A 72089-nucleotide genomic window follows, 5' to 3' on the forward strand; every position below is an offset into this window, starting at 1 on the left:
GACCATCTTGAATTCAGTTTCCATTACTGGATCCAGTTACTTTATCCGACAGTCGCAGTACATAGAGCCGTAGTGACTTCAAATCCGTTAGTCCCGGTATTTAGGACAAACTCCTTGAATTCCTAGGGATATCGTGAATTGATGGGTTGAATCACATATCTGGCTTTCATTGGGAGAAAAGGGTAGAGGAATGCTAGTATGAGTTTGGTTGAACAACCAGTGAAGACCATGGGAAAATTGGAAAAGTTGGGGTGCTCTCTGGAGTTCTCATTGACAGATATTCATTAAATTTGACTTTTTCGTCAGTTGAGTTATGACTGGTGTGTATAACTCATAGAGTAATTTCGGATAGGGTACACCGTCTGCTCGTCACGCTATCTTATTTTCGGCCGGATAGATTCGTGCAACTTCTTAGTCTAATACCGATCCTAATCTTACTCTTATACTATCTAGTCTCAGGTTGTTTAACTAGTCTCTGCTAGGCTCAATAGATCTAGGGTATACTGGTTTATTGCGGCTGCTGAAGTGCTCGGGAGAGTCCAACTAATTTCTAAGTTAAATTCAAATCTCTCTGGTGCTGAAATTACAAGTAACTTCAGCACTTACAAATAAGTGGGTTGTTAGTTAGATGGATCATGATTGGTTAATATTAAATACTTTACATTGGTAAAACATTTAATTTATCCAATCATAAAATATAGTTCAGATCAGGTTCCACCCATCCGGGTTTTACAGAGTTTTTTAGAACAGTTCTTTTGTAGTTCAAGGATGGATGATGGACGTTGGTATTTGGCGAACATCATTTTTCTTTTGTTTCCTTTTTGTTAAGGAAGTTCCAGGGATCTGGAATTGAGGACACAAGACGTTGTGTTCTTCTTGTGACAACGACTGAGTCTCTGCAACAGCATCAATTCTGGTTTCAGAATGGTTGGCTATGTCAGGTTTTTCTGTTCTTCGGAGAGAACTTCTTTTGTGTTTGATCTAGCTCGGGAATGGCGTGGAGATTGTGCGTGGAGGGGATGCCTGGTTACTCGGATCTGTACGTATACTTGAACATCGAGGTGGTCATTGGTCTAGTTCAATGAAGTCCTTTTCTGCGAGGTCAAGTCGTACTCTAAATCCTTTGAGTTGTGATTGTGAGCGGCATATCGATTGTAGTTGGTCATTCTCTCTCGAGTGTAGTGGGGTCGTCTTGTCTTTTGATGTTCGTCCTTGGTGTTGTATTCTGATCTATATATTGCATCATGTGATTTTACATTTTATAAAACTTTTATTAATTTAGTATTTTTTAATAATGATTTTTGTTAGTTGTTTTCACAAAAGCTTTTTGTTTTAGTTCGGTTATTTTGAAGAGTTACTCACCCTTGAGTAGCTCTTATTAAAAATAAAGGTGTGGTCACAAAGCGTGGATGTAGCACGGTGGGTTAGGCCGGCTATAGAGCATGCTCAGGACGTCCTTTCCTGGTGGGTTAGGCCAGGTGTGGGAGTATAATTTCATGCGGTTTTTGTGAGGGGTCCTGTTATGTGACAACGTTTTATGTTGGGTTTGTTGTGGTTTTTCTTATGTTTCGTTGGTTGTGTCCTTTTTTCAAAAATCAAATTGTTTGTGGTATGGGTTTGTCTTTTGACTTTTTTGTGTTTTATTATTTCTTTCTAAGACTTTGTAATAGTCTTCAAAAGAATAAATTATCCAGTTTTAAACTGGGTTAATCCGGTTTGGGTACCGTTGGTTTCCTTTTCTTAGTCATGCTGTTATTTTATGATTTGTGGTATTTAGTAAGCTGCGTTGGTTAGTTTTGTTTAGTATATGATTCCTTTCCAACCGGGTTAAAGGAAAGTTTGAAACATGTTATTATATGTTAGAGTTGTTGAGTGTGAAAACTTGAAACTGAAATTCATTATTTTAAACAATTCTTCGTGGGCGAGCTGTGCGAGTGTGGATAGAATTTCTGTGCGAATGAATGAAAATATCCAAAGGTTAGTACTGCAATTGCATTTTATTAATTTACTGCATAGAATTTGGAAATTTACTGCTAGTTATGGGGGAATTTTAAGATACAAATTTTCATCATAATTAGATTTACTGCTTTTGGGGGAAAATTTTATAAATTAATTTACTGCATTGATATTAAATTTAGAAATTTATAAGTGTAAGAGATTAATAGAATTTTAAAATTGTTTGATGAAAATTGTGATTTTTATTGTTTCTTTTGTGGTTTTTGTAGGTGATTGTCGGATGAAAGCTAAAAATCTAATGAAAACATGAATAAAGAATGGTGAGTTTTTAATATTGTAATTAGTTAGTAATATTCATTTAATTCATACTTACCTGTTAGTCGTCGGGGAAAAAACCGTGGGGGAAGATGTCGTGAATTAGTTCTGAAGTTGTTAGTAGTTTAGCTAAGATGCGGATGATATTTTTAGTTTGAAGCAGTGGCCAAAGCAATTGAAGTGCCTTAATAGTGGTTAGTTCTTCAGTGCCTACTGCAAACTCATAAGGTGTGTTTTGGATTAAGTTATATAATTTGTGGTTAAATTTAGTATTGTGGATGAATTCTAAAATTGGGATTTCTATAGGTTGTAGGAACTCGTGCGGGATAAGGAAGGGTCGGGATTCTTCTGCGTTGAAGGTCTTGGTGATGGGGCAGAAAATATACATTTGGGTTATGGGGTCATAGTTACGGAGAATACCATGGAGGTTAGTATCTTTAATACAATATGTGAAATTTAGGAAATACGGTGAAGTGTATTTTGAATTGATGAATTGAAAGCGATGGTGTGGTTGTCTAGAGGGTGTGTGGAGGTCAAAGTGATTTTGGATGAAACGATAGTAACTGTATGTATGTGTTTGTTTAGTTCGCAACATAATATCGTGTGAGCAGTGTAAATCTCTTTCGTGTGGTGCAAGGAAATGAAAGGTTAGTGAAAAGATTTGGAAGCGTTCTTTAAAACTTTCGTACGCTTGTGTGCTTGTTAGTGCTTCTGAAATAATGTGATCAAACTTTCGGTCGAAGATGTTTAGTGTAAATACATATGGTGTCTTGATGAAAAATTTCTCGGTGATTTGTGGGTTAGCGAAGCGATCGTCATCTAAGAATTGATCTTGGTTAGCTCTGATGATGTTGTGATCGTAGTATTCTAGTGTATATTCATTAGCTCTAGGTGCAGTGTGTATTTTTAGTGATTTTTTATATCCTACGTAAGTAAATTGTCTAGCGGTGAGTGGTGTAGTTAGTCGATATAGCATATCTTTGTTTCGGTCTATATCGATGGAAGTGTTGGTTAAAGGTAAGCAAAGAGGGTTAGTGAAATGATAGTATGAGGTCCAAGAGAGAGTGGGCATTAAAACGTATTCGTCTACAAAGTTGCGTGTTTCGTTAGCGTCATGAGGGGTGTTTAAGGTGTATTGTGGAAATGAGGGTAAAGTGATAGCTAAAAATTCTCTAGTGTTAGTATGTTGGGGGTGGTTGATGTATTCACGGGCTGTTCCTGGTTTTGCTGGGAAAGGATGGTTGGGGAACTTTCTTTTAAAAGTGCGGTAAGCTCTATTAGTGTTGAGTGAGGATTCAGTTGATGTGGATGATGGTGCTAATGATTCAGTATAATTTGAAGAGGGTGTAGGGGGATTGGATGAATTTGTAGTGGAGGAGATTTGGTTTATGGTCGGGGTGTTAAGGTGGTAGGGTTGTTGTTGGAGGGTAATAAAATTGTCTAGCTCTGGGGAGATTCGGGGGGTGTCTGGAGATGATTGGTCAGAATGGTATGAGGAGTAGGTTGGGGTAACTTGGGAAGCATAAGAGGGTGTAGGAGTGATGGGGTCAGGGTTATTTGACAATATGGGTTGAAAAGGAGGTTGAGAAAAATGAGAAGGGTTATGGAAATTATTGGATGGAGATGGTTCTGAGTCGGCAAATTCGTCGGGGGTTTCAATATTCGGGTTATTTAGCTGTGAAATGGAGTATAAAACTGAAATTTGTGAGTTAGTGTCGGAATTCATGCCTGATGTTACATTGCTAGATGGAAAATCGGGTGGCGGAAAAGCAAAAAGTGGTATTATTGGGATTGAAGAGGTAAGGTTGGTTGGATGGGAATTTGATCGATGGAGTGATCCAAGTTGGCGGCTCATCGTGGGCTAAAAAAATTATTATTTTGAGATTGAAAAGCGGTGGTATGCGGTTGTTCAATAATTTGTTCATAAGTATTATCATCTTGGGATTGATGTGTCATTATATGTTGGACGGGACTTTGTGATGTGGTGAGTCTAAAATTTGGATTATGTGTGATTGCTAAATTTCTAAAATTTCGCGGGGCTAGGGATAGTGGATGGTTATTTGGTAGGGGTGGTAATTGTGGTGCCGTTGGCTGTGTGTCGACATTGTTATGTTCTTCGTCGTATGTATTTTGTCGTGTTGTTATTTTTGTGTTATATTCTTTTATTTGTGCGTCTAAAAGAATTTTATTTATAGATGTGGAAAAAATTCCAAAAAATCCTGCAAAGAGTATGCGTGCTACGCTTGCTTGTCTGTTTACTTGTGTGTGTATAGCACATGTATTGTAGATTCCTTTTAAGAGTGAGAAAAGAAATCCAATAAAGTTAAACATTGCGTATAAAATAGTCAATTTTTCTAAGATGTAGTAGGGCCATCCTAGAAAATCTAGGATCTCATTTTTGAGTGTAACAAAGCTAAAAATGTTAATTGGTGATATATCTTGGGGACGGTATTTTTCGCCGTTTAGATATATATAATCTTTAATGTCTTTAAAATATCCGCTATAGTCTTGCGTGTAGATATCGGCAAATCCTGCGGTTTCTGCAAGTTTGCGTAAATTTTGGTCTATTGATTGTCTTTGTATAGTGTCCATTTGTGTTAATAATTCTTGGAATTGTTGTGTTCTAATGTGATGTTGAATATCTGATTTTGAATAGATTCCTATTGATTGTAAGTCTATATTTGGGTTTCGAGCAATAGCGCGAATGCTTTCTGGTGAAAATTTTTTGAGTGATTGCATTAATGTGGGATATGGAGTGAGAAGATAATATTTATTTTCATCAGGGTTTAGTTGTACTACATTGTGGCTATTTTCTGATCCACATGGGACTGCGGTATCCCAGAAATAGGTTCTTCGTGAAAGTGTATCCACGAAATGTACTTTATTCTTATAAAAGATAGGGATTCTTTTATAACATCGTTTATCTTCAAAAACGTATAGTGGTGATACTTTTTTAGTACAAGTATAAAACCATAAAATGTTTCCTTCGTAGTCTAAAAAATTTGATCTATTTCCTGATAATAAGTATCCTGCGTAGGGTATTTTTAATACTGCTAGTGCAAGTGATTGTAATATTTGTGTTCGTTCTAATTCGCATAGTTGATGTAGTGTTTCTAATTCGGAGAGTGACATTTCTTGAAAAATTCGGCTAATTGTATAATCTAGTTTCATATCTAAATGAATATCATAGTGGATATTACCGAAATATGTAGTGTTCATTAGTGATAATTCTTGTAAGCGTGTGCTTCTGGTGTCATAAGGTTTTAGATGTCCACCAGGTTGTCCGTTGCTTTTTTGAAAATTAACTGGTATATAGGATGTTCCTTCGTTTGGAGGATGACCTGTGGCGTATGGGTCGATTTTTACTTTACCAGTGGTCATGTCAAATCCTTTTTCATATTCAACTAATATTTCAGAGTATTGTGTTCTGTGAAGTGGATTTCTGTATTTACATGCAAGTTCTGTTTCTTGATATATTTGAAAACGTGTCAATTTATTTTCTATATTGTCTATGTTTCTAAAATCGGAACTTAGTTTGCGTGATGGATGGACTTGTTCATATGGAATTGATTGTATGAAATATTTTTCGTGAAATTTTATCATACGAGCGTGTATTTTTGCTACTTGAAATGTTGTACATGTGTCTTCGGGGAACCAAACAATTGTTGCTTGTGTTCTCGTTGTAGGGTCGCAATATCCTTGATCATTTTTACAAGGTAATCGGATTCCTTGATAGATCATTGTATTATCAGATAAATCTCGTGTGAGTTGTATTTTTTCGAGTTGTATTTTCCAATCGAAAAACATTATTTCTTGGTATCCTTTATTTTTCGTGTCTGCTTTGCAGTTTGATGGGTTATTTATACCAATGTGTGGTATCCAATGTTTATCGTGTAGGTCATAGGTTAATCGTCCGTGTGCGCCGTTATACGGGTATTTTTCGTCTAGTCTTATATGTCCTTGGTGTCTTTCAAGTTGTGATTGATGTACAGAGTCTGAAAAAACTTGAAAATTAACTAATTTTCTTTGGGAATTTTTATTTTTTGTGATGTTTAGTCTAAGTAATTCATTTTTACAATCGTCGGGATTGAGATGTAAAAGGCGTTCTATATTACTTTGATAGAATGATTCATGGTCAAGTCGGTTTTTGTTGCCGTTGGAGACTTGTGAACAATGTACTTTCTTTTCGGAAAATGTCGCTGTGAATTTATAACCTGTAACTGTTGTTGCTCGGGCTTTTGAATAGAGTGTTGCTATTATATCTGTGGTTTCTATAGCTTGTGGTTCTGTTTCACATTGTGATACCTGATTGATTGCATATTTATGTAGTGTTTTTTGTTCATTTTCTTCGCAATCGTAATGTGTTACTAATAAATCTTGTGGTCCTGTACGAGGGGAAGGGTTTATGTTTTGATTTGAGGTTATTAGAAAAAGGGTTTGGAGAAAAATTAATAATTTTAGAATATACATGTGTATGATAATCCTGAGTATGGATTATAAAATGTAATGTAACCAATTGTGTTTTTGGTATATCTGTCGTATTTGTATATTACTTCAGTAGTTATAAACGGTGGTGGTAGTGATTGAGCTGTTATGTTAGGTGGATTTAATGGGTAGGGATGTTGGGTAATATTATTTAACTTAACTGTGATTTCAAACTTTAATTGTAAACTGTTTTGTTGGAGTATTTGAATATTGTGATCACGGATATCGTTGTGAATATCTTGGCGATATTGTAATCTATTAAGTGCCCAGTTATGAAGGCGGTTACTTTCTTGATGTTGTCCAAATAATGGTGGAGGTGCTGTGAATGTGTTCCAATCTAATCTTAAAGGAATATTTATTGATGATTGTTCTCGATATCTGGCGTCGAGATTATTTGGAAAATTTAAGTTAAAGGGTAGTGGTGAAAATTGGCTTATTGATGGTGTTGATGGTAGTGATAATGTTTCTGGTAGTGATGAGGATGTTGTTGTATCCGTAGAAATATTTATGGGGTCATTGACTAAATTTGGTTCACCTTGTGTGAATGAATTTGTAGTCCAATATGGCAGTCGTGATGTTAGGTTTGGGGGGTTAAAAGGATTTTCACGTATCTGTTCAGATGTTGGTGTTGAACCTAAGTAGTCTGAAGGTAGACTTGAAGTGCTTCGTTGTGAAAAAAGTGTAGGAGTTTCTGGTGTGATACCAGTGGTGTTTTCTGGAGTGGTTTGTGTTGGGGATTGAGGTATATCAAAATGAACTCGGGGAGTTTGAAAATTTCTATTTCGTCGAGGATGTATAATTTGTCTATTTATTTCTGTTGTGTTTTGGTTTTGACTAAGGTTTCGTATTCTACTTAGTTCTTGTGGTAGTGTTGGGTAAAGATTATATGTTGGTTCACTTAGGGATGCTTGTCGTTGAACTGGTTCTAGTGGTTCAGATAAACGAGCGTGCCGTTCTTCAAAAGTGTATGGATTGTCTTGAAAAGAAATTCGTGTAGATGTTGGAGGATTTTGAGTAGTTGAAGGTGGTGTTTGGTTATCTTGGGATGATGTCGGTGAAGACTGATTCTGTGACTGTTGGGTAGCAATTTTTGATGGATTTTTGAATTGTTACTTTAGTGAGAAGGTTTATGTTTATTATAATATTCTTCTAAAAAAAGAATTAGAAAAATTGTTGCTAGGGCAAATGTGATGATTGCTTTCTTTATACATTTACATATTGTCAAAATGAGGGATGATAGAAATGTTATGAAAATTACAAACAATAAAAAAATATCAGTTCTACTGAAAATTGTTCGTATCATTTAGACAAGTTGTTAAAATCGTACCTGTGGATATATTCAAGGGTTTTGGAAAGTTGGAGGAATAGTTCAATTATTGTGTAGAAAATTTAAAAAATGTTACAAAAAATTATTATGATTATTAGAAAAGATTCAATGATATCAAAAAGAAATATTATAAAGACTTGAAGTATTGAAAAAAAATGTTTAAAATTGATAAATATTTGAGCGACTGTTTGAGAGAAAAGCATTTAAGAAATGATCTCTTTGTCGAATATTTTTTGCTGTTTGAGGCGATTTTCTAGTGTGGTCGAATTATTTGTTGGTTTTTTGACAAGTGGGTTGAGTTTTGTAAAAAATTGTTGGGGGCAATTTTCATGGTGACTGGGAGGTCGTCTTTTTCTTTATTTTTGTTTGTCAAATGATCCGGGGTATGGTGAGATTTTTATACTTTAGGCTAATTAAAATCTTCATTTTGTGACTTTAGGCTAAGTTATTAAATTTGTTTTGGGGGTATTCGTGGTCTGAGTTGGGGAAATATTGTTGATCTTTGGGTTATTAGATAAGGGAGGGGTACGGTATTATGGTGATATTTATTTTAGCTGTCAAGTTGGAGTGGTTTGCTTATTTTTGACCTGGAGGTTGTAAAGTTATAGTTAGAGATGTGCCTGGAGTTCTAGATTATTCGTCTAATTGATCTTAGTTTGAGTTAGAGAAGGTGGCGGATTGGATGAATCCTATTGGTCTATTTTGAACTAGAATTATTGCGTACTTGTGAGCATGTTATTTTGAAAAATGGAAATGAAAAATGTTACGGAGGTTTCAAGATTGTGAAGTATAAAATTTTAAAATTACTTTTTAAATTCTACTTTCTTTAATATTTTAGATTGGGGGATGAACATTTTGTAGTTTTTACGTGGTTGATTTCGTAGTCTTGTTGTCTTTCTATGTTCTGATTTGTCTATTTCTTCTTGGGGTATTATTTGTTCTGTCATTTTTCTATTTTTTCTTCGTTTTGGAGATTCTTTATGGTTTTGTGTATTGTTTTTTATGGCGGTTGGTTTTGTGTTTTGATTTTCGGTGGGGTTATCATTTTGTTCTGTGTTTTTCAGATGTGGTTCATTTTGAATGATTTTTAATCCTGTGAAAGAATATAATTGGGTTAATTCGCGGAGTGCGTATTCTTTTGGGTAGTAAGGTAATAGGTTGTTTCGGTGCTGAACGATTTCTTTTTTATTGGAGTCGGTAATTTTATATGTGACATCAGTGGGTTTTGCAATTATTTGGTATGGTCCTTTTCGGAGGGGTTGTAATTTTTTAGAAATTCCTTTTTGAGTATTAAAATTAGGTATTAAAACAAATGTTCCAATTTTTAAATCGGAAGCTGGTGTAAAACGTGAATTGATTTGTTCATTTATGTTTTGTCTTTGTAATAACTTTTTCGTTATTTTTTGGTAAATTTCATTGTGTTTCTTATCTCTATTTAAAATCCATTCGGTGTGTGTACCGGAGGCTAATTTAAGAATTTGTGGGTGATGAAAATGATCTTCATCGTGCGTATGTAATGGGAGGTTATAACAAATTGAGTCTTTATTTGGTTGACAATAACCTTGTGCGTTTTTATGTGAATTTGCTGTAAACATTATTGGTTTGCGTGGCTTTTGGTTAAAAACCATTTCGTATGGTGACATTCCTAAAGTTGTCGTGATTTGTGAATTATATGCTAAGGGAAATAATTTTACATCTGCTGACCATTCGGTATATTTTGTATCATTTCCGTTGATGATACATCTAAGATATTCTTGTAGTGAACGGTTCATACCTTCGACTAAGCCGTTTGTCCAAGGTGCATGAGATGTACGTGGTTTGTGTTTAATGTTGTATAAATGACATAGTGTTATTATTTCATTATTTATGAATTCTGTACCATTGTCTGTGACTAAAATTTCTGGTAGTCCGAATTTTGCTATCCAGTGTTCATAAAGTGTTGTATATGCGTAATAAGCATTACAATGTGGTACTGGGTTAAGTGCTACATAGTGTGTAAATGCGTCAACAATTACCATAATGTAGGAGTTTCCTTCTGATGAGGGTGAAATTGGGCCTTTAGTATCAAATGAGATACGGTGATTAAAGTACAGACTTTGTCCTTTAAAATCTTGTTTTTGTGCTATTTGTTTTTGATTTGGGTAAGGTTTATTTAGTTGACATACTATACAATCATTGCATAGTACTTTTATCCAAATTGGTGCATTTGGGAAGTAAAAATTTTGTATAAAATTTGAATATGTTTTCTCTGATCCAGAGTGTCCTTTAATATTTTGTGTATGTGAAATATTAAAAGCTATAAGAATCATACTTATAGGGAGACATGGAACTGTAGATTCATTCAGGGTATACTCTAAAAGGTCTGTATTTTCGTTAATTGTTGTGTTGTTAAATTTGCGAAAGTATCGGAGGAGTGTTTTGTTTCCTAGAATGGTTGAATCTACTTTGATAGGTTTAGTTTTATATTTGTGCCATGATTTTAGTTGTCGAATTATCGGGTCAAGGTTTTGATATTGTTTCAGTGTTGAAATTGTAATCGTATCTGTTGGGGGGAGAAAAATGTTTTCAACTTCGAATTTAGATAAGGGTATTGTATCAAGTGGGTCGTGAAGGTCAAAAACTTGATTTATTGTGTATTTTGAATCATTTGTTTGTGGTCCTGATAAATTTATTTTATCAGTTAAATCTTCTTTTTCAATTAGTGGAAAATGGTCTTTTTTAGGTAGGTGTTGTTTTGTTCGTTTTTGTTGGGTGTTATTTTTTATCCATTGAGAATATGGGATTGGTTTGAAAGTTGATGTTCCAAGTAGATCAACTTCATAATGATTATTTTGACAATCTAAATAAAGTGGGAAATGTTGTAAATTATTTATTTGTGATTGTTCAATATCAGTTTTTACTGCATATTTGCATTATAATCGAGGTGATGTTTCGTTTTCTGCAAGGTAGAATTTTATGTTTTTGGGTATTTCAACTGTTGTTTTTCGTGTAAGTAATTCAGGTGGTGTATTTCGACTTAAGGTGTCTGGTAATGCAAGATTTTTTCCTGCAGTCCAAACTATATGTAAGTTTGGGAATTTCATTAGAATTAATTGAAATCTGTAAACTCGGTGGTTTGGGTTAGATTTCTGTGTGAAAAGAAAAATGATTGGTTTGTGGTCTGTGAATAAAACTGTTGGATGCTTTGATCCAAGTATCAGAAATTCATATTCTGTCAGTGTATATATTATGGCTGTACATTCTCTCATTAGAGTTGAGAGTCGTAGCTCTGCTTGAGTGAATAATCGGGAGTTTGCTGATATAAGGTTCATTTTATTTGTACCATTATGTGATTGTAATAATGCTGCGCCGATGCCAAAGTTCGAAGCATCGCACATTGCATAAAATGGTTGATCAGGGTCTGGAATTGTGTTTGAAATTTGTTCAGTTAAAAGTTTCTTTATTTCTTCGAATCGTGTTTGATGTTCTGTATTCCATTCAAAGTTGTTTTGTTGTCTAAGGATGTTATAAAATGGTCGTAGATATAATTGCATTTTATAAACATATTTACTTAAAAAGTTTAACATTCCAAGGAACTCTTGGATTTTCTTTTTATTTGTTGGTGGTTGAAGTTTTTGAATAGCGTCAATGCGTGATTTCAGTGGAGTGATTGTTTTTCTTTCTATGTTATGTCCTAAGAATTTAACTCTTGTCAAAAAGAAGTGTGATTTAGGGCGGCCTTCAGATTTTCGTTCTGAAGTATTTGGTGATATTTTTCTAAAACATTGAACATCTCGTCTTTTGTTTGTGATTGCATAAAAACATCGTCTAAATAGGTGATTGCGTTTTTCTTGAGTATTAGTGGTCTAAAAATTTTGCTCATAAAGGCTGAAAATGCTGCTGGTCCTATGGATATTCCATAGAATAAGCGGTTGAATTCATATTGTTGGTTTCCGATAACAAATTGTGTGTCGTGATTGTTCATCTAGTGGCATTTGATTGTATGCACTATTCATATCGGCGGTTGTGAAGTATTTGCCGTTTATTTTTGTTAAAATAACTTGTATTGGTTCAATGGGCCAATTACATTTTGATTCATCTATGAGTGAATTAAGGTATCTAGCATCGAGAACGATTTTTAATGATTCTCCTTTAGCTAGAATGATAACGGGGTTGATAAATGTGTTGCCTTTTGGTTGTTCTTCTTTGTTTACTGGTGATATAATGTTGTATTGTTCTAAAATATCGAGTAATCTGTTTACTTTATCATGTAAGTGAATTGGTACTTTACTTGCTCTTTGTTTTTTGAAAACTGCGTCTGGTTTTAATGGGAGATGTAGTGATGAACTGATTTTGCCAACATCGAATTTTGATGTTGCATAGACTGATGAATATTGAATTAGCTGTTTGGCTAACTTTTCGAATTCGTCTTGTGTTATTTGTGAATGTTGGAAATTAAACATTGTTAAAAATTTCTGTTGGTCCTCTGTGTAGTTACTGATGTTGAATGTAGGTTTGAAATATGGAGTTTTTGTGAAATAATCCGTATTTCTGTTTTCGTTACTTATTATATTATTTATAGATAATTCTTCATTAAGAATTGTAGATTGGCAAATATCTAGTAATTGGAGTATATTATTTACGCGATAGGCTTTTTCGTGTATTGGTGATATTGTAGCGTTGGTTTCACAATATCCTAAAAGTCCTAAAGGTAATGTTACTTGGTAAGGTGTGTTGTTATAAACATGTAAGGAAATAATATCTGAATTCGAATTTTTCAAATATTTTATTGAAGAGATTGTGATTTTGAAAAATTTATGAATAGGTTTGAATTCAAAATCTGACATATAAAATTTTTGTTTGTTTTGTTCTTTATCATATTGGTGAACTTGTTTGATTGAAAAATTATAGATGTTTCCTGATAGTGGTTTCAGGTGTTTTCTTTGTTGGTTAAATATCGGATAGAATTTTGAAAAGAATGGTGGTTGTTTGTTTAATCGCTGAAAAAATGTTAAGGATGTGTCTTTTGTTTTTGTATATTTATCTTTGATTAATATTTTACTATTTAGGATGTTAATTGTTGGTATATACTTCGAAATAAATGGTATTCCAATGATATTATATTTAATATCAGTGATATGGAATATTTGTTTAAATGGCTTGTTTAGAATTTTGCTTTGCTCCATTGTTCTGGTAGGGAGGAGAAATAATTGGATTTTTCCGTAGTTTATCAATGTTGATCCTTGTGCTGTTGCTAGCTTGCTGGAGGTTTCAAGAGGTGTTAGCTTTGGATGTAAAGTTTTTATTTCATTCCATGTGGGAATGTTTATTATGTTTGATTCTGCTCCTGAATCAATTAAAAAATCTATTTCAAGGTCTGGTGGTTGAAATTCTTTATTTCTTGGGCTTTCTAAGAGAAATGGTATTGTCCAGATTTTTTCTTTGGGTTGTTCTTTCTGTATATTTTGGTAGATATGGTTTGTATTCAAACATTTTGTTTTGACATTTTTATTGGTTTGATTTGTAGTGTTTATCTCGTTTGTTTCTTGCGTTGTTGGTGTGGAATTTATGGGTGTAGTGTAATGATTTTGAAGAAATTCTGATTGATTTTCATATATGTGTGATGGAAAAGGTTGTTCATATATGACAGATTCATAGTCATTTTCGACTTTTATCATATTGATAGCAAGAGTGTTTTCAGTATCACTTTCTGAATCTGATGATGTACAGTTTATTTGATTGAGTTGTAACGTATCAGTTACTGTGTCATCAATACCTGGGGGGTCTGATGTTGTTTCTGGGTTAGATTGTACTTGATTGATTTGCCTTTGATGTTTAGGTGTATTACTTCTGTGACGATTATTTGAATTATTATAGTTATTATTATTCCTATGTGGTGATTGGGAATAATTTCTATAACGATTATTATAACTTGGGTGTCGATTTTGTGAATTATTTCGCGATCTGTTTTGGTAATTATTGTTTGGTCTGTTATAGTTCGATCTATTATATGAGTTATTCCTTGATCGATTATTCGGGTAATTCTGGTTTCGGTTGTTTGAATAACTTCTGTTTCGATTATAGGAGTAGTTTCTATTCCTATTGTATGATGAATTTCGTGATTGGTTGTTTGGATAATAGTTATTTCTTGATTGAGAATTAGATCTAGAAACAAATCGTTGTGTATTTGAATTTGATCTGGAGTAGTTATTTCGACTATTCGGTCTATTGTAGTGATTTTGTGATGAATTATACGTGTTTCTTCGTTCTGGTGATCTTCCTCTATAACTTGAGTTATATGGAGATTGATTTCTTGTATAGCTTGTATTGTTCGGGAGTGGTTTTCCTGAACTGTTGTTGCTGTATACATTTTTGTTTGGTAGATTTTGGTCTTTTTTCATGTATTGATAAAATGATTTATTTTGTTCTTTGTATTTTTGAGGTTTATTTTGACTATCTTGCTGTTTTTGTCTACATTCGGAAATACTATGTCCGTATCGTCGGCAATAATTACACCATTTTTTGAAAGATGGTTTGCCTTTAAAGTTCGGGTTCTTTTCGTAAATATTGAGTATTTCAGTGATTTTTTCAACGAGGTCTGTTTCTGATTCTTGTATATTATTAATATTAGTGGGAGTCGTTTCAATTTTGTTAACGTATTGTAATTTCAGATTTTCCGTTTCTTCTAGTTTCATCGTGATTTCTGCTTGTTCTAGTTTGTCTACTAGTTTTCTAAAATCTAAATCGGGTTCTCGAATTGAAGAAGGATGGGATGCTCTCTTTTTTATTGCTATTTTCCTTAATTGTGGTGTTAAGGTCATCATTAAGATTTCTGTCATCTTTGTGTTTTTATAGTCATGTGTATTTAGTGAATATGCTTTTCGAACTAGTGTTTCGATTCGTACTGCTATTTGCTTGATGGTTTCGTTTGGTAATCTGCGAATTTCATTACATAAAACTCTTTGTTGTTGTTTGTTTCTTTCGGAGTCAAACATTTTTGAAAATTCTTGTGTAAATCTTTTCCAGTTTGATTTTATTTCTTGAGGTAGTACTGAAAACCATTTTTGGGCTGCGCCATCTAAGGTTGTTTGTATCAACGCTGTGCGTCGATGTATCCAGTTTTGATGTAGTGGCGTATTAATTGGTTCAGGTCCAATATTTAAAATTAAATTTGCTGTTACTGCGTTTAAATAATCTTCTACAGAGTATTCAGGGTCTGTTCCTGTGAAAACCATTAAAGGTTTATTTGATGTTATTGATGATCCACCCATAAGGTATGGATTCATTGTCATTTGTAATGATTCTGCTGCATTTGGCATTTGAGAAAAATTTGAAAGTTGGTTTCTTGTTATTTCATGTTGTTGGAGATAATATGGGAGTGGTATTTCATTTTGCATTTGTGATGCTTGATATGAGTGTGCAGTCATTGGATTTTGTTGTTGAATTGGTTGAAAAGATTGTGTATTAATTGGATTTTGTTGTTGAATTGGCTGTTGATATTGTGCATCTATTGATTGTGGAGAAAAATTTCTATGATTTGTACGTGTTTTCTGTATTCCTTGTCTACGATATTCTTGAGTATTTGGTGCAAATATATCTGGTTGTAAGAAATCGTCATCTGAGGATAAATAATCCATTTGATAAGGTGTTTGTTTTTTATTTTTATTTTGTTGAAAAAATGGGTAATTTTCACTGCGATCCTGTGGAGGATTTGGTTGAAAATTTTTGGAATTATATTGGGCCGTTGGGTTATCCCAGTTTCGAGGTTTTGTATATTGATTAAAATTTCTTTGTGGTTGATAATTTGTTTTTGATGGATGTGTATAATTATAATTATGGTCTGCAAAGTTGTTTCTAGTGAATGTTTTGCGTGTTTTTGATGGTATTGTCATGGGTTTGTATGTTTGGTAATCCATATGTGAATATTTAGGGGCAACCGAAGGTTTAACGGTTGATTGTAAGGTTACCTGTGTTTGTGAAGGATTTGTATTTCTTGGTGTTGTTAAATTTGGGCGTATTGGTGAAATACTTTGTTGTGTAGTTGTTGTGTGTACAATTTCTTCATTTATGAAGTGTGATGGTGTCTGGATATCTTGTTGAGTAAGATTCCTAGTTCCATTGAGGTTTTCATTGTGTATGACTGTAGAGTTTAAACTATTATTTTGTGTATCGGGTAAAAATGTATTATAGTTTAATGGTGTTGCATCAATTGTTAATGGTATTACTCTTACATAATCTCGTATGTAAGATATTGTACCTATTGCTTGACTTGAGATTGATTGTGGAAAGTTTATAAATGCGGGATGAGACCATTCGGGGTCCCAAACATAATCTGATTGTTCTGTGATAGCGGTATCATCGTTCGAATTTTGGGGTCTAAAATTTTTTCTTGCTTGTGCAATTAAATCAATATTGTGTGTAAAATAATCTATTATGAACCATGCTAAAATTTTTTGTAAATCGTGTTTGGTATGTTATGAAACGTCGTCTTTCGTGAAATTTTCTTTAATGATGTTTAAATAACTAGAGAGTAGTGTGATTTCATGTCGTACTCTTAAATGTTTAGATGTTTCTGTCGGTGAGACATTTGTTAATGGGATTTCGTTTTCTAATATCGAAATATAACTATATATTATTGCGAAAACTTCATTGGTGAAAATGGAGTTTGCTCTTTGTGAGTTATGGTATTGGATGCTTTTTATATATTCTGAAAAAACTTTTGAAAATTCTAAATCAAGGTCGTCTGTTTGAATAGTGTATGTTCTATTATTATGGTTTGGGGAAGTGAATTCTATAGAGTAGATTCCATACTGTTGTGTTATGTTGCATATATCTTTTAGATAGTGATCTATGATTTGTCTTTTGATTTTTACATCGGGGAACTCTGTTTTACATGGACTGATTCCGGGTTCAAATAAATTTACGAGTAAATTTTGACAAAATATGTGTTGTCCTCTATCAGTATCTGCATCTACTATAAAAGGAAAGATTTCATCGTCATCTGGAGTTTCGTCACCTGGGGTGTGTGTTGAACTCATTTTTTCGTTCGATGACTGTTAATATGTAATTATTAATGTGTCGAATTGGTTGATTCCAATTGTATAGATGTACTGGTTTGTGCTTATACTGCTTTTTTATTCTTCTTTTTCCTCTTTGTGATGAATTTGAAGTTGTTTCTGAGTCAGAAAAATATAATTGATCGTGTTGTGGGTAATTTTTATCTATTGATTCTTTTAGTTTGTAAAGTTCGTCTAAACTGTTGGTTTCTGATTCTGAAAATGCGTTTCGATTTTTTGAAAATCTTTTTCGTGTTATTTGTCTTTGTTTAGTTATTATTTTTCTCTTTAGTGTTTGTCGTTTTGTTCGAATGTATCCAACTGTTTGTGTATGAGGTGTGATTACAAGGTCGTATTTTTTGTTATCTATTTCACAATTGTGTAAAATGATTGTTTGTTTATTTCCTAGGTTTTTAAATGACATAAGGTTTAGAATGACGGATGCAAAAAGTTGTTAAATGATTTCTATTTTCCTAAACTGTTAGTTCTTACGATTTTTTGGTTAGCTTAACCTGGGTCTATTTGTTCAGGGTTGGAGAGAAAAGTATATCGATTCCGAAGAATGATTTTTACTTTCTCGTGACTAGTATAAGCTAAGGTGTTAACTTACTTAATCTTACTTAGGGGTAGTGATTGTGTTCAAGGGTTGGAGAATAGTAAATCGATCCACAAGGTTCAGGTATAATTAGAACGCGAGTAGTTCGTTAGATACTATTTTAAACTTACTAAGTCTAAGATTTATCCTGGGTCTGGTAAGAGGGGGGGTCAAGTGAAGGATGAATAACCGAAGTTCTTCACTATTTATCCTAATTTGAATGATTAGTTTTGTTTAAAAATTTCTATTAGTCCTGGGTTTTTAGAAAGGGTTGGGTAGTGAATCGACGTTTGAGGTCGTTAGACACTAATTAAGTGGGTGGGGGAGAACAAATTTGTTCTGTTTGATCCAAGGATAAGCCTTGATGATCAAATTTAAAATTTAATTAAGTAGAAAATGATTTAAGATCCAAGGATAAGCCTTGATGATCTGGTTTTAAAATTAAGTGAATTTAAGTTTTAATAAGATTTTAAATGTGTGTAAAGGAAAGATTTAGTGTTTTGATGATGTTAGTGGGTTTATGATTGCTGTTATGTTTTAGGTGATGAAGCTGGAACAACAAGATGATTGATGATTACTAACCATTTATTGTCATGCTACTAATTTTTATTTTTATTTTTCAATAAATATTTTTCAAACATGTTTTGTATAATACTGCAGAATTTTAAGAAAACGATCTTAGATCTTTTTATCAATCGTTATTGTATAATATTAATTTTGTTTAGCGCCTGAAATGATTTTGAAGAGTAGCTTCAAGGTTTTATGTTTGCAAATGGAAATCTAAATTCATTGCAAGTAGTATTCGAAATATAAAAGTTTGTTCTGGCTTTTGCCGAACTATCATATAACTATACGGCAAGTTTCTACTTTGTCGTATGTCGTCTTTGGTTCGATGTCTTCTTCCAATTCCGGGTAGTTCTATTATGGTTCGGAATATTGGCTCGGATCTATTGAGTCGGAGAGACATTTCAATTAAATTATTGTCGTATAACATTTTGTAAATGTTTTTGTCTAATTTCTAATCTATTTTGGTTAATTCTAATCTAGTAAGGTCTTGTTCGAGACTTATGGTCGCACCAGATGAGTTATGACTGGTGTGTATAACTCATAGAGTAATTTCGGATAGGGTACACCGTCTGCTCGTCACGCTATCTTATTTTCGGCCGGATAGATTCGTGCAACTTCTTAGTCTAATACCGATCCTAATCTTACTCTTATACTATCTAGTCTCAGGTTGTTTAACTAGTCTCTGCTAGGCTCAATAGATCTAGGGTATACTGGTTTATTGCGGCTGCTGAAGTGCTCGGGAGAGTCCAACTAATTTCTAAGTTAAATTCAAATCTCTCTGGTGCTGAAATTACAAGTAACTTCAGCACTTACAAATAAGTGGGTTGTTAGTTAGATGGATCATGATTGGTTAATATTAAATACTTTACATTGGTAAAACATTTAATTTATCCAATCATAAAATATAGTTCAGATCAGGTTCCACAGTGTCAAAACAGATGAAAAAAAAACAAATTTAAATTGATTAAAACTGATTTATATAACAACAAATTTAAACTTATTGCATTCATTCAATAATGATTATTTTTCAAATTGATAGAATCAGACAAAGAAACACTACAATAATCGACTTTTTCCACTCTAATTTGATGCGAATTTCAACGCACCCCAGGGTAGTTTGCACACATTGCGAGGCCAAACTGTGCATTTTTTGCATTCTAAGCGGATTCCCGAGTCGAGATTCCGCTCAAAAACCGCTCAAGATAGGAGCAGTTTGAGCGGTTTTCCAGCAAGATTTGAGCGGTTTGACCGATTTGTTCGGTTTAGGCGGATTTTTTGGAAAAACCGCTCAAACCGCTCAAATCTTGCGTAAAAAACCGCTCAAAAACCGCTCATTTCTTGCGGTAATTTTTGATCGGTTTTTCAAGCAAGATTTGAGCGGTTTTTAGGCGGTTTTTGAGCGGTCTTGTAAAGAAAACTGATTAAAACCAAGAAAAAGGCCTGGAAAGGTAATGTGAGGCTAAGATGTAGTTGAAATACTATCTACAACCCGAATTGATCGCCATAAACCGAAAATGCTTATCTTACATTTCCCCACACCGAAAATGCTTGTCATACAATTGCTTGAAATGCTTGTCATACAATTTTTCCCCACATCAAACGTTTGGAAAAATGCTAATCATACATTTTTCATACAATTTCAAAAAACCATTGAAAAAAGATTCAATCTAGTTTCTCCAGCTATTTGAACCAAATAAAACAGTCTGACGATGAAAAATAACTACGTTTATTTTTTGGAAAGCTACGAAGTGTTGAGCGGTTTGGGCGGTTTGGGTGGTTTTTTTGGAAAAACCGCTCAAACTGCTGAAATCTTGCTTCAAAAACAAGGACGCTCCCTTTAATCTTCTTTTGTTCTTTCCTTCTCTTTGATCGTTCTGACAAAATTTTGACAGGTTTAAAGACTTGTCTCTGGAATCCAAGAATATACAGACACAAAATTGTGCTCCTATCCAGTGCACAGTTTGGCCTCGTAATGCATTATAAACTAAAGTTGTTAATCTGTTCATCAACTCCTGTTTATGTTTGTATATATATTATCAATAAATGAATAAAAGTATACAAAATTAGTTATACCTATACCTATAGTATACACATGGATAAGATATAGATATACAGGTATAACTAATTTTGTGATTGCAGGCTAAAAAAGTATTTTACAATAATGTCGTATTTTACCTGTATTCCAAATAATCCGTCAAGACTTTGTGGCGGTTCAAAATTACAATTACAACGCTGGTGAAAATTTGGTTGGGGGTCTGTTGTGGGGAAGGGTGTTGGTATGGGGTGGGTGGGTATAGGTTGAGTGGAGGGTCGTAAAGGGGCAAAGAGACAAACCTTGCAGAGGTTATGGGGTGTCTTGGGTGAAGGGGGGTTTGACAAATATTTTGTAGGATTTTTGACGAGATATGGAAATAATGGAATTGATTAGCAATTTGAGAAAGATCAGGTATAATAAAAGGCCAGGCCGCCCACTCGTTTTGCAAAAACTCTGCTCTACTCATTTATTGAAGTAATAAAATACCCCTATAACCCCTGATTCTTGCAATATTTTGAACGAAGCGAATTAAATTGAAGTGGAAAAAGAAACATTCTAATCGGTTTTAAATAGATTATAATCAATTTTTTATTTAATTTTCTTGTCTGGGGCAACACTGGAATCAATTATGTTTTTCACATTTAGGCTTCAAAATCCATTTTTCCTAGTTTTTCTTGATACGAGCAGTCTTGTTGTATGATAATAAGTTCATCGTATGGTGCCTAAGCCAAAATATCATGGACTTGGTGTATTTCTCAATCATTTATGTTACTCGGATTTTTTTCTTTTGATTGATAAAATGTAATCTTTAACTCTTTTGATTGATAAAATGTAATCTTTAATTTAGTTTTAGGTTGATCTTTAGTACAATAAGTCTTATGTCGATTTCTTTTAAATTAATTATTTTTCTACGGAAAAAAAAAGATTTGTCTTTGAAAACAGTTTTTATCTTTTTCGCGATTGGCAAGATGGTCCATCATTTGAAATAAAAATAAAAAAAATTTAAATCGTTTGAAACATCCCAGATATTTTACCCGGAAGTATTGAAAATGAAAACAGAAAAATCGAAAGCGTTATAAACTTTCCTGAATGTTTTCCCCAAAAGAACTCAGTGGGAAAACGAGTGCCGGAGGATACGGGCAATCGGTGTGACAATCAATAACTTTCCTGGTGACTTAATCAGAAGACGGGTTAGATAACATATCTTCCTTGAGAAAGTTGCATAACAAATATGCAAATTTGGAAAAACTGAACATTGAAAGACGACCATGTGATTATGGGAAACGTTTAAGAACATCTTCAAATTTTAGCTCAGGTGCTCGATGTTTTTACCCTGCAATCCAAAAAACAACCACGCAATGATTCGTGCGAAACGGTTCACGCGAAGTTTTGACATAATGCGCAGGCATGCAAATTGGGTAGCTCTGAGAATAGAGAGCTACGAGATATCTATACGTTAAGATGATTAATAGCTCAGAAAAGTTTAAGGAAGGAAAAATTGGATCCAGCACAATGCCAACACAAGAGTTAGCAATTCCAAACGCGACTCAAATATTAACAATTTATTGCGCGCAGACCACCCGCACTAGAACTTAATTCTGAACACGACTAAATTTTAAACTTTTAATTTGGAGTTGCACTGATAAAATTCATTAGATTTGTCTTTTTTGTCAGTGTCACACAAATGAAAAAAGCAATTAAAGTCAATTTAAACTAGATTACTTTGTCGTAATATAATAAAGAATTCAAATTTATTGCAGTCATTTATAAATGATTTTTTTTTTCACTTTTATAGATCAAGTCAATCAAACACTATGATAACCAATATTTTCTACTCTATTGAGATAGTTTGCCCATTTTAAACTGAAGTTGGTAACGTACTGTTCAATTTTAGTTTTCGTAGGTATTTATGTATAATTATTTGAGAGGCATTTGATGGGGGCAACGCGACAAACGTTGCAGGTGTAACGGTGGTGTTTTTGGAAGATTTATTGGTAATTTGGCAAGATTGGGTGCGGTGTTTGGGGATGATCGAATCATTTTGTATTTTGGGAAAGGTTAGATTTAATAGTAAGCCTTACTCATTTGATAAATGCAGATATTCGTGAAAATTTTTGAACAAAGCGAAAGAAATTGAAGTGAAAGAAGAAACATTTTAATCGGTTTTAATTAGATAATAATCGATTCCTTATTCTTTTTTCTTGTTCGGGGTTAACATGGGATTGATTATGTTATTAACGTTCCAGTATAGAATTGATTATAATGTTGACATTTCCGACTTCAAAAATAGTATTAAGTGGGCAAATAATGGTCAGTCGGAAAAATCCTAATTTGCTTTGATACAAGCAACCTTGTTGTATGATAGTTGTTTCATCTTATGGTGCCCAAGCCAAAATGTATAAACTCGTTTTTCTTATCTATTAGGTTTCGCGGATTTTTTTCCTTCGATTGATGAAATCTAAACTCAAATGGTTTACTTTCAGGTAGACTTTTAGTGCATTTATGTGTATGTTGAATTTTTTTATTTAGTTTTTTCACTCAGAAAACAATAGATGGAATGTGGTTGAAAATTGAAAGGATGTGTTTTGCGAAAGCGAAGAGTGTCCATCTTATGAAACAAAAACAGATAGAAAACCTGTGCGTTATGAAAATTCCTGGATTTTTTTTTCCACAAAAGTACTGAAATTGAAAATAGAAAAAGGTAAAAGTGTAATGAACTTTCCTGAATACTACACGAAAAGTACTGAGTGGGAAATCGAGTACCAAAGGATACGGGCAATTAGTGTGACAAAAAATGAATCCTCTGGGGACTTAGGCAAAAGATGGCTTGAATAACATATATCCATTGAGAAAATTGCAGAGCAAATATGCAGAAATGGAATTTACTGAACAACGAATGACAATACCCTGGGATTATGAGAAAAAATGGAGGATATCGTTAAAACCTAACGCAACAGGGTGTTTGATTTTTTTTTACACTGGTATCCAGAAAACCAGCACAAAATGTATCGTGAGAAACGTTTCAAGCGACACTTCGAGATATTGCGCAAGTGTGCAACTTGGGTATTTCTGAGGATATATGGCTACGAGTGATTTTTACATTCAGTTTTGCTAATGGAAGATTAAGAAAGAATTATAAAACACGTTATGATTGAAAAACACTTTTTATGTTAAAACTGAAATGATCTATTTCGCCACGGGAGAAATTGTCTATCGTGTGACATGAAAATAAAAGATAACAAGACTGCTCGTATCAGGGCGAAACCCTAAATGTTCCGACTGCCTATTAAGGTTTATGGAGCAGTAATAACATTAAAAAATTAAAAGTAATAAAACAAAATGAAATTTTTTTTCTAAAATTTGAAATTTTTTATGGAAAACATCCCCCCACACGCCATATAAAGTACAAAAGGATAGATTTCGCTACTTGGCCAAACAAGCTTCGGTAAACCAATTTGGAACGATTTCTAAGATGGATTAACTCTCCACTTACGCGTTAATAGCGCGAAATATATCGCGCGTTAATTGTCCCAAATTAGCCAAATTGGCAATCTTTAAACCCCCATAACTTTACGAAAAATGATCACAGGTGAAATATCTTTTCAAATTTGAGCTCAAGACAACAATACCTTTCGAATGATATAAAAAATTCCGTCAAAAATGGCTAGATAAAAAGTCGAAATTTGTCTGAAGAAAAAAAAACCCACCCCGAGCACAAATATTCCGTTACTTTCGTATCGAAAGTCGGAACAATAAAAAACGTTTTGAACCTTTTGAGGTAGTTTTCCTCAAAACTACCAATACAAACACAAACAAAAATCAGCAAGATAATAGCTATGATATTGATAACCAATCACAGGCCGAGCGCCCATCATATCGTCAGTAACTAAAAATTTACAAAATAACCAATTATAATCATTTAAAAGATTCATAAGCCTTCGATGTCAATCTAATCCAATAGAATTGATTATATTTTCTTTCAAGAGGGAATATCATCCTAGTATTTTGTCAATATAGTCCATTATGATTGATTTTAGTTATTTAAACATAGATTGAAATCTTAGTGTTTTGAATGTCAATATAATCTATTAAAATCGAAAAAAAAAATTGCTTATAATGAACTGTTTGAGAGTTCATTCTTGAAATTAACAATTTTTAAAGGTTATTTAGTTCCTCTTTATGCAGCTGCTAAGTAACACGCTCGTTAATTGTTACATTTCTAATCAGATTTTATATATTTGTTACTCTAATTTTTCACTTCATCGCAGTTTAACACTCTCTTTTACTGTTTTTTGACCACAAACGCAATTCGCAGGGAAAGGGGTAATTTTGGAAGTAGAGGAACGGGGAATTATATAAAAGTAGAATTGGGGGTTGAATGATTGAACCCCCAACCCCCAGTTTACCTCCCCCAGTTATGGTTGAACGGGGGGTTATTTAATGGTGATTAAACCCCTCCTCCCCCCAGCTTAACCCCCTTTTAATTGGAGAGTGCAACTTTGGCTCGAGGGTTGACGTTGAGTATCTGATACCTGTTCCAAGGTAATTCTCTGGGGGGGGGAGATAAACTGTCAGTTGAGGCAAGTGGGGTTGGTAAATTTTTAGTAAACATGGGAAAAAGCCATAGCATTTATGGCAGAAACTACATGGATTTTAGTGAAAGATATGACATACATTTAGCAAAATTCGTGCAAAACTTGCAAATTTTCCTGAAAATAATCGAACTTAGCTCTAAAAAGAAGTTGGAAGATAGTCAATTGTAATGGATTATATAGGTTTTGTTTTTGAAAAAAAAAACTAATCGATTATGATGAATGTCAATAATCTTTGCAAAAAAGAATCAATTCAGTGCCAAAAATGAAGGATTATAATCGATTATAGTGGATCTTTAAGAATAAAAAACTTGGTAAACTGGCAATATAATCAATTTAGTGGTCTGAAGTAACTTCTAGCAAAAACCATGGGCGTCAAATACTTCACTAGCCGAAGAAAGCAACGTGTTAGCAACCATTTGGTTATATTTGTCACTCTCTCTGGTTGGTCGTGACAAAGAGCAACCCTCTGGTTGGAATTCTAAATAAGTGCAAGTTGTGTTTTTGAATCTAAAATGTCAAAGTCAAATTAACTGATCAAATTTGAAGTGTTTTATTACTTCGAAAGTGCTCCTCTGTTGTCAGACCTATATTTTGATTAAGTCATATAAATTGATGTTTATCACTCCAGAACTCTATCTGGAATTCATTTTCGATACCTGGATCCAGTTACTTTATCCGACAAGAAAGACGCTTAGAGCCGTAGCGACTTCTAATCCGTTAGTTCCGGCAGTTAGGACAAACTCCTTCAGTCTCTCGTCAAATGGCTCAGCCAGAAAGGGAAAGCACCACTCGGATCAATTGCCTTCAGGAAAAACCGACACAGAATCCTCCATTAAAATGTAAGAAATGATGGGCGAAACACGTTACACTGGCAGTCATTGGCAAAATGAATGTTGATTTGGAAGATATTCTAGTGGAAACGCCGGCCGACAATGTTGGTGTTACCAGACAAACCCATTGAAGAACTGGATCAAATCCATCCGACCGAGTGTTTTATTCGGGAACGAGAAGTGAAAAATAACACTATCCAACAAGTGGAAAAAGAAGTGCTAAAAGATACAGGCGATCGGCATGTTAAGCAATAACTCCCCTTGGGATATAGTGGATAGACGGCTCAAACCACATATCTTCCTTTCATTGCGAGAAGATGTCATGAGAAAGCTACAGAGCTTATATAAAAATAAGGAAATTACTGAACAACGAGTAACGAGCATGGATTTATGGAAAATGCTGGAGGACAAATTCAAAACTAGCGTTCGCTGTTTTTTCCTGCTATCCGGCAAACAGTTACGCAATGAATCGTGAAAAAGTTTTCACGCGACACTTTGGGGTCTTTCTCAAGTGTGTACATAAAGTTTGTACATAAATACTAAGCAAAACCAGAACACCCCAAAGAAATTGGGCAACAGACCCTCATTGCTAAGCTAACGCACAGATCCAAGGAATCTACGCGGGATATGTGGTCTACAAAGGTATGTAACCAAAAAACGTCTTGTTCGGCTGTGAAAGAAACCACTGTTCTTGTTCGGCTGTTCGGTTGTGCAGCTACTGCGGTGGAAAAAACCTTTTACGTGCATGCGTCGATCTAAAGGGACTTCTAAAAACGCACGCACAACTTTGAGAGGAAAAAAAGGGTCGCGTTTACATGATAAATACCGAACATCCCGCATAGAATACGGAAAAGTTATCCTGCACAATTAATTATCGGGATACAGTAGCTGACTTGCAACTGTACGGGAGCTGTTTGCCCAAAGATAGCTAATGTTCTGTGGCGGTCAACGCGTCGGGCAGCAAAGAAAGTCGCGCGACTAATGACGAATTTATTGAAAGCCACAAAACTTAACTCAAAATTAGGGATTCAGAATTCATTTCTATCGTGGATAACGACAGCGTGGCTACCACAGTTCCCAAGTGGATGACTTTGAAGGTCGTGAAGACGTGCAAAAAAACCTTTATGGGATCTGGATCAAAACTAACCTGCAATAATGAACTACATTCAAATGTCCATCCAAAATCTCGGGATTTTGGTGGCGCATTCCAGTCAATTTACAGAAAAACAACCAAAAAGAGTTGATACACTTGCAGGTTTAAGATCATTTATCCACGGGGGAAAGGACCAACACAAGAGCTGTACAGCTCATCACGGCGAACCGCTGTTGTGCCCCTGTTTAAGAACTACATGCAATTTTTTTGGTTATTTTTCTGGGCTGGGTAATGTTGCTTCACCCTCAAGCAACGAGCACGGATCATGGTGGGCCTCGAACATCCGACCTTTCGATTGAGAGGCGGAGACGTAAGCACTTCACCACCGCTCCCCTCCACAGTAATCCCCTCCAGTAATCCCCTCCAAGGTTATTGAGCCTATTAAAATTTGAAGAGAAGTCTAGATTAAACAACTGTATCTGCTGTTGTGATTCCGGAGAAACACGGTCAATCTATCAAACTTGCATTAGAATCTACAGTTCTAAATAAAGAGATTCACAAGGATAACTAGCAAATGCCCAACATCGACATAATCATGAATTGCATTGCGCAAAAAATCACTCGGTCGCACAAGGATTACTGTGGTTCTACAAATTGGACCTAACAATGCCTATTCATAGTTATTTTTGGATCCAAAAGTCAAATCCCACAGTAATTTCAATATTGTTTGAGAAAGTCACAAAATTTTACCTTTTCAGACAGGTGAATATAGGCTGACTGTCATGCCTGCTATCTTCCAGCACGCGTTAAGCAAAATTCCTTCAGGATTAAAGGGTACGTACTGCTTTTTGGACAGTATCCTCATAGTTACAAGAAGGGAACGAACGGACCATAATTCATCGGTCGAATCCTGTCTCAAAAGGTTTGCTTTGGAACATTGTCCCGTTAACCAAGCTAAAAGTCAACTCATGAACAAACTTAACGAATAGATGGGATAAAATAATAGCCGAGAAGGATCTAAGCCCTTGAATAGCAAAATCGATGCGATTGGAATAATACGGATTCTTCATAGTCGAAAAAAAATTCGGTCAGTAATGGGGTCGATTAAAACTTTTTTATATTTTTTTGCTAATTTCGGCGAAAGACATTATAAGTCGCCGGCCTTTGCTAAAGAAGGACAACAAGTTTCACTAGATGGATCACATACAAAAATTTTCAATTTGTTGAACTGTAAAAACAGTCAAATCCTATCACAGGAAAAATATGAAATGTTTGCAATTACATAAAAACCACAGCCCGTTTGAGTGTTTTTTTACGTGTTTAAAAATATTGTGACTAAAAAGACCGACCAATGAGTAAGAACTGCTTATCGTAGTTTGGTCAATAGAACATCTTTAGTGTCATTTATACAAAACAAAGACTTACTGTAATTACAGGTCATAGAGCCGTACTTGGTAAATTTAATTCACATTGCTCAAAAAAACTTATCGAGCCAGAGTGACAAGGCGAATTGATAGTTTTTGTTTCATTGAAATTGGAACATATAACTAAATCCAAAAGTATTATCTCTTAATCAGCTAAAAAAAAAGCCTAAAATTTCTAAACTTGATGAGTGGCGCATCTTGAATGATTAACAAACTTTTTACGCAAAAACATGCTGAAAAGATCCTTACAAACAATTCTGAACATGCTAGATTAATGGAGAACACGCAGGTGATTGGTCAATCAAATGCGAGCAAATCGAAAGCGTACAACCACATTTTAACCAGTGGGGACATTTCGAACTGCAAAATTCAGCTGCAAAAAACTAGTTCAAATTTGAAAAAGTTTGCTGCTATGGCTGTATGGAAGACGATCAGAATTGTTAAAAAAAACTTTTTTCATAGAACGGCAAATCATAAACTCAGTGTTCGCACAAGGAGGGATCGAGAAAAATTTTACCCAGATAAGTTGGCTCTGATTTGGAACCAAGTTGATCGTCCGATAGTCAACATGATCACAGAACATGCGTAGAAGGCTGATGATAAATCAAAATATGAGACATTGCGTCAGAGGAATTGACACTAACAGACAATCTAAATTTTATCAAGATACTGATAGCCGCGTTGACAAAATGAGACAGAACACTGAGGTAACTACGCTTCGAAGGACGAGGACAGATGCGAAAAATGGTGCAACACTAGAACAACTGCGGAGGGACTATCACGTGGAACAATGAAATGTGGGCATGGACAAAATTGTGGCAAGACCGGCAGTTCTACGAGACGGATGCGTTGATGTCCTCAGTGCCACACATCCAGGACAAATGGGGATCACTTCTGGGTCCAATCATGGGGGCCGCCGAAGCAATCAAGCATCATCAACAAGGGTGAAGCACAAAAACCCTGTTCCACAATTAGTAGGAACCTAAAACCTCTGATCAACAAAATCAATAGGAAACTTCTAAAAAAGTGAACCGAATGATGAACTTCGATTGAATTTTGATTTTCCTCTCAAAGGAAGGAGGAGTCTATTCTAATTGCTATGGAACGATTCTCGTAAGTTTCTACGGCAAAGTTTTTAAATCCTGCTTACACCAAGAATGCGATAAGTTTTCTAAGACAATAGACGGAGTTAAACGGAACTCCACGCAAAATCCGAGTCGATCAAGCATCTTGTTTTACAGGGAACGCATTGACTGAACATTGCAGTAATCATAAGTTGGGTTTTTAGTAGCACCGGCGAACGATCAGCGTAGTGTAGGCTTGGTTGAATCTTCGATTAAAACAGTTAAAGCAGACTAGGTTGTTTAAAGGAAGAACGGAAAAAATCCATTTAAATTATTAGCTGCATTGAGAACATCGGTCCAAAAAACAGTTTATTTTTCACCGTTCTAAGCTCACTTTGGACGTAGAAATAATCCTCATCTCTCAAATATCAGCGCCAAACCGAGCTAGATTTATTTAATTTAGACTAATTTTATCAAATCTCATATGGTCAAAAGGACTTCGCAACTCATTTGACGTCCGAAGAGCCACGGCGAGACACAGACACGCGCACTGACATCGGGATAAAAAACGGAAAAGAAATGGCAAAACTTACAGGCGAGGAAAAGAAACGTACTGCCGTTTTTCGTTCTCAAGAGGGACGTCAATGAACTGTCCGATACTCCTAACTAACATCATTTATCCACGAGGGATAGGACCAACATACGAGCTGTACAGCTCATCACGGCGAACCGCTGTTGTGCCCCTGCTTAAGAACTACATGCAATTTTTTTTGGTTAGTTTTCTGGGCTGGGTAATGTTGCCTCACCCTCAAGCAACGAGCACGGATCATGGTGGGCCTCGAACATCCGACCTTTCGATTGAAAGGCGGAGACGTAACCACTTCACCACTGCTCCCCTCAAGGATCAGAGCCCCCTACTCCGAAGGATCAGATCAAAACTTCCTGAAGTTTGCTTCAAAAGTGGTGCGCCGACAAAAAAGAAAGATCTGGAGTTTGACTGGAATCCAGTCCCCGCCGGCACTACAAAACAAAAACGCTACTAGTTTGGCAACGACTCTGAAAATTCTGGGTAAGAAACCGGGTGTCGTTTGTAATTCCGATTTAGCGCCAGCAATTGAACCTTTTTCATTGTGCAAATTGGCAGTCGGAAAAGGAGCAATCAGTAAGGCCCAACCAATAATTCGAGTCAACCCAATGATTCGAAACATGATCCAGTCTATCAAAAAAAGCACCAGAATATTTTTTGGGAAGATTATAAGCTCAAAAAAGTCGTCTCTGAAACGAGGAAGACGACATGCGCAGGCGCAAAAATGAGACAGATGGCACTAAATTGAGAAAAAAGCGAAATTGATCTTCAACCGAAAAAGATCCAACGACATTGTTTAAAAAGTTTAGCAATTTCCTGGACTCCGAGCCCTCCGAAGGCAGTGGATCAAACAGCAGAAACCATCTATCCGCCGACTTCATATATTGGTTCCAGTTTTGCTAAGCTAAGTGATGATTCCTTTGGTACGGTAAGTGAAGATAAATTGATTAAGGTTTTTCAACTTTACAAATACGTTAAAAAAGCAAAGGAGCAGACTACTCTCAGGTCTGGAAGTACAAGAATAACGCCAGATTGATTCATAGCAGGCAATACTGAAAAACAGACGCGATCAACTCGATTGAGTCCGGAATCCTACTGTTATAAAAAGAAACACCAGCAGCTTTAATTACAGACCTGGACCAACAACCGCTGCGAGAGCGATTCAGTCACGCACAAGCTCTTAGAGTTTTCGGTGAGAAGACTCAGATCTTGGAATCTCGTTCTCCATCCAATTATGATACAGCAAACGGAAATATCTAAGATATCAATACGGACTATTCAAGCGAGGAGGCGGGAATTATTGAATGAAAGAAAGCCATGACGGATGGCGAGCGTCTAAGACGTCTGGATGAAAAACCAAAGAGATCTTAATGGTCTATTGAAGAATTTGAAAATAGAAAATTCATACTTTTTTAAATAGAAGGAGTGGAGTACCTCACTGGCCGGATGAGGCAACGTGTTACATGGGCCGCGATGGTCGTTGGCGGTAGTAATCTAACTTAGTGCAGTTTTTGTTATTCAATCTAAAGTGTCAAGGCCAAGTTAACTGGTGACATTCGAAGTGTTTTCTCACTTCCAAAGTGCTCTTTCGTCGTTGGAACTAGACATTGATTGAGTCGTAAAAAGCGAATTTTTATTATTCCAGAACTCTGTCTTAGTTTCACTTTCTTATACTGGATCAAGTTACTTTATCCGACAAGCGAGATACTTAGAGTCGTAGCAATTTCTAATCGGTTAGTTCGGCTATTTAGGATGAGCTCTTTAAATCCCTTGTTACAGGCCGCTCGATGCGGGGGTGGTTCTGGCAAGATATGCATCGTTTTTGTTTTAAAATGTTTGGGTATTTTTTTATTTACTCTTAAATAATCGTTACTTTGTGATAACCTGAATAAACAGTATGATGTGTCATATGCTGGTAAAAATTTGCCAAGAAAAAGAAGGTTTGAAAGGAAGTTCTTGAAACAAGCTCTCGTATATTATATTTTTTCAGGGTCTCTAAAGTTGATTAGTTTTCAGCGAACCTAGTTTCTCGTCCTTTCGACTTTTTTTTTCATTGAACAGCAGTGCCAGAAGAAAGGCCGAGGAAATAAGGTCTAAAATTACCCAAGCCAGAATGATCTGGATTAGAGGAGCGAAACTCGATAAATGTTCAGAAACATCCATTTCTTTTATATAATTTTTATGTTAAAGAACATTTTAATGATAACTCAAAGTGCTGTAACATATGAGCTATGTATCAATAATTGCTCGTTCCGCTGAAAATACTAATCGATTTGAAAGTTTTTTGTTTCACTGATATCCAAAGGACAATATTTTCACTGAAAACAACCTGCAAAAACAAAAAGCCCAGGAAAAAAATCACCAATAGCTCATCAAATCTTGGGGAGTCATCTCGAAAAAACTAACGTGACGCGGTGCGAACCTCACAAATTCTTAGAATAACGGCTCCACCAATTAAAAACACATAACCACAGTGCTGATTCAATTATCCGGTCAAAATGAACATTATTGGAAAAATAAAACGCGTTTTTCTCCAAATGGGTTGAAATTGGCCAAAAAATTAGAGCTCAAAAAATATTTAGCTTTTCACCAGAACTTTTATGATGTAATTTGTTTCAAGAAGATCCGAACCAAAACTTTACCCCAAAAATGGGTCATTTTGGCTTCTTTCAAATAATCAAGAATTGCGCTAAAACTACCGGGTTGATTAGTAATAAGTTATTAGTAGAGCCTCAAAACAGAGCTTCCTACACAGCCCGAAACAGTTCTGGAAAGATAAAATCTCCAAAAGTCGGCGGTGCCTGACGAACAAAAAATGTCATTTTTAAAATTAAAAAGCCAAATTTTTGTTTAAAAACGAATTTGAAACGTTTTGCGGCTGTGTAAGAGGCTTCTTTGGATCTAATTTTTTAAAATAATTATTTCGTGTTTTTAGCGTATTTCTTGATTAATTTAAAGAACCTAAATCTTCCACTTTTGGTGTAAGTTTTTGGTTCCAAATTTTGTGAAATAGATTGCACCAGAAAAATTGGTTCATTTTTTTAATGAAAACAAACCATTTAGAGAAAAATGCTGAAGGCTTTTAAATATTCAGTTTATGTTCGTTGTATCCGGATAACTTGAATCAGTGCTGAATTCCAAAATAGTTAAGCGATATGTCAATCAATTTTTTGTTCCGATTTTCGAAGAAAACGGAGTATTTATGCTCGGTATGTTTTTTTTATTCAGTCAGTTTCCGTCGATCTAAATAATCTAATACTTCATTGAACATATCGACTTCTTGAGTTCAAATGAAAAAAAGATACTTCACTTTGGATTATTTTTTGTAGAGTTCTGGGGGTTTGAAAATAGCCATGTTCTGAACTAAATTATGCACGCTTTATAAAATTTATTCATAATGCTGAGATTGTAACGCGAATTATTTATGTGCGGCGAATTATCCCGCACAAGAGAATTGTTCCAAATTGAATTGAGGCTAGCTAATTGGTCGTATTAATTTCGAGCAACTGAAAATTTTACTCTTTGATATTGTCCAAAATGAACAAGTTTTCAATAATTTTTTTTTCAGAAAAACTATTCGATATGAATTAAGGGACAGTCGGAACATTTTAGGGCTTTGCCTTCATATACGAGCAGTCTTGTTGTTCCGACTTTCTTATTGAAAGTAACGGAATATTTATACTCGGGGTGGGTTTTTTTTCTTCAGACAAAATTTGATTTCCTAACTAGCTATTTTTGACGGAAATTTTTTTATCATTCGAAAACTATTGTTGTCCTGAGCTCAAATTTGAAAAGATATTGTACCTGTGATGATTTTTTGTAAAGTTATGGGTGTATAAGGATTGCTATTTTGGCCAATTTGGGACAATTAACGTGCTATATTTCGCGCTATTAACGCGTAAGCGAGGTTTAATCCGTCTGAGAACGTCTATGAAATAGACGGCAAAAAGTCCGAAATCTTCTATAATGGTTAATGCGTCATTGTTCGCACATCATTGCGCTTACATAATTTTTCTTCCAAATGCTTAAACTGAGAAAGCTGTGCACAACCAAAAAAAATTGATTTGCCACAGGAACGGTAGAGTTTAGTTTAGTCTCATTTGCTCTGCGTAATGCTATCTCATGCGTCTATGAATTTGACCCACGCATATCTTAGCTCAACGATTGTATAGCTTCAGTTTTTCCAGTATCAAAAAAGGTCCAAAATTAATCAGCTAATTCGTGCATTCGGCTGGTTGTATGCCCTTTCACTTAAACTTTGAGTCAGATTGGGAAAGGTTTAAGTGTTGCTTTTCTAAGAGGCTGCTACTTATTGACAAATTCATTCCTTTATAGAATTTAGGTTGTTCGATCTCAACTAACTCTGGATCAATTAAAGGCAAGGTGCAGATTATAGCTCTTGGTCGCAAATAATGCAGAGAGAAATCGTCCATCTTCAAGGAATCTAGTCTTCCATTTCCAAAGGCATAGCAATCACGCGTCGATTTTCGTCATTTATATCTTTACATCAGTTCAGCTAGATATTAACTGCTCTCTGACAGAACTTCCGTTTTCTACCCTAGTTGAGATCCCTCTCAAACCGCTTTTTTGACAATTGCACTCAAACCGCTCAAACAGCTCAAAAACTGCTCAAATGCTTGCAAGAAACAATTAAACTGTTCAAAACCGTTCAAAATTATTCAAAACCGCTCAAATTCTACCAATAACCGCTCAAAAAATGATTAGATCTGCTCATCTAAATTTCAGGGATGTGCAGTTGTACAACTACCGCTGCATCTGGATTAAGGCTGGGCAGATGTGGATTTTAGTTATATTTGTACAGGGTCCATCATGGCGTTTTTATGTAACCAGTGCTTGTTATCCACGTCAAAAAACCAAAAAGGTAGACCAAGCATTGATTACACAAATGCCATGATGGACCCTGTTCAAATAAAACTAAAATAAACATCTGCCCAGTCTTAATCCAGATGCAGCGAAAAGCTGGAAGACTGAAGAGCTAGCAAAGACAGGGTCATTTCTGGGTCAGACATGTTCCAGCCTCGATATTACATGTTCATGTCGGGAAAAATCGATTAGGCAAATTTGCATCGTTTACCCTCAATTTAGTTGTTTTTTTTTTGATAAAAAATTACGATATCCATTTCAAACTTAAGCGTTTCTTATTGAAATTATTGCGAGCATTTTGAGTTTAACCGAAATGAACATGATAAAAGAAAAGTTTAACTGCCTTTTTTGATAGACTAAAACTATTGGCTAGATGGGCGTAAATTGGTTTAAATTGGTGGCGGGCATAAACAACGTGGTGAGGCTGAGATAAGAGATTTCAAAAACTTTGAGCGTATTGGGCGTAATGAGTATTAGTAAAGAGCATAAATTTCATAAATTCATACAAAGTTTCGCAATGTGATCAATTATCAATTTCTATGGATTTTTCTATGGAGAAAAAAAAAGTCAATTTAAATCTTTATAATGAATTTCAATGGGATTTCTCACTAAATAAAATGGTTATTTTGCATCATGCAATTCATTACATTGTCTAAGTTTATCAGGATGATCAATTCTCTAGACAAAGTTTCAGTAACAAAAATCCACTATTATAAATATTTTCTACCCATGAAACCTCGGTGAGGGTAAATAATTGACACGCTATTGTCCTTCAAAGCCGAAAAACACAAGGCAATGCTTCCTCACAGGGAGCCTTAATTAGAATGAAGGAGCCATTTTTTTCGACATTCATCTGAGCGTACAATACTTGACCAATCTCATTTCCAACACCAGCGGAAAAACCAGCTGGTTGGGCTAATTGTTCGGGGTTTCAAACCAATTTCCAAAAGACTTTTTGCTGTCATGGGGATCTATTCCTAGTTTTTGTGGACATTATCGGGTGAGAACTCCACTCTAATAATCTGAGACGCGCATCTATCTGAACTGCTCGTTTTATGCTTTGGTGCTAAAAGTGTAACGCGAGCCAGTTTAAGTGCAGCCGTAACATTCAGGGCTTTGCCCTGGTACGCGAAGTCTTGTTGAATTTTGCCTTTATTTTCTAATAGTTGAATGATAAGTTTCTTGATCAATAAACAAACCCTTTTTGTTCTGAATTTCGAAAAAAGTGACGTAATATTTGTTTTCAGGCTGGTTTTTTTTTCTCCAGACCACTTCCAACGTCTTGACTAGTTATATTTGACATTTTATTTTCTATCATCCGTAAGATTATTTTTTCTTGAGTTCAAATTTTAAAAAACATTTCTTCTTTAAGGTTAAAATGAGGTTAAATGCTGCCTTTTTGGCCAATTTGAGATAACTTACGCGCGATAGCTTAACTAACGCGCGATACATTGCTCGTTATTCGAAGTAAAGCGTTACTATTTGCTAAATAAGACTACTCGTGTCAAGACAAAGCCCTGAATACATCGGCATCTTTTTGAGGCCTATGGAATAGTGTTTGAAAAGAATGGATGAAAAAATTTTAAAAGATCAATTTTTTTTTGCAGAATATTTTGGAAAAACATTCCCCCATATGTTAAGTACAAAGGAATAATTTTTTGCATATCGCAAACTATCAAATAGACCAAATAGCAAGTCTCGATTTAATTTGAAATGGTTCTTAGACGGATAACGCGTTAATATTACGAAATATATCGCGAGTTAATCATCCTAAACTAGCCATTAACTTTACGAAAAGTATTCACAGGTAAAATATGGTTTTAAGTATGAGCGCAGGACAACACTACTTTCTACTGATATTTAAAAACTCTATCGAAAACTGATAACCGGGCTGACCAAAATGCTTATCATACAATTTTTTACGATTCCATATGTAGAGAAAGTTACAAGAGAACTCTACGACAAGCATTTTTTCATCAATAAAAATTATATGATAAGCAATTTTCCATAAATTAAAAAATTATCGTTTTCGAATTTTGCTAAGAATGTGTTTTGTTCAAAAAACCAAAACAGCAGGTATTTTCAAACACAAGAAATCCTCTTGGTTGAAGAGAAGAAACCTGACAGCTACTCGGCATTGGTATAAATTGTATGAGCTAAACTTTCATAGCTTAATCAGAACTATAAATAAAAACCTCAATTTTTTGTATATAGCTAGAAAATTTTAATCCAAAAATTTTAGAAGCCGAAAGTTGTAGATCTGTTTTTTTTTTGGACAAAATGAAGTGTATCTTACAATTTTACGGTATAAAAACGTTAAGATATACAAGTCTGGATAAAAATTTTAGTTACTTAGTTTATTTCATTTCAGAATTTTTTATGCAGCACTGTGAAAAAAATGATTGTGGTACAACATTCATAAAGTAAAAGTTTGAAAACTTTTCCCATACATATTTTGTTTGAATTTGCGCCATACGCATTTTTTTTCCGACCATTTGAACATGAGGAACTTTTTATTCGGTTGTGTTTCAGTTCATTTTCTCTTTTTTGTTGTTTTCCACTAAAATCAGCTACCACATATGATCATTGGAGAGAGTTGAGTAATATATAACATTGAAGCCTTTTCAGTAGTAATTCGAACAACTTTATAAAGTTTTCAGAAATTTTTCCGAGCAAAAGAGCAAACAATAGCTTAATTCAGGCCATATAAACTGAATTTTACTAGAGTAAAGCTTTTAATTGCTGAATTTAGGCCGTAAGAACTTAGTTTTACTCGAGTGAAATTAGTTTTTTTTTGAAAATTTCAGCACTCTCTTGGGATCAAAACTTCAAAAATTCAAAAAACTACACGAAAAAATGTTCAAAAATTGAAAATTTTTTTGATTGTTTTTTGTTTTTCTAGTAATTTTTTCTAATAAAATTGTTTTCACAAATTGCTTGTTTAACTATGACCGTCGAATAATCCTAAGCTCTTGTTTTTATTCAGATCCTTTTATTACACCACGTCGAAAAAAAAACGACACTATTGTGAAAAACAACGTTTTTTGTTGTGTTTTTAAAGACTACGATCGGAACATTCTGTGCTACCTGCACAGTTTCCGGCTATCCTTGTTCTTGTATGGAATTGTTTGATCATTTTTTTGTATGGAGATCAAACTGGGTAATCAAAACTCAAATTTTGTATGGAGAACAAAAACACCCCGAGTACAAATATTTGGGCCTTTTCGAAAAACGGTATAAAAATGAATAATCAGGACACTGACCCAGGCTCGTTGCGCAGAAATATCAAAACCACTTAGAAATTTTAAATAAAAGTTGCTCCAACCAACGATTCCCAAAATAAATTGAGCATTTGGTCTCGGCACTAGTTGAAACAATTTGCTACTAAATTTTCGGACAAATTCATTGATTAATGCGAAAAATAGTCGAGCCATGCCTATGTGTAGAACAAAGATGGCAAGTAAATGAGCAACAAATCCTGTCTCTTGATAAACTTGCCAATCTTCTTTAGTCAGTTGACTTCGAGACTTTCTTACTTCTAATACCACGGTAAATCAGCCTCAACTTTTTCGTTGAAGTGATCATGCAAAACATAGAGTCGGCCATTAAATTTTTGACTAAAGTCTGGCGTTCAGAATGAAATTCGTGGTGATTTGCATAACCCTAAATTGGTTTTAGCTCAAGCCAAAGTTGCTTGCCATGTTTCAGCCTGCCTTCGCATTCGTTTGGATTACTCCAACTGTTGTACCAGCTTATTAGAATTTGACCTGGATCAATAAAAAATGTATGGAGTTTTTTTTCTGCCCAAAGGATTTTAGTTGGCTTTAAGTTCAAACAGATAAGCTCGAGACCTAGTTTATTACCCTTGATTTAACTTCCCGCTGCATACCTTCTTCGATAAGTACTTTCTGCCCTTCAAATCAACTTAGCAGCGAATCTATGTCAGTCGGTTTTTGAGCAAATATATTATACTTGCTCCAATACTAATTCAGCGAACCGGTACGCTAGAATTCGTAACTTCGGAAGCTGTGTCATTTGTTATTTGTCTATATGATAGTCTAACACCCGACAATCATTTATTAAACAGACGAAGTACTACGGTAGTTGAACCTTTAACAATCTAGTTTTAGCTAATATGCCGATTCAACATTCGTTTTTTGATGTTTCTAACTGACTGAGCAAATCAATATCCAACGTCTTTAACCAATGCAGAATGTCAATGAACACCCAGTTTTCAATAAGCTTCTCGCCCTCTCGTCGATAAATGTCAACCACTCGAAATTCTCCCGATTTTGTAGACGCAGGTGCTCCAAGGAAGGGTTTTTGTAGCGCTGCTGTGAAGTTTGGCCACCCAAAGAGAGCACCATAATGCCCCTCTGCGAGTCGTGCTTCATGATTGGTTTTTGATCGGTCGGCAAAGTTTGTTCGAAAAGGCCCTGCATGTTGTTCGATATAACGATCAAGTGAGTGGGTGGAGCCTATCCCCGTTGGTCCCCACCAGATCATTGACTCATGCCAACTGAGCCGCAGTTCCTCCTCTAACGACAAAGAACCTTGCCACTGTCCCAATAAATTAATCATTGCTTCTACAACCTCAAGCGTCTTCACACCTTCAGCTGGATGGGCATCGTCAAAATTCACACCATCATGTGTTGCAGGTCCAGGTTGAACCAATTCTGCTCCTTTTTGTGAGTCAAATGGTTTTAGCCCTGCTTGCATCATCAAATGCGGAATATCGATAAACATCGCTGTTCGACTAATAGAATTGTTCACCACTCGATTAAACTCTGCGTACCTGATGAAGGCCATTTTTCGTGTAGCAGGAATGTTCAAGTATGGTTTATCAAATAAACCAACAAAGTGGCCCATGGAAACAACCCATCGGGACTGACAACCATCGATCACGTTCTCTCCAGCAAAGAAGATATCCTGCCTTCTGTGTAGTTTTGTAAAGGATTGCCAAAGAGGTTGCCAAAAGATCTCCATAACCTGTTCGGCTCCATCTAAGGTGTTAAAAGGATGAACCCCTTGCCATTGCCAGTGATCAGATGTGAATTTTCGGTTCATTTGACTGTATTTCGTTTTTTGACGAGGTGCCATGTCTAGATAAGTGAACCAATCAAGGACGCACTTTTTTTCAGATTTAAAATTCATTGTGAATTCGCCATAAAATGTTGAAATTCTATAAATAATATTAGCAAATAAACAGTGCTTAATTAGCGCGGATAAAGATCAACTTTTTGGGTAATGACGGAGTGACTTTTGCCCAAGGACATTCAAGAAATAATACTCTTGTCATGCGCTTGTCATCATAAAACAGCTGCAGAAAGCTTCAATGTCACTAGATTGAGGGTTAATAGTTTCAGTGGAAAAAATCACATCTTTGATGAGGACATTGAAATGTAATACAGGATAATTAATCTAAAATAGATGGTTATGGCAAATAAAACCGTGGTCATGTTATCAAGGCTCTTCACTTTCTCACTAATTCTATTACTTTATACATAAAAAACTTTCATAATGATAAATGGTGGATCAAGTTTACCGTCAATCTCCAATTGGGCGGCACTCATTGCTGCATTATTGTGATATTATTTATTTCTAGCAGAATTTTGAAGAAATTATTTTGCATGCATATGATATACAAACTTCACAAAATAAAAAAGTTTCATATTCAAAACATAATTGGAATTTTGAATTCACTTTTATTTTGAGCGAGGATAGGAAAGGGTTGGATACATCCACTTACCGCTTACCTTTTGGACAACTACTAGTAGCAAACTGAAAAAAAAAATCTTTAGCGCTGCTTACATGGTTAGTAGAGATGCTAGGCATTACTTTAAAAAATCAGGTGAAATGATTCTTTTTACAATTGCAAAAGGATGACACAATCAAAACTGAATAAAAAAATTTGACCAAAACTGTGTTTTCCTCTACAAGGGTTGCTTCTTGTAGCTATTCACAAATTTTGAGCTAACAAAATGCAAATGGTTACATTTAGAAACGAAAAACTGCACATTGATATAAGCTACGCACTTTATAGAAAGAAAGTATTTGAAAAACTGGAAACTCAACAAATTACCATCAATTTTTAGAAAAATGTTCTTTTGCCAAAAAAAAACATTTTGATACAAATTAAAACTGCTTCCAAAAAATTAATGTTGATTGTATTCAAAAACTTTGATTCGTCGAAAACATTTGGATTTTTTGATACTTTGATATCATGGTTAAAATAAAATCCATGCCTTTTCAGAGTAGTGGGGTTGAACAACTGACTGAGGTGACAAAATTTGATCGAGCAATCATATTTATTTTTTACATCTTTTATTTGTTCCTTTTTGCAAATTAAAAATACTCGTTTAAAATTTAAAGAAATCAGTAAGTCTTTTTTACTTCTTATGATTAAAATAGCGTTTCTGAACTAGTTGTTCCAAAAAATTTGCAAAAGTTACCTAAACTAACCTGAAGTTATTTTGTTTTTACGAAAAAGATTTAATTTAAGTAATTTCAAGGTAGACTTGAGGCAAATTTTACTTTAAGAACCACGTACCTTAAGTGACTTAAGATAACGTTAACTCAATTTTTTTAGAGTGTGTGACTTCTTGTATATCAAGGCAAAGCCCTGAATGTTGCGACTGCACTTAGGAACAGTTGAAATTTTTGTTTGAATAAATGACAGAATAGTTGTGAAAAAGGAGAACTTTTTCATTTTTTTTTCATTTTATCCTCACAAAATGTAAAAAACTAAGGGTGTGATTAGCGTCTCGTATTGTGACAATAGGATTATATTGCTTGCATCAATTCAATTTGGAATGCAATAATTTGCGTTATACGCGTGCTAGAAGTACGCAATATATCGCACTTTAATTATCCCAATTTGACCAAATTAGCAATTTTTAAAGGCCCGCAGCTTTTCGAAAAACAATCAGAGGTGAAATGCGTTTTTAAACTTATGCCTAAAATAAAAATTTCTCCCAGATTGCATAGAAAAATTTCCCTCGAAAACGTTTAGTAAAACAGTCAAAATTTGGCTGAGTAAAAAAAAACTACACCAAGCATAAATATTGCTCACTTTCTTCGAAAATCGGAACAGAAACTGAATTTTTTTTTATGCATTTTTTTTGGTTGACTGTAGACAAAAAGGGATGAGGAAAGTCTTGCTTTGAAGTGTAGCTGAATTAATATAGTGCAGTTGATTTAGCGTTGTTTGGTTTCAAAGTTTTACCACAAAGACAGATCATTTTAGACTTGATTGGACCATTAAAAGTTACACCACACATACGAAACCAATTACCGTCAAAAATATATCAAAATGAGCCTCTTGCATAGTTCAACAAAATTTAACAAGGATAACCTCACCGAAGCATAGAAAAAAAAAACTTTGTTTTAGTTTGGTCGCCATTTTTTTAAACGTGTCTTGCAACTTTTTGTGGGCTATGTCCTTCCTAAATTTTGTTCAGCCTCATAAAAGGCTCACTTTGATATTAATTTGGCAATAACTGATTTCGTATTTTCGGTATAACTTTTATTTGACTAAAAATAATCCTTTTTTGGGGTAAAACTTTGTGCCCGAATTTTGCAAAATAAATTGCATTATAATAACGCCCTCAAACTCTAAGGTAGTTTTTGTCCGGATAATTTAAATCAGCACTGAATACCGAAGCCAGCTTTGTTCCTAACCTTCACAAGGCATTGCTTCAATTCTCACTCTCTACAAATATTAATGTTCTACATAAAAAAATAACTGTTTCCCTTAAATTACTGTTCTCTTTAAAAAAAATCAGAATGCATGTACAAAAAATGCGGCTCTTAGTAGCATCGTAAAATCAAAACCGAGAAAAAGAAAACATTAATTAAATATAAGCCAACAAAAATTAGCGGCCCCAGCACAAAATTAATCTTCAGGACGCTCAATATCTAACCACCTCCAACTATTAATTCCAATCTCGACATTACTGTTTGAAACTATAATAAGTTGCAGAAAGTTTCAACGAAAAGATAAATAAAAAGCCATCTGCTATTTTCAGTAATTTTTGCATGCAAATTTGAAACTTCAAGTTACCTCCAGAAACAACTTTTGACTGAAAAATTAATTTTGCATGCAAAATTGTCTGAGACAGATAATTTTTTTTAAAAAAATTTTATCTGTCAGAATTTTCTGCTACTTATTATATAGCTTTTAGCAAATTTATTGGACAACAAATTAAATTTTCGAAATAATTTTGACCCTCAATTTTAAGCTAAAAGTTGCTTCTTTGAAGTTTCGTTTATGCCTTTTTTCGGCAATTTTTGTGTTTTGTGCTCTGAAAAACTGCATGGCAAATCGTTGTTGAATGACACAAGGCAAAATGAAACTATCGGAAAAACCGGCAATCAGTTTGCATTGCTCTTTTGTCAGTTCAAATGAATTTTTGGAAATTCGATTGCAGTTTTAACGCCATTTCACTGTCTCAAGGTCAGCATTATTTCAAAAAGTCGAGACGTTTTTGCAACTTTGTATAATTCAAAAAGCCTTTTGGACACAGTCTTAACTTCTGAAATAGTTCGGAAGCCGACAAAAAGGCAAGTGCGAAACTTCAAAAGTTTCTTTTCGTATTAGTTTTAGTTTGAAGGTCAAACCTATTTCAAAAAATTGCTAAAATTTTTTCCACTGGCTATGTTCAAATCAGAGTTCGTTCATGCCAACTATACAGTGCTGATTTAAATTATCCGGACAAAACGAACAAAACTTGAGTTTTCAACACATTTTTCTCAAATTGGGTTTAGATTAGACATGAAGTGAAGAGAACAAAAGTTGCTTAGAATTGATTCATCAGGACTGTTATGATGGAATTTTTTCTCTGAAATTTTTAGCCAAAATTTTAGCCGAAAAATGGGTCATTTTGGCTGTTTTCAATTATTCAAGAATTATGCTGAAACTACTTTGTTAGTTGATATGAAATATATATCACAAGAAGCCTTTTAAACAGCCCAACAAAGTTCTAGAAGGGCTAACCCTTCTAGAATTTTGTGGGGCTTTGTAAAAGGCTTCTTGTGATATATAATTAAGAATTAACAGAGTAATTTCAGCGTAATTCTTTATTCATTGAAAAAAACTAAGATGAGCCATTTTGGGGTAAAATTCTCTTTGAAAACTTTGGAAAAAAAAAACTGCACGATATAAATTCTGCAGAATTTTTAAGCACTTTGGTCCGCCTCACTTTTGTCTAATCTTAAACCAAATTGAGAAAAACGCGTTTAAAAAACAAGTTTTGTTCATTTTGTCCGGATAGTTTATTTAAATCAGACAACGTTTTTATCGGACAATGTTTTAATTTTTTGAAATATTTCTGACCTTGAAATCATGAAATGGCGTTGAACCTGCAATCAAATTATCAAAACTGCATATGAATTGACAAAAAAACAATGCAAAATGATTGCACAAATTGAAGCACAAATTAAAAAAAATGCATTCAACAAAGATTTGCCGTGTAATTTTTCAGTGCAAAAAATAACAAATTAAACGCGACAAAAAGAGAAACGCATAGAATTAATTAATCTTAGTTTGTATGTGAAGGTCAAAATTATTTAAGAAATTTAATACGTTGCCCGATAAATTTGTTAAAAGCTATAGAGACAAACTTTATTTTGTCTGTTCAAATTTTTTTCTTCTTTTTATATAAACGAACTCTGCAATTCATTCAAGTGAAAAACATAAAACTTTTGAAAAACGTTGAATGGTTCTTCATTATTGAATTATCAAGAACAAGTTTAATATTTTGGTGCGATATCCCTGCAGTAGTAGTGTTAGCTTTTAAAAACTGATGAAAATAAAAAATAATAGAAAAAAAATTAAAAAACTTTTGACTTTTTTAAAACCCATCACTCATAGGAAAGTACAAAATGATTTATTTCGTATAACAAAAAGTATTATATAGAAAACACAGCATGCATCAATTTCATTTGAAACGCTTTTTGAGAGGAATTAATCTCCGCTTAAGGTCCAAGAAATAAGGAATATATAAGAACTCTAAAAACTGATAAATTAGCAAAATAAGGAAGAAAATGTATTTTATCAGAGTATTTTTGGAATTAATTTTCAGCTCGCTATGAAAAGCACTAAGTGAAATAGCTTTCAATATTTCACATCAAACAAAATTGAATTTATTTCTCAGCCGTCAACGCTTTAATGGAACGAAATATACCATTAAAATTTTGCGACAAAGATCACAGGTAATATGGTCTTTTTTTGAGCTCATGACCACGCAAATGGTATAGAAAGCTATGTCAAAAATGCTTCGAAACTTGGCTGAATTTTAACTGGGACTAGTTTAAGAAATACTATCGTTGTAAAGATTCGGTTCTATTTTAAACAAAGACGAGAGAGAAAAGGTTCCGATGAAGAATTTGTATTTTAAGATCAAATTGTATTGTACGTAATAAGAATCAACAATGTCGAAAAAAATTCCCAAAGCTATGTGCTTTTGACCGGTATCTTAACACCACGGTCTCCCTTTAATAGCAACAATATAGATCAAAACTCAAGGTTGAAATAGCACAATTTCACACCTATAAAGTTAAGTTAAATATTAATGACAAAATTCTCGTTTCAGAATCACAAGCCGCATAGATTGCAAACTTTGAACTCAAGATTAAAAGAGCACTAGTTCACGCCTGTATTAATGGCAAAATTCTCGTTGAACTTGGTGGAATGGACTTGATGAAACGTTTGACAGACAGTTCAACATTTCATCAAAATTGAAAAGGTGCTTAAACGGGGAGTTCGATCTTGTAATGCTTTCAGTTGCTCAAAAAACGTACAACTTTGAATTCAAGTCTCCTCTTCGCAATCTCACTCTTCGGGCCTGTCTGTGCCAAATCAATAAAATTGTAAAGAGTTAGATCAAACCCTATCCCTTCAACATTCAAAGGCTGTTTTTCCTTATCTGATTAATCACACTGACCTTAAACCTCACAACTGATTGAATGCACAAATACATCATTCCATATTGACTTTCAATTAGCCAAACAACCTGAGACTCATCGAATCAAGTAGATCATGTGAAACATACTCGGCTAGAGTTTGATTTCGAATTCAAAAGCTAATCAGATACTTTTTCTCGTCGCTTTTTTTTTTAAATCAAGTGAGTAACGCTAAAAACCGACTTCAGCACGCAGAAACTCTTTTTGTTTTTGAGTACATGTCTTTGTGTTTTGCCAAGGAGTTTATGGAACGATACGATTGAATTTTAAGAAAGTCATTGTGTAAGGTAACTAATGGAAAAGAAGTGAAAGATAACCAATTTTTGCAGGCAGCTTTCACGGGACCCAAAGGTGACTTGGTTGTTTCTTCCACTTGCCTAATAGTTTTTATTTGTTTCCTTTTATTTGACTCAGCAGTAAGAGTAGGACCTACATGTAGCTTAGTTTGTGGATTGGAGAAAGATGATTAAAACATATACTAGCCTTTTAAAAGTGATTGATTCAGCAAAAGGCGAAAAAAAATTCGGCACACCGAGATTTAAAAAAAAGTGAGTTAGGACCGATGTGGTTAACTCATAGAGTAATTTCGGATAGGGTACACCGTCTGCTCGTCACGCTATCTTATTTTCGGCCGGATAGATTCGTGCAACTTCTTAGTCTAATACCGATCCTAATCTTACTCTTATACTATCTAGTCTCAGGTTGTTTAACTAGTCTCTGCTAGGCTCAATAGATCTAGGGTATACTGGTTTATTGCGGCTGCTGAAGTTCCTTAGGAGAGGCAACTAAATTCTAAGTTAAATTCAAATCTCTCTGGTGCTGAAATTACAAGTAATTTCAGCACTTACAAATAAGTGGGTTGTTAGTTAGATGGATCATGATTGGTTAATATTAAATACTTTACAGTGGTAAAATATCTAATTTATCCAATCATAAAATGTAGTTTAGATCAGGTTCCACCCATCCGGGTTTTACAGAGTTTTTTAGAATTGTCCTTCTGCAGTTCAAAGGATGGATGATGGACGTTGGTATTTGGCGAACATCATATTTTTTCTGGGTTCTCTTGTTAGAGAAGTTCCAGGTTCAATCGCTGTGTCTTCTCATGACAACGACTGGGTTTTCGCAACAAACTCAAATCTGATTTCAGAATGGTTGGCTATGACAGGTTTTTCTGTTCCATGTAGAGAACTTCTTTTGTGTTCAACCTAGTCTGGGAATGGCGTGGAGATTGTGCGTGGAGGGGATGCCTGGTTACTCGGATCTGTACGTATAATTGAACATCGAGGTGGTCATTGGTCTAGTTCAATGAAGTCCCTTTCTGCGAAGTCAAGTCGTACTCTAAATCCTTTGAGTTGTGATTGTGGACGGCATATTGATTGTGGTTGGCCATTCTTTTTCGAGTGTAGTGGGGTCCTTTTGTCTTTTGATGTTCGTCTTTGGTGTTGTATGCTGATCTATATACTGCAAGGTATAATTTACATTTTATAAAATTTCTTTTAGTTCGGTGTTTTAATTATGATTTTGGTTAGTTGTTTTCACAAAAGCTTTTTGTTTTAGTTCGGTTATTTTGAAGAGTTACTCACCCTTGAGTACCTCTTATTAAAAATAGAAGTGTGGTCACAAAGCGTGGATGTAGCGCGGTGGGTTAGGCCGGCTATAGAGCATGCTCAGGACGTCCTCTCTGGTGGGTTAGGCCAGGAGTGGGAGTATGATTTCGTGCGGTTTCTGTGAGAAGTCCTGTTATGTGATAACTTTTTATGTTGGGTTTATTGTGGGTTTTCTTATGTTTCGTTGGTTGTGTCCTTTTTTCAATAATCAAATTGTTTTTGGTATGGGTTTGTCTGTCGACTTTTTTGTGTTTTATTATTTCTTTCTTAGACTTTATAATAGTCTTCAAAAGAATAAATTATCCAGTTTTAAACTGGGTTAATCCGGTTTGGGTACCGTTGGTTTCCTTTTCTTAGTCATGCTGTTATTCTATGTGTTGTGGTGTTTAGTAAGCTGCGTTGGTTAGTTTTGTTTAGTATATAATTCCTTTCCAACCGGGTTAAAGGAAAGTTTGAAATTTGTTATTGTGTGTTAGAGTTGTTGAGTGTGAAAGCTTGAAACTGAAATTCATTATTTAAACAATTCTTCGTGGGCGAGCTGTGCGAGTTTGGATAGAATTCTTGTGCGAGTGAATAGAAATATCAAAAGGTTAGTACTGCATTTTCGTCTTATCATTTTACTACATAGAATTTCAATTTTACTGCTAGTTTTGGGGAAAAATTAAGTTACAAATTTTCATCATTATTAGAATTACTGCTTTTAGGGAAATAATTTATAAATTAATTTACTACATTGGTATGAACTTTATTTAATTTAGCTGGTGCAAAAGATTATTAGAGTTTTGAACAATTTGAAGAAGTTTTCTATTTTTTATTTTTCTTTTGTGTATTTTGCAGATGATCGTGAGATGAAGACTAAAAATCAAAATGAGACATGGATAAAGAATGGTTAGTTTTTTAATTTGAATTTATTAGTTAAGAATATGTATAAATTATACTTAATTGTTAGTCGTCGGGGAAAAAACCATGGGGGAAGATGTCGTGTATTATGTCGGAGTTAGTGAGTAATTTTGCTAGTATGCGAATGATGTTTTTAGTTTGAAGCAATGGCCAAAGCAATTGAAGTGCTTTAATGGTTTTTAGTTCTTCAGTGCCAACTGCAAAATCATAAGGTGTGTTTTGGATGAGATTATATAATTTGTGATTGTATTTAGTGTTGTGGATGAATTCTAATATTGGGATTTCTATAGGTTGAATAAATTCATGTGGGATAAGGAAGGGTCTGGATTCTTCTGCGTTGGAGGTCTTCGTGATGGGACAAAAAATATACATTTGGGTTATGGGATCATAATTGCGAAGAATACCGTGAAGGTTAGTATCTTTGATGCAATATGTGAAGTTAAGAAAAAATGGCGAAGTGTACTTAGAGTTAATAAATTGAAAACGGTGGTGTGGTTGTCTTGATGGAGTGTGTAGATCAAAGTGACTTTGTGTGAAGCGATAATAAGTATATGTGTGGGTTTGTTTAGTGCGTAACATAATATCGTGTGAGCAGTGCAAATCTCGTTCATGTGGTGCAAGGAAATGAAAGGTTAGTGAAAATAATTGAAATTTTTCTTTAAAACTTTCGTAAGCTTGTGTGTCGGTTAGTGCTTCAGAAATGATGTGATCGAATTTGCGATCAAATATATTGAGTGTAAATACATATGGTGTTTTGATGAAGAATTTTTCTGTGATTTGTGGGTTAGCGAAACGGTCATCATCTAAAAATTGGTCTTGGTTAGCTCGGATGATGTTATGATCGTAATATTCTAGCGTGTATTCGTTAGCTCGGGGCGCAGTGTGTGTTTTTAGTGACTTTTTATATCCTATATAAGTAAATTGTCTATGTGTTAGTGATGTGGTGAGTCGATATAGCATATCTTGATTTCTTTCTATATCGATGTGAGTATTAGATAAAGGTAGGCAAAGGGGGTTAGTAAAATGATAATATGATGTCCAATGAAGTGTAGGCATTAAAACTTGTTCATCTACAAAACTACGTGTGTCGTAAGTGTTGTTAGGAGTGTTCAAAGTATATTGTGGAAATGAAGGTAAGGTGATTGCTAAAAAATCTTTCGTGTTAGTGTGATTTGGATGATTAATATATTCACGGGCTGTTCCTGGTTTTGTTGGAAATGGATGGTTTGGGAATTTTCTTTTGAAAGTGCGGTAAGCTCTATTAGCGCTAATTGATGATTCGGTGGATGTGGATGATGGTGCTAGTGATGCGGTATAAGCTGAAGAGGGTGTAGGGGTAGGTGGATTTGATGATCCTATGGTTGATGAAATCTGGTTTATAGTTGAGGTGTCAAGGTGGAAGGGTTGTTGTTGTAAGGTGATAAAATTATCTAGTTCCTGGGAGATTTGGGGAATATCTGGAGAATTGGATGATCGGTCTGAATGAAATGAAGAGTAGGTTGGGGTGACTTGTGAAGCATAAGAGGGTGTAGAAATGGATGGAAGTGGGTTATTTGGCGGGATTGGTTGAAAAGGGGGTTTTGAATTTATTTTCTATGTCAATTATATGTCAATTTATTTTCTATATTGTGTATGTTTCTAAAATTAGAACTTTGTTTTCGTGATGGATGGACTTGTTCATATGGAATTGATTGTATAAAATATTTTTCGTGAAATTTTATCATACGAGCGTGTATTTTTGCTACTTGAAATGTTGTACATGTGTCTTCGGGGAACCAAACAATTGTTGCTTGTGTTCGTGTTGTAGGGTCACAATAGCCTTGATATTTTTTACAAGGTAATCTGATTCCTTGATAGATTATGGTGTTGTCAGATAAATCGCGTGTGAGTTGTATTTTTTCGAGTTGTATTTTCCAATCGAAAAACATGATTTCTTGATATCCTTTATTTTTTGTGTCTGCTTTGCAGTTTGATGGGTCATTTATACCAATGTGTGGTATCCAGTGTTTATCGTGTATGTCATAAGTTAATCTTCCGTGTGCGCCGTTGTAGGGGTATTTTTCATCTAATTTTATATGTCCTTGATATCTTTCAAGTTCTGCTTGATGTACAGAATCTGCAAAAACTTGGAAATATACTAATTTTCTATCTGTGTTTTTATTTCTTGTGATATTTAGTCTGAGTAACTCGTTTTACAATCTTCGGGATTGAGATGTAAAAATCGTTCGATATTACTCTGGTAGAATGATTCGTGGTCAAGTCGGTTTTTATTTCCATTTGAGACTTGTGAACAATGTACTTTCTTTTCAGAAAATGTTGCTGTGAATTTATATCCTATAACTGTTGTTGCTCGGGCTTTTGAATAAAGTGTCGCTATTACATTTGTTGTTTCTATAGCTTGTGGTTCTGTTTCGCATTGTGATACTTGATTTATTGCATATTTGTGTAGTGTTTTTTGTTCACTTTCTTCACAATCGTAATGTGTTACTAATAAATCTTGGGGTCCTGTGCGGGGGGAAGGGTTTATATTCTGATTGGAGATTACTAGAAAAAAAGTTGGAGAAAAATTAATATTTTTAGAATATACATGTGTATGATAATCCTGAGTATGGGTTATAAAATGTGATGTAACCAATTGTCTTTTTGGTATATCTGTCGTATTTGTATATTACTTCAGTTGTTATAAATGGGGGTGGTAGTGATTGAGCTGTTATATTTGGTGGGTTTAATGGGTAGGGATCTTGAGTAATGTTGTTTAGTTTAACCGTGATTTCAAATTTTAATTGTAGACTATTTTGTTGGAGTATTTGGATGTTATGATCACGAATGTCTTCGTGGATGTCTTGTCTATATTGTAGTCTATTTAGTGCCCAGTTGTGGAGTCGGTTACTTTCTGGGTGCTGTCCAAATAATGGTGGAGGTGCTGTGAATGTATTCCAGTCTAGTCTTAAAGGAATATTTGTTGATGATTGTTCTCGATATCTAGCGTCGAGGTTATTTGGGAAATTTAAGTTAAAAGGCGGTGGTGAAATCTGGCTTATTGATGGTGTTGATGGTAGTGATAATGTTTCTGGTAGTGATGAGGATGTTGTTGTATCCGTAGAAACATCTATTGGATCATTGATTAAATTTGGTTCACCTTGTGTGAATGAATGTGTTGTCCAATATGGTAGTCGTGATGTTTGGTTTGTGGGGTTGAAGGGATTTTCACGAATTTGTTCAGATGTTGGTGTTGAACCTAAGTCATCTGAGGGTAGGCTTGAGGTGCTACGTTGTGAAAGAAGCGTAGGGGTTTCTGGTAATATACCAATGGGGTTTTCTGGAGTACTTTGTGATGGGGATTGAGGTATATCAAAATGAACTCGGGGAGTTTGAAAATTTCTGTTTCGTCGAGGATGTATAATTTGTCTATTTATTTCGACTGTATTTTGGTTTTGACTAGGATTTCGTATTCTACTTAATTCTTGTGGTAGTGTTGGGTATAAGTTATATGTTGGTTCGCTTAGAGGTGCTTGTCGTTGAACTGGTTCTAGTGGTTCAGATAAGCGAGCGTGTCGTTCTTCAAAGGTATATGGGTTATCTTGAAAGGAAATTCGTGTGGATGTTTGGGGGTTTTGGGTAGTTGAAGATGGTGTTGGGTTATCTTGGGATGATGTCGGTGAAGACTGACTGAGTGATTGTTGGTTAGCAATTTTTGATGGTTTTTTATTGATTCTTTTAGTGGAAAAATTTATGTTTATTATAGTATTCTTCTAGGAAAAGAATTAGGTGGATTGTTGCTAGGGCGAATGTGATGATTGCTTTCTTTATACATTTGCATATTGTCAAGATGAGGGATGATAGAAATGTTATAAAAATTACAAATAGTAAAAAAATATCTGTTCTACTAAAAATGGTTCGTATCATTTAGATAAGTTTTGTGAATCGTACCTGTGGATATAGTCAATAGCTTTTGAAAGTTGGAGGTATAGTTCAAATATGGAATAGAAAATTAAAAAAATTTTGCAAAAAATGATTAAGATTATTACAAAAGATTCAAAGGTATCAAAAAGAAATGTGACTAAAAGTTTAAATATCGTTAAAAAGTTTATGGTAATGTTAAGATTTATGTTGACTGGTCGAGAGAAGAGCATTTAAGAAATAGCTTCTCGATCGAATATTTTTTGTTGTTTGAGGCAATTTTCAAGTGTGGTCGAATTATTTATTGGTTTTTTGACAAGTGGGTTGAGTTTTGTGAAAACTTGTTGGGGGCGAATTTTATGGTGATCGGGAGGTCTTCTTTGTCTTTATTTTTATTTGTCAAGTGATCTGGGGTAATTTTGAGAGTTTTATACTTTAGGTTAATTAAAATGGTCGTTCTTTTACTTTAGGCTAATTTAACATATTTGTTTGGGGGGTATTTGAGATCGGAGTTGGGGAAATATTGTTGATCTTTGGGTTATTAGATAAGGGAGGGTTATGATATTATGGTGATACTTATTTTAGTTGTCAAGTTGGAGTGGTTTGCTTTTTTTTGACCTGGAGGTCGCAAAGTTATAGTTATAGATATGCCTGGAGTTTAATATCGTTCGTCTAGTTGGTTTGTGTTAGAGTTAGAGAAGGTGACGGATTGGATGAATCCTATTGGCTAATTTTGAACTAGAATTGTTGCTTGTTTGTCAGCATGTTATTTTGAAAAATGAAAGTTCAAAATATTTCAGAGGTGCAAAAATTATTAAATATAAAATTAAAGCTGTTTTTGAAATTCGACTTTCTTTAATATTTTAGATTGTGGAATGAATGTTTTATAGTTTTTACGTGGTTGATTTCTAAGTCGTGATGACTCTCTATGTTCTGATTTGTCGATTTGTTCTTGGGGTATTATTTTTTCTGTCAATTTTCTATTTTTTCTTTCTTTTTGAGGTATTTTTTGATCTAGCTTTTTTGTATTGTTTTTCGTTATAGTTGATTTTTTATTTTGGTTCTCGAGATGAATGTCAGATTGTTCCTTTGTTTTATTCTCCGTGTGTGGGTTATTTTGAATTTTTTTAAACCTGTGAACGAATATAATTGAGTTAGTTCGCGTAGTGCGTATTCTTTTGGGTAATAAGGTAATAGGTTGTTTCGATGTTGAACAATTTCTTTTTTGTCTGAGTCGGTGATTTTATATGTGACATCAGTGGGCTTAGCAATTATTTGGTATGGTCCTTTACGAAGGGGTTGTAATTTTTTAGAGATTTCTTTTTGAGTGTTAAAATTGGGTATTAAAACAAATGTTCCAATTTTTAAATCGGAGGCTGGTGTCGGAGACTCTCTATGTTCTGATTTCTCGACTTGTTCTTGGGGTATAATTTTTTCTGTCATTCTTCTATGTTTTCTTACTTTTTGAGGTATATTTTGATCTAGTTTTTTGTATTGTTTTTGGTTGTAGTTGATTTTTTATTTTGTTTTTCAAGGTGAATGTCATTTTGTTCATTATTTCAATTTCCGTATGTAGATGATTTTGAATAACTTTTAAACCTGTGAAAGAATATAATTGAGTTAGTTCACGTAGTGCGTATTCTTTTGGGTAATAAGGTAAGAGATTTTTTCTATGTTGAACAATTTCTTTTTGGTCTGAATCGGTGATTTTATATGTTACGTCAGTGGGTTTGGCAGTTATTTGGTATGGTCCTTTACAAAGGGGTTGTAATTTTTTAGAAATTCCTTTTTGTGTATTAAAATTTGGTATTAAGACAAATATTCCAATTTTTAAATCGGAGGCTGGTGTAAAGCGTGAATTTATTTGTTCGTTAATTTTTTGTCTTTGTAACAATTTTTTTGTTACTTTTTGGTAAATTTCATTGTGTTTTTTATCTCTATTTAAAATCTATTCGGTGTGTGTACCGGAGGCTAATTTAAGGATTTGTGGGTGATGAAAATGATCTTCATCGTGTGTATGTAAAGGTAAGTTATAACAAATTGAGTCTTTATTCGGTTGACAATAACTTTGTGCATTTTTATGAGAGCTTGCTGTAAACATAATTGGTTTGCGTGGCTTTTGATTAAAAACCATTTCATATGGTGACATTCCTAGAGTTGTCGTGATTTGTGAATTATATGCTAAGGGAAATAGTTTTACATCTGCTGACCATTCGGTGTATCTTGTATCATTTCCATTTATGATACATCTAAGATATTCTTGTAGTGAACGGTTCATACCTTCGACTAAACCGTTTGTCCAAGGTGCATGAGATGTACGCGGTTTGTGCTTAATGTTATATAAATGACATAGTGTGATGATTTCATTGTTTATGAATTCTGTATCGTTGTCTGTAACTAAAATTTCGGGTAATCCGAACTTGGCTATCCAGTGTTCATAAAGTGTTGTGTAAGCGTAATAAGCGTTACAATGTGGTACTGGGTTAAGTGCTACATAATGTGTAAATGCGTCAACAATTACCATAATTCAGGAGTTTCCTTCGGATGAGGGTGAAATTGGTCCTTTTGTATCAAATGAAATACGGTGGTTAAAGTACAAACTTTGTCCTTTAAAATCTTGTTTTTGTGCTATTTGTTTTTGATTTGGATAAGGTTTATTTAGCTGACATACTATACAATCATTGCATAGTACTTTTATCCAAATTGGTGCATTTGGGAAATAAAAGTTTTGTATGAAATTTGAATATGTTTTCTCTGATCCAGAGTGTCCTTTAATGTTTTGTGTATGTGAAATATTAAAAGCTATAAGAATCATACTTAGAGGGAGACAGGGAACTGTAGATTCTTTTAATTTGTATTCTAGAAGGTCTGTGTTTTCGTTAATTGTTGTATTATTAAATTTTCGAAAATAGCGGAGGAGTGTTTTATTTCCTAAAATAGTTGTATCTGCCTTAATGGGTTTAGTTTTATATTTGTGCCATGATTTTAGTTGTCTAATTACTGGGTCAAGATTTTGATATTGTTTCAAAGTATTAATTGTAACTTTATTTGTTGGGGGGAGAAAAATTTTTTCAATTTCTAATTTAGATAAAGGAATTGTATCAAGTGGGTCATGGAGGTCAAAAACTTGATTTATTGTGTACTTTGAATCGTTTGTTTGTGGTCCTGATAAATTTATTTTATCAGTTAGATTTTCTTTTTCAATTAATGGAAAAAGGTCTTTTTTATGCGGGGCTTGTTTTACTCTTTTTTGTTGGGTGTTATCTTTTATCCATTGTGAGTATGGAATTGGTTTGAAAGTTGATGTTCCAAGTAGATCAACTTCGTAGTGGTTATTTTGGCAATCTAAATAAAGTGGGAAGTGTTGTAGATTATTTATCTGTGATTGTTCAACGTCAGTTTTTACTGCATATTTGCATTCTAGTCGGGGTGATGTTTCGTTCTCTGCAAGGTAGAATTTTATATTTTTAGGTATTTCAACTGTAGTTTTACGTGTAAGTAATTCAGGTGGTGTATTTCGACTTAAAGTGTCTGGTAATGCAAGATTCTTTCCTGCTGTCCAAACTATATGTAAGTTTGGGAATTTCATTAGAATTAGTTGAAACCTATAAACTCGGTGATTTGGGTTGGATTTTTGTGTAAAGAGAAAGATGATTGGTTTGTGATCTGTAAATAGAACTGTTGGATGTTTTGATCCAAGTATCAGAAATTCATATTCTGTTAGTGTATATATTATAGCTGTACATTCTCTCATTAGAGTTGAGAGTCGTAGCTCTGCTTGAGTGAATAGTCGAGAATTTGCTGATATAAGGTTCATTTTGTTTGTACCATTGTGTGATTGTAATAATGCTGCGCCGATGCCAAAATTCGAAGCATCGCACATTGCATAGAATGGTTGATTTGGATCTGGATTTGTATTCGAAATTTGTTCAGTTAGGAGTTTTTTAATTTCTTCAAATTGTGCTTGATGTTCTGTGTTCCATTCAAAATTATTTTGTTGTCTAAGTATATTATAGAATGGTCTTAGGTATAATTGCATTTTATAGACATATTTGCTTAAAAAATTTAACGTTCCAAGGAATTCTTGGATTTTCTTTTTGTTTGTTGGTGGTTGGAGCTTTTGAATAGCATCAATGCGAGATTTTAATGGAGTGATTGTTTTTCTTTCTATATTGTGTCCTAAGAATTTAACTCGTGTTAAAAAGAAGTGTGATTTATCGGGGGCGGCCTTCAGATTTTCGTTCTGAAGTATTTTGTGATAGTGTTCTAAAACTTTGAACATTTCTTCTTTTGTCTGTGATTGCATAAAAACATCGTCTAAATAGGTGATTGCGTTTTTCTTGAGTATTAGTGGTCTAAAAATTTTGATCATAAAAGCTGAAAATGCTGCTGGTCCTATGGATATTCCATAGAATAGGCGGTTGAATTCATATTGCTGATTTCCAATAACAAATTGTGTTAAGCGTCGCGATTGTTCATCTAGTGGCATTTGATTATATGCACTATTCATATCTGCGGTTGTAAAGTATTTTCCGTTTATTTTTGTTAAAATAACTTGTATTGGTTCAATAGGCCAATTGCATTTTGATTCGTCTATTAGTGAATTAAGGTATCTAGCGTCTAGAACTATTTTTAATGATTCTCCTTTTGCTAGGATGATAACAGGGTTTATATATGTGTTACCTTTTGGTTGTTCTTCTTTGTTTACCGGTGAGATAATATTGTATTGTTCTAAAATATCGAGTAATCTGTTTACTTTATCATGTAAGTGAATTGGTACTTTACTTGCTCTTTGTTTTTTGAAAACTGCGTCAGGTTTTAATGGGAGATGTAGTGATGAGCTGATTTTGCCAACATCAAATTAGGATGTTGCATAGACTGATGAATATTTTATTAGCTGTTTGGCTAATTTATCAAATTCGTCTTGTGTTATTTGTGAATGTTGGAAGTTAAACATTGTTAAAAATTTCTGTTGATTCTCTGTATAGTTATTTATGTTGAATGTAGGTTTGAAATATGGGGTTTTTGTGAAATAATCTGTATTTCTTTTTTCATTACTTATTATATTATTTATGGATAATTCTTCATTAAGAATTGTGGATTGACAAATATCTAATAATTGGAGTATATTATTTACGCGGTATGCTTTTTCGTGTATTGGTGATATCGTAGCGTTGGTTTTGCAATAGCCTAAAAGTCCTAAAGGTAATGTTACTTGATAGGGTGTATTGTTGTATACATGTAGAGAAATAATATCTGAATTCGAGTTTTTCAAATATTTTATCGATGAAGTTGTGATTTTGAAAAACTTATGGATAGGTTTGAATTCAAAATCTGACATATAGAGTTGTTGTTTATTTTGTTTTTTATCATATTGGTGAACTTGTTTTATTGAAAAATTATATATGTTTCCTGATAGTGGTTTCAGGTGTTTTCTTTGTTGATTATATATCGGATAAAATTTTGAAAAGAATGGTGGTTGTTTATTTAATCTTTGAAAAAATGTCAGGGATGTGTCTTTTGTTTTTGTGTATTTATCTTTGATTAGTATTTTACTATTCAAAATATTGATTGTTGTTATATATTTAGAGATAAATGGTATTCCAATAATATTGTGTTTAATATCAGTGATATGAAATATTTGTTTAAATGGTTTATTTAAAATTTTATTTTGCCCTATTGTTCTTGTGGGGAGAAGAAATAATTGAATTTTTCCATAGTTTACCAATGTTGATCCTTGCGCTGTTGCTAGTTTACTGGAGGTTTCAAGAGGCGTTAGTTTTGGGTGTAATGTTTTTATCTCATTCCATGTGGGAATGTTTATTATGTTTGATTCTGCTCCTGAATCAATTAAAAAATCAATTTCAAGATCTGGTGGTTGAAATTCTTTGTTTCTTGGACTTTCTAAAAGAAATGGTATTGTCCAAATTTTTTCTTTGGGTTGTTCTTTTTGTATATTTTGTTAGATGTGATTTGTATTCAAGCATTTTGTTTTATTATTTCCATTGGATTTATTTGTAGTGTTGATTTCGTTAGTTTCTTGTGCCGTTTGTGTAGAATGGATGGGTTCAATATAATAATTGTGAAGGAGTTCTGATTGATTTTCATATATATGTGATGAAAAAGGTTGTTCATATATAATAGGTTCGTAGTCATTTTCGACTGCTATCATATTTATGGAGATAGTGTTTTCTGTATCACTTTCTGAATCTGATGATTCACAGTTTATTTGATTTAGTTTTAGTTCGTTATTTCGTGTGTCATCAATACCTGGGGGGTCTGATGTTGTTTCTGGATTTGATTGTACTTGATTAATATGTCTTTGATGTTTAGGTGTACTACTTCTGTGGCGATTGTTAGAATTATTATAATGGTTATTATTCCTGTGTGGTGATTGGGAATAATTTCTATAACGGTTATTATAACTTGAATGTCGATTTTGTGAATTATTTTGTGATCTGTTTTGATAATTATTGTTTGGTCTGTTATAGTTTGATATATTATATGAGTTGTTCCTTGATCGATTGTTCGGGTAATTCTGGTTTCGGTTGTTTGAATAACTTCTATTTCGATTATTGGAGTAATTTCTATTTCTATTGTATGATGAGTTTCGTGATTGATTGTTTGGATAGTAATTATTTCTTGATTGGGAATTAGATCTAGAAACAAATTGTGTTGTATTCGAATTTAATCTGGAGTAGTTATTTCGACTTTTTGGTCTATTGTAATGATTTTGTGACGAATTTTGTGTATTTCTTCGTTCTGGTGATCTTCCTCTATAACTTGAGTTATATGGTGATTGGGTTCTCGTGTAATTGGTATTGTTCGGAAGTGGTTTTCCTGAACTGTTGTTGCTGTATTAATATTTTTAGAATATACATGTGTATGATAATCCTGAGTATGGGTTATAAAATGTGATGTAACCAATTGTCTTTTTGGTATATCTGTCGTATTTGTATATTACTTCAGTTGTTATAAATGGGGGTGGTAGTGATTGAGCTGTTATATTTGGTGGGTTTAATGGGTAGGGATCTTGAGTAATGTTGTTTAGTTTAACCGTGATTTCAAATTTTAATTGTAGACTATTTTGTTGGAGTATTTGGATGTTATGATCACGAATGTCTTCGTGGATGTCTTGTCTATATTGTAGTCTATTTAGTGCCCAGTTGTGGAGTCGGTTACTTTCTGGGTGCTGTCCAAATAATGGTGGAGGTGCTGTGAATGTATTCCAGTCTAGTCTTAAAGGAATATTTGTTGATGATTGTTCTCGATATCTAGCGTCGAGGTTATTTGGGAAATTTAAGTTAAAAGGCGGTGGTGAAATCTGGCTTATTGATGGTGTTGATGGTAGTGATAATGTTTCTGGTAGTGATGAGGATGTTGTTGTATCCGTAGAAACATCTATTGGATCATTGATTAAATTTGGTTCACCTTGTGTGAATGAATGTGTTGTCCAATATGGTAGTCGTGATGTTTGGTTTGTGGGGTTGAAGGGATTTTCACGAATTTGTTCAGATGTTGGTGTTGAACCTAAGTCATCTGAGGGTAGGCTTGAGGTGCTACGTTGTGAAAGAAGCGTAGGGGTTTCTGGTAATATACCAATGGGGTTTTCTGGAGTACTTTGTGATGGGGATTGAGGTATATCAAAATGAACTCGGGGAGTTTGAAAATTTCTGTTTCGTCGAGGATGTATAATTTGTCTATTTATTTCGACTGTATTTTGGTTTTGACTAGGATTTCGTATTCTACTTAATTCTTGTGGTAGTGTTGGGTATAAGTTATATGTTGGTTCGCTTAGAGGTGCTTGTCGTTGAACTGGTTCTAGTGGTTCAGATAAGCGAGCGTGTCGTTCTTCAAAGGTATATGGGTTATCTTGAAAGGAAATTCGTGTGGATGTTTGGGGGTTTTGGGTAGTTGAAGATGGTGTTGGGTTATCTTGGGATGATGTCGGTGAAGACTGACTGAGTGATTGTTGGTTAGCAATTTTTGATGGTTTTTTATTGATTCTTTTAGTGGAAAAATTTATGTTTATTATAGTATTCTTCTAGGAAAAGAATTAGGTGGATTGTTGCTAGGGCGAATGTGATGATTGCTTTCTTTATACATTTGCATATTGTCAAGATGAGGGATGATAGAAATGTTATAAAAATTACAAATAGTAAAAAAATATCTGTTCTACTAAAAATGGTTCGTATCATTTAGATAAGTTTTGTGAATCGTACCTGTGGATATAGTCAATAGCTTTTGAAAGTTGGAGGTATAGTTCAAATATGGAATAGAAAATTAAAAAAATTTTGCAAAAAATGATTAAGATTATTACAAAAGATTCAAAGGTATCAAAAAGAAATGTGACTAAAAGTTTAAATATCGTTAAAAAGTTTATGGTAATGTTAAGATTTATGTTGACTGGTCGAGAGAAGAGCATTTAAGAAATAGCTTCTCGATCGAATATTTTTTGTTGTTTGAGGCAATTTTCAAGTGTGGTCGAATTATTTATTGGTTTTTTGACAAGTGGGTTGAGTTTTGTGAAAACTTGTTGGGGGCGAATTTTATGGTGATCGGGAGGTCTTCTTTGTCTTTATTTTTATTTGTCAAGTGATCTGGGGTAATTTTGAGAGTTTTATACTTTAGGTTAATTAAAATGGTCGTTCTTTTACTTTAGGCTAATTTAACATATTTGTTTGGGGGGTATTTGAGATCGGAGTTGGGGAAATATTGTTGATCTGTGGGTTATTAGATAAGGGAGGGTTATGATATTATGGTGATACTTATTTTAGTTGTCAAGTTGGAGTGGTTTGCTTTTTTTTGACCTGGAGGTCGCAAAGTTATAGTTATAGATATGCCTGGAGTTTAATATCGTTCGTCTAGTTGGTTTGTGTTAGAGTTAGAGAAGGTGACGGATTGGATGAATCCTATTGGCTAATTTTGAACTAGAATTGTTGCTTGTTTGTCAGCATGTTATTTTGAAAAATGAAAGTTCAAAATATTTCAGAGGTGCAAAAATTATTAAATATAAAATTAAAGCTGTTTTTGAAATTCGACTTTCTTTAATATTTTAGATTGTGGAATGAATGTTTTATAGTTTTTACGTGGTTGATTTCTAAGTCGTGATGACTCTCTATGTTCTGATTTGTCGATTTGTTCTTGGGGTATTATTTTTTCTGTCAATTTTCTATTTTTTCTTTCTTTTTGAGGTATTTTTTGATCTAGCTTTTTTGTATTGTTTTTCGTTATAGTTGATTTTTTATTTTGGTTCTCGAGATGAATGTCAGATTGTTCCTTTGTTTTATTCTCCGTGTGTGGGTTATTTTGAATTTTTTTAAACCTGTGAACGAATATAATTGAGTTAGTTCGCGTAGTGCGTATTCTTTTGGGTAATAAGGTAATAGGTTGTTTCGATGTTGAACAATTTCTTTTTTGTCTGAGTCGGTGATTTTATATGTGACATCAGTGGGCTTAGCAATTATTTGGTATGGTCCTTTACGAAGGGGTTGTAATTTTTTAGAGATTTCTTTTTGAGTGTTAAAATTGGGTATTGAAACAAATGTTCCAATTTTTAAATCGGAGGCTGGTGTCGGAGACTCTCTATGTTCTGATTTCTCGACTTGTTCTTGGGGTATAATTTTTTCTGTCATTCTTCTATGTTTTCTTACTTTTTGAGGTATATTTTGATCTAGTTTTTTGTATTGTTTTTGGTTGTAGTTGATTTTTTATTTTGTTTTTCAAGGTGAATGTCATTTTGTTCATTATTTCAATTTCCGTATGTAGATGATTTTGAATAACTTTTAAACCTGTGAAAGAATATAATTGAGTTAGTTCACGTAGTGCGTATTCTTTTGGGTAATAAGGTAAGAGATTTTTTCTATGTTGAACAATTTCTTTTTGGTCTGAATCGGTGATTTTATATGTTACGTCAGTGGGTTTGCCAGTTATTTGGTATGGTCCTTTACAAAGGGGTTGTAATTTTTTAGAAATTCCTTTTTGTGTATTAAAATTTGGTATTAAGACAAATATTCCAATTTTTAAATCGGAGGCTGGTGTAAAGCGTGAATTTATTTGTTCGTTAATTTTTTGTCTTTGTAACAATTTTTTTGTTACTTTTTGGTAAATTTCATTGTGTTTTTTATCTCTATTTAAAATCTATTCGGTGTGTGTACCGGAGGCTAATTTAAGGATTTGTGGGTGATGAAAATGATCTTCATCGTGTGTATGTAAAGGTAAGTTATAACAAATTGAGTCTTTATTCGGTTGACAATAACTTTGTGCATTTTTATGAGAGCTTGCTGTAAACATAATTGGTTTGCGTGGCTTTTGATTAAAAACCATTTCATATGGTGACATTCCTAGAGTTGTCGTGATTTGTGAATTATATGCTAAGGGAAATAGTTTTACATCTGCTGACCATTCGGTGTATCTTGTATCATTTCCATTTATGATACATCTAAGATATTCTTGTAGTGAACGGTTCATACCTTCGACTAAACCGTTTGTCCAAGGTGCATGAGATGTACGCGGTTTGTGCTTAATGTTATATAAATGACATAGTGTGATGATTTCATTGTTTATGAATTCTGTATCGTTGTCTGTAACTAAAATTTCGGGTAATCCGAACTTGGCTATCCAGTGTTCATAAAGTGTTGTGTAAGCGTAATAAGCGTTACAATGTGGTACTGGGTTAAGTGCTACATAATGTGTAAATGCGTCAACAATTACCATAATTCAGGAGTTTCCTTCGGATGAGGGTGAAATTGGTCCTTTTGTATCAAATGAAATACGGTGGTTAAAGTACAAACTTTGTCCTTTAAAATCTTGTTTTTGTGCTATTTGTTTTTGATTTGGATAAGGTTTATTTAGCTGACATACTATACAATCATTGCATAGTACTTTTATCCAAATTGGTGCATTTGGGAAATAAAAGTTTTGTATGAAATTTGAATATGTTTTCTCTGATCCAGAGTGTCCTTTAATGTTTTGTGTATGTGAAATATTAAAAGCTATAAGAATCATACTTAGAGGGAGACAGGGAACTGTAGATTCTTTTAATTTGTATTCTAGAAGGTCTGTGTTTTCGTTAATTGTTGTATTATTAAATTTTCGAAAATAGCGGAGGAGTGTTTTATTTCCTAAAATAGTTGTATCTGCCTTAATGGGTTTAGTTTTATATTTGTGCCATGATTTTAGTTGTCTAATTACTGGGTCAAGATTTTGATATTGTTTCAAAGTATTAATTGTAACTTTATTTGTTGGGGGGAGAAAAATTTTTTCAATTTCTAATTTAGATAAAGGAATTGTATCAAGTGGGTCATGGAGGTCAAAAACTTGATTTATTGTGTACTTTGAATCGTTTGTTTGTGGTCCTGATAAATTTATTTTATCAGTTAGATTTTCTTTTTCAATTAATGGAAAAAGGTCTTTTTTATGCGGGGCTTGTTTTACTCTTTTTTGTTGGGTGTTATCTTTTATCCATTGTGAGTATGGAATTGGTTTGAAAGTTGATGTTCCAAGTAGATCAACTTCGTAGTGGTTATTTTGGCAATCTAAATAAAGTGGGAAGTGTTGTAGATTATTTATCTGTGATTGTTCAACGTCAGTTTTTACTGCATATTTGCATTCTAGTCGGGGTGATGTTTCGTTCTCTGCAAGGTAGAATTTTATATTTTTGGGTATTTCAACTGTAGTTTTACGTGTAAGTAATTCAGGTGGTGTATTTCGACTTAAAGTGTCTGGTAATGCAAGATTCTTTCCTGCTGTCCAAACTATATGTAAGTTTGGGAATTTCATTAGAATTAGTTGAAACCTATAAACTCGGTGATTTGGGTTAGATTTTTGTGTAAAGAGAAAGATGATTGGTTTGTGATCTGTAAATAGAACTGTTGGATGTTTTGATCCAAGTATCAGAAATTCATATTCTGTTAGTGTATATATTATAGCTGTACATTCTCTCATTAGAGTTGAGAGTCGTAGCTCTGCTTGAGTGAATAGTCGAGAATTTGCTGATATAAGGTTCATTTTGTTTGTACCATTGTGTGATTGTAATAATGCTGCGCCGATGCCAAAATTCGAAGCATCGCACATTGCATAGAATGGTTGATTTGGATCTGGATTTGTATTCGAAATTTGTTCAGTTAGGAGTTTTTTAATTTCTTCAAATTGTGCTTGATGTTCTGTGTTCCATTCAAAATTATTTTGTTGTCTAAGTATATTATAGAATGGTCTTAGGTATAATTGCATTTTATAGACATATTTGCTTAAAAAATTTAACGTTCCAAGGAATTCTTGGATTTTCTTTTTGTTTGTTGGTGGTTGGAGCTTTTGAATAGCATCAATGCGAGATTTTAATGGAGTGATTGTTTTTCTTTCTATATTGTGTCCTAAGAATTTAACTCGTGTTAAAAAGAAGTGTGATTTATCGGGGGCGGCCTTCAGATTTTCGTTCTGAAGTATTTTGTGATAGTGTTCTAAAACTTTGAACATTTCTTCTTTTGTCTGTGATTGCATAAAAACATCGTCTAAATAGGTGATTGCGTTTTTCTTGAGTATTAGTGGTCTAAAAATTTTGATCATAAAAGCTGAAAATGCTGCTGGTCCTATGGATATTCCATAGAATAGGCGGTTGAATTCATATTGCTGATTTCCAATAACAAATTGTGTTAAGCGTCGCGATTGTTCATCTAGTGGCATTTGATTATATGCACTATTCATATCTGCGGTTGTAAAGTATTTTCCGTTTATTTTTGTTAAAATAACTTGTATTGGTTCAATAGGCCAATTGCATTTTGATTCGTCTATTAGTGAATTAAGGTATCTAACGTCTAGAACTATTTTTAATGATTCTCCTTTTGCTAGGATGATAACAGGGTTTATATATGTGTTACCTTTTGGTTGTTCTTCTTTGTTTACCGGTGAGATAATATTGTATTGTTCTAAAATATCGAGTAATCTGTTTACTTTATCATGTAAGTGAATTGGTACTTTACTTGCTCTTTGTTTTTTGAAAACTGCGTCAGGTTTTAATGGGAGATGTAGTGATGAGCTGATTTTGCCAACATCAAATTAGGATGTTGCATAGACTGATGAATATTTTATTAGCTGTTTGGCTAATTTGTCAAATTCGTCTTGTGTTATTTGTGAATGTTGGAAGTTAAACATTGTTAAAAATTTCTGTTGATTCTCTGTATAGTTATTTATGTTGAATGTAGGTTTGAAATATGGGGTTTTTGTGAAATAATCTGTATTTCTTTTTTCATTACTTATTATATTATTTATGGATAATTTTTCATTAAGAATTGTGGATTGACAAATATCTAATAATTGGAGTATATTATTTACGCGGTATGCTTTTTCGTGTATTGGTGATATCGTAGCGTTGGTTTTGCAATAGCCTAAAAGTCCTAAAGGTAATGTTACTTGATAGGGTGTATTGTTGTATACATGTAGAGAAATAGTATCTGAATTCGAGTTTTTCAAATATTTTATCGATGAAGTTGTGATTTTGAAAAACTTATGGATAGGTTTGAATTCAAAATCTGACATATAGAGTTGTTGTTTATTTTGTTTTTTATCATATTGGTGAACTTGTTTTATTGAAAAATTATATATGTTTCCTGATAGTGGTTTCAGGTGTTTTCTTTGTTGATTATATATCGGATAAAATTTTGAAAAGAATGGTGGTTGTTTATTTAATCTTTGAAAAAATGTCAGGGATGTGTCTTTTGTTTTTGTGTATTTATCTTTGATTAGTATTTTACTATTCAAAATATTGATTGTTGGTATATATTTAGAGATAAATGGTATTCCAATAATATTGTGTTTAATATCAGTGATATGAAATATTTGTTTAAATGGTTTATTTAAAATTTTATTTTGCCCTATTGTTCTTGTGGGGAGAAGAAATAATTGAATTTTTCCATAGTTTACCAATGTTGATCCTTGCGCTGTTGCTAGTTTACTGGAGGTTTCAATAGGCGTTAGTTTTGGGTGTAATGTTTTTATCTCATTCCATGTGGGAATGTTTATTATGTTTGATTCTGCTCCTGAATCAATTAAAAAATCAATTTCAAGATCTGGTGGTTGAAATTCTTTGTTTCTTGGACTTTCTAAAAGAAATGGTATTGTCCAATTTTTTCTTTGGGTTGTTCTTTTTGTATATTTTGATAGATGTGATTTGTATTCAAGCATTTTGTTTTATTATTTCCATTGGATTTATTTGTAGTGTTGATTTCGTTAGTTTCTTGTGCCGTTTGTGTAGAATGGATGGGTTCAATATAATAATTGTGAAGGAGTTCTGATTGATTTTCATATATATGTGATGAAAAAGGTTGTTCATATATAATAGGTTCGTAGTCATTTTCGACTGCTATCATATTTATGGAGATAGTGTTTTCTGTATCACTTTCTGAATCTGATGATTCACAGTTTATTTGATTTAGTTGTAGTTCGTTATTTCGTGTGTCATCAATACCTGGGGGGTCTGATGTTGTTTCTGGATTTGATTGTACTTGATTAATATGTCTTTGATGTTTAGGTGTACTACTTCTGTGGCGATTGTTAGAATTATTATAATGGTTATTATTCCTGTGTGATGATTGGGAATAATTTCTATAACGGTTATTATAACTTGAATGTCGATTTTGTGAATTATTTTGTGATCTGTTTTGATAATTATTGTTTGGTCTGTTATAGTTTGATATATTATATGAGTTGTTCCTTGATCGATTGTTCGGGTAATTCTGGTTTCGGTTGTTTGAATAACTTCTATTTCGATTATTGGAGTAATTTCTATTTCTATTGTATGATGAGTTTCGTGATTGATTGTTTGGATAGTAATTATTTCTTGATTGGGAATTAGATCTAGAAACAAATTGTGTTGTATTCGAATTTAATCTGGAGTAGTTATTTCGACTTTTTGGTCTATTGTAATGATTTTGTGACGAATTTTGTGTATTTCTTCGTTCTGGTGATCTTCCTCTATAACTTGAGTTATATGGTGATTGGGTTCTCGTGTCATTGGTATTGTTCGGAAGTGGTTTTCCTGAACTGTTGTTGCTGTATACATTTTTGTTTGGTAGATTTTGATCTTTCTTCATGTATTGATAGAATGATTTATTTGGTTCTTTATATTTTTGAGGTTTGTTTTGATTGTCCTGTTGTTTTTGTCTACATTCAGAAATACTATGTCCGTATCGTCGGCAATAGTTACACCATTTTTTGAAAGATGGTTTGCCTTTAAAGTTTGGGTGCTTTTCATAAATATTGAGTATTTCAGTGATTTTTTCAACGAGGTCTGTATCTGATTCCTGTATATTGTTGATATTTGTGGTATTTGTTTCAATTCGGTTAACATATTGTAATTTCAGATTTTCTGTTTCTTCAAGTTTCATTGTGATTTCCGCTTGCTCTAGTTTGTCTACTAGTTTTCGAAAATCTAAATCGGGCACTCGAATTGAGGAGGGATGGGATGCTCTCTTTTTTATTGCTATTTTCCTTAATTGAGGTGTTAAGGTCATCATTAAGATTTCTGTCATTTTTGTAATTTTATAGTCGTGTGTATTTAATGAATATGCTTTTCGAACTAGTGTTTCGATACGTACTGCTAATTGTTTGATGGTTTCATTTGGTAATCTGCGAATTTCATTACATAAAACTCTTTGTTGTTGTTTGTTCCTCTCGGAGTCAAACATTTTTGAAAATTCTTGTGTAAATTTTTTCCAGTTTGATTTTATTTCTATAGGCAATCCTGAAAACCATTTTTGGGCTGCGCCGTCTAAGGTTGTCTGTATCAACGCTGTGCGTCGATGTATCCAGTTTTGATGTAGTGGCGTATTAATTGGTTCAGGTCCTATATTTAAAATTAAATTTGCTGTTACTGCATTTAAATAATCTTCTACAGAATATTCAGGGTCTGTTCCTGTGAATACCATTAATGGTTTGTTTGATGTTATTGATGATCCACCCATAAGGTATGGATTCATTGTCATTTGTAATGATTCTGCTGCATTTGGCATTTGTGAAAAATTCGAAAGTTGATTTTTTGTTATTTCGTGTTGTTGAAGGTAATATGGAAGTGGTATTTCATTTTGCATTTGTGTTGGTTGATACGAATGTGTAATCATTGGGTTTTGTGGCTGAATTGGTTGAAAAGATTGTGTATTAATTGGGTTTTGCATTTGTAAAAAATCCTATGATATGTATATGGTTTTTGCACTCCTTGTCCACGATATTCTTGAGTATATGGTGCAAATATATCTGGTTGTAAATAATCATCATCAGAGGATAGGTAATCCGTTTGATGAGGTGCTTGTTTTTTATTTTTATTCTGTTGAAAGAATAGGTAATTTTCACTACGATCCTGTGGAGGATGTGAATTAGTTTGAAAATTTACTGAGTTGGTTGTTGCCATTGGATTATCCCAATAGCGAGATCTTATCTGATTATGATTATTTTTTCGTGGGGGATAGTTTGTTTTTGATGAATGTGTATAATTATAATTGTGTTCCGCAAAATTGTTTCTTGTGAACGTTCTGCGTGTTTTTGACGGTATTGTCATGGGTCTATATGTTTGATAATCCATTTGTGAATATTTTGGAGCAACCGAAGGTTTAACGGTTGATTGTAAGGTTACCTGTGCTAGTGAATAGTTTGTATTTCTTGGTGTTGTTAAATTTGGACGTATTGGTGAAATACTTTGTTGTGTAGTTAATGTTGTTTGTACAATTTCTTCATTTATGAAGTGTGATGGTGTCTGAATATCTTGCTGAGTGAGATTCCTAGTTCCATTAAGGTTTTCATTGTGTATGACGGTCGAGTTTCAGCTGTTATTTCGCGTATCAGGTAGAAATGTATTGTAGTTTAATGGTGTTGCATCAATGGTTAATGGTACTACTCTTACATAATCTCTTGTATAAGATATTGTACTTATTGCTTGACTTGCAATTGATTGTGGGATATTTATAAATGCATAATGAGACCATTCGGGGTCCCAAACGTAGTCTGATTGTTCTGTGATGGCGGTATCATCGTTTGAATTTTGAGGTCTGAAATTTTTTCTTGCTTGTGAAATTAAATCTATATTATGTGTGAAATAATCTATTATAAACCATGCCAAAATTTTTTGTAAGTCATGTTTTGTATGTTGTGAAACATCATCTTTAGTGAAATTTTCTTTAATTATATGTAGGAAAGTTGAAAATAGTGTGATTTCATGTCGTACCCTTATATGTTTAGATGTCTCTGTCGGTGAGACACTTGGGATTGGAATTTCGTTTTCTAATATTGAGATATAACTATATATTATGGCAAAAACTTCATTAGTGAATATGGAGTTTGCTCTTTGTGAGTTATGATATTGTATGCTTTTTATGTATTCTGAGAATACTTTTGAAAATTCTAAATCAAGGTCGTCTGTTTGAATTACATATTTGTGGTGATTCGGGTTTGGTGAGCTGAATTCTATGGTGCAGATTCCGTATTGTTGTGTCAAATTACATATATCTTTCAGATAGTGATCAATAATTTGTCTTTTGATCTTTTTATCTGGGAACTCTGCTTTACATGGGCTGATTCCGTGTTCAAATAAATTTAGGAGTAAATTCTTGCAAAGTATATGCTGCCCTCTATCATTGGGTGCATCTACGAGGAAGGGGTAGATATCGTCATCATCTGGACTATCTTCACTTGGGTGTGTGTTTGGCTCATTTTTTCGTTTAATGACTGTTAATAGGTAATTATCGATATGTCTAATTGGTTGATTCCAATTATATAAATGTACTGGTTTGTGTTTATATTGCTTTTTTATTCTTCTTTTTCCTCTTTTTGATGAATTTGAAGTTGTTTCTGAGTCGGAAAACTATAATTGATCGTGAATGGGGCAATTTTTATCTATAGATTCTTTTAATTTATAAAGTTCGTCTAGATTGCTGGCTTCTGATTCTGAAAATGCGTTTCTATTTTTGGAAAATCTTTTTCGTGTTATTTGTCTTTGTTTGTTTATTATTTTCCTTTTTAGTGTTTGTCGTTTTGTTCTAATATATCCAACTGTTTGTGTATGAGGTGTGATTACAAGGTCGTATTTTTTGTTATCTATTTCACAGTTGTGTAAAACGATTGTTTGTTTGTTTCCTAAATTTTTAAATGACATAAGGTTTAGGATGACGGATGCAAAAAGTTGTTAGATGATTTCTATTTTCTTAAATTGTTAGTCCTTACGATTTTTTGGTTAGCTTAACCTGGGTCTATTTGTTCAGGGTTGGAGAGAAAAGTATATCGATTCCGAAGAATGATTTTTTACTTTCTCGTGGCTAATTTAAGCTAAGGTGTTAACTTACTTAATCTTACTTAGGGGTAATGATTGTGTTCAAGGGTTGGAGAATAGTAAATCGATCCACAAGGTTCAGGTATAATTAGAACGCGAGTAGTTCGTTAGATACTATTTTAAACTTACTAAGTCTATGATTTATCCTGTGTCTTGATAAGAGGAGGGTTCAAGTGAAGGATGAATAACCGAAGTTCTTCACTGTTTATCCTAATTTGAATGATTAGTGTTGTTCAAAAATTTCTATTAGTCTTGGGTTTTTTGAAAGGGTTGGATAGTGAATCGACGTTTGAGGTCGTTGGACACTAGCTAAGTGGGTGGGGGAGAAAAAAATTGTTCTTTTTGATCCAAGGATAGATCTTGATGATCAAGTTTTAAATTTAATGAAATAGAAAAATTTAATGTAGATCCAAGGATAAGCCTTGATGATCTGATTTTAAAATTATATTTTAAGTTTAAAATGGTTTAAATTGTTCAAAATTTTAGTTTTTGATGTTTAGTGAGCTTATGATTGCTGTTATGTTTAGGTGATGAAGCTGGGACTACAGATGATTTTTATGATTACTAACAATTTATTGTCATGCTACTAATTTTTATTTTGATCTTCAATAAATATTTTCCAAACATTTTTTATATAATACTGCAGAATTTTAGGAAAACGATCTGAGATCTTTTTATCAATCGTTATTGTATATTAATATTGCTTAGTGCCTGAAATGATTATGAAGATTGACTTCAAGATTTTATGTTTGCAAATGAAAATCTAAATTCATTGCTAATAAAATTCTAAATATAAAAGTTTGTGTTGGCTTTTGCCGTACTATCATTGAACTATTTGGTAAGTTTCTACTTTGTCGTATGTCGTCTCTGGTTCGAGGTCTTCTTGCAATTCCGGGTAGTTCTGTTATTGTTCGGAATATTGGCTCTGATCTATTGAGTCGTAGAGACATTTCGATTAAATTATCGTCTTATAACATTTTAAAAATGTTTTGTCTAAATTCTAATCTATTTTTGGTTAATTCTAAGCTATTAAGGTCTTGTTCGAGACTTATGGTCGCACCAGATGAGTTAGGACCGATGTGGTTAACTCATAGAGTAATTTCGGATAGGGTACACCGTCTGCTCGTCACGCTATCTTATTTTCGGCCGGATAGATTCGTGCAATTTCTTAGTCTAATACCGATCCTAATCTTACTCTTATACTATCTAGTCTCAGGTTGTTTAACTAGTCTCTGCTTGGCTCAATAGATCTAGGGTATACTGGTTTATTGCGGCTGCTGAAGTTCGTTAGGAGAGGCAACTAAATTCTAAGTTAAACTCAAATCTCTCTGGTGCTGAAATTACAAGTAATTTCAGCACTTACAAATAAGTGGGTTGTTAATTAGATGGATCATGATTGGTTAATATTAAATACTTTACAGTGGTAAAATATCTAATTTATCCAATCATAAAATGTAGTTTAGATCAGGTTCCAAATGGGCGGAGAACATTTTGATCCTAAAATGTTTAATATAAAATTATTCAATGTTTATTAGGATAAGCTCCAGAATGTAATGAATCCTTTGTGAAAATTTGTAATGACTCTTTTGTGATGAATCTGTTGTGAAATCAGCATGTAC

Source organism: Symsagittifera roscoffensis, chromosome 7 (genome assembly GCF_963678635.1).
Source record: "Symsagittifera roscoffensis chromosome 7, txSymRosc1.1, whole genome shotgun sequence".
Taxonomy (NCBI): Eukaryota; Metazoa; Xenacoelomorpha; order Acoela; family Convolutidae; genus Symsagittifera; species Symsagittifera roscoffensis.